The sequence below is a fragment of the Pinus tabuliformis genome, chromosome 1_2 (assembly GCF_031772625.1).
Source record: "Pinus tabuliformis cultivar Carrire ecotype Pingquan chromosome 1_2, CPIR1, whole genome shotgun sequence".
Lineage (NCBI taxonomy): Eukaryota > Viridiplantae > Streptophyta > Pinopsida > Pinales > Pinaceae > Pinus > Pinus tabuliformis.
In genome coordinates this window covers 149505912-149578000 of record NC_142298.1, presented here as the reverse complement: position 1 = coordinate 149578000, position 72089 = coordinate 149505912, and the positions used below count along the sequence as shown (strand labels likewise).

At 38.9% G+C, this 72089-nt stretch overlaps 1 protein-coding gene across 1 annotated transcript; it reads left to right on the top strand.

The window, feature by feature from the left end:
• The first annotated feature begins 35878 nt into the window (after nt 1–35878).
• On the top strand, nt 35879–52404 carry LOC149204953 (transcription factor DIVARICATA-like). Its single transcript, XM_089397253.1, has 3 exons — nt 35879–36051; nt 51988–52038; nt 52137–52404. Exons 1-3 carry the CDS (start codon nt 35879–35881, stop codon nt 52402–52404), a joined length of 492 nt encoding a protein of 163 aa, XP_089253379.1.
• Nucleotides 52405–72089: the final 19685 nt, after the last annotated feature.

Genomic DNA, 72089 nt, shown 5'->3' with positions numbered 1-72089 from the left:
AATATCGGCGTAGTTAGGAATGAATCGGCATAAAAAGTTTGCTTTCCCCTGCAAACTTTGGAGTTGGCGCAAACTCGAAGGAGGAGGAAATTTGATGATAGCTTCTACCTTCGAGGGATCGACGCAAATGCCGGCTTTTGAAACTACAAACCCCAACAATCGTCCCACTTCTATGCAGAAGACACATTTGTGTGGGTTCAACCGTATACGATAATGCCTACACCTCATAAAAATTGCTCGTAAATGGACAAGGTGATCAGCTCGATGTAAGGAGTGAGCGGGCAAATCATCGAGATACGGTTGCACAATGTGCTTGATGTCATGAAATGCATAAGACATCGCCCTTTGAAAAGTGGCTCCGGCATTCTTAAGCCCAAAAAGTAATTTGCAATAAGCGAATGTCCCCCATGGACAAATGAAAGCCGTTTTTGGTTGATCGGCAGGTAGAATATTGATTTGGTTGTAACCGGAAAAACCGTCCATAAAGGAAAATATTTCACTGCCGGCACAATCATCAATTATTTGATCGATATAGGGCGTTGGATAGTTGTCCTTGGGACAAGCACGATTGATATCCCTATAGTCGATACATATTCTTATTGTTCCCTGTTTTTTGTTAACTGGAACAATATTCGATACCCAATCCGTTAACGGGATCGGATAAATGAAACCTGCTTTCAACAGCTTCTCAACTTCGGCTTTAATCGCAGCCGCTTTTCGTGGGTGAATCTGACGCAAACGTTGTCGGACGGGTTTAGCATCCGGGTAAGTCTTGATTTCATGGACAACAATGGCGGGATCAATTCCTGGCATTTCCTCGTAAGACCAGACAAACACGTCACAGAATTCTTGAAATAGGGCCTGGTATGTTTGAATTTCATCATCTGAACACGAGGCACCTATATGAATGTGTTCAACAATTCCGGGCTTAACTGAAATGTCAATGGGAATAGTGCGAGAAATGTTTCCAAAATTCAGCTCTGAATCAGGATGTTTCATTGGACTCTGAGCGTCTTTGACATATTCAGCTGTAAAGATTGATGAGAAATCGTTTTCAAAACGATCATCCTCAGCTAAAAACGAAGATCTATGATGGAGATCTTCCCATGGTAAATCGTCTACACACAGGACTTCACAAAGTTGTTCGTCAGATGACACAACTTCGGGAAACGTTATTAACTCCGAGGTTGACGCGAAAAGGGATTCCTCACGGACCACATTCATTTGGTCGATTTTGGTTGAACTTGGGTCGGTAAAAGACTGCACTGCTTCATAGGCTATTTCATATGGACTCAAAGGCATTGCGTCACCAAATGATTCTATCTTAGATTCAGAAGGAACGATCCAAGGATCGTCATAAATAATAGTGTCTGAAGTAATCATATGAATAGATGCAAACGAAGACACGGCGTTGATTGGAGGAAAAGGAAAAGTTCCCAGTAAACCGGCATCTTTAACTAATCCTACGCCAACATCCTTATAAGGGATAGTCGTTTTACCGACATGCTGGATACTCTCTGAAGAAGCTGGGTCGGACGAAAAGTAAGCCAGCTGGTCTATGGTTACAATCTTGCCATTGTGTGGAAACTTTATTACTCTGAAGACCGATGAAACGACCGTTGTCATAGCGTAAGACCAACTTCGGCCCAAAAGAAGGTTGTAGTCTAGAGGGGCATCAACCACCTCCACATCTAGACTAACGGTTTTTCCTTCAACCCCTATAGGCAAATCCTGTAGAATTCCAAACGGATGGAACCCACGGCCATCAAAGGCCTTAAGAATTGTCGGGGATTGGTTTAGTGAAGGGGTACCAAGCGATCTCCAACACTGTATCGACATAATACAGGTGGAAGCTCCCTCATCAATTACAGTCCGATGAATAGGTCTGTTTTTTACTATCACTGGGATCTGGAAAGCCATCTGATGAGGTAAACGCGGTGTACTATTTTCTAGATCAAAGATTATGAGGTTCGGGTCCTGAACATCAACAGCTCCTATAGCCGACAAAAGTAATTTTCGCTGTGCTGGGCATGATTGCAGCACTTCTAAAGCCGACATTGCTGAGGGTGAAACAGCTAAATCCTCAACAATGTTGTAATTCTGGGCCGCTCTCGCATGTGGATTGAAAGCAGACCTTCGAAGTACACCCTTGGCGGGCGGTTTTATTACTAAGTCAGGGTTAGGTTTCTCGATCTGTAGTGGATCGGAACCGGGAGCTGAGGTTGATGGATTTGAATGAGAAGATTCTGCTTCTTTCGATCCATCAACAGGACTTTTACTACCATAATCTTGCGATCGAGTCGCAATCCTTACATGAGACATCATCAATATGGGTTCTTCAGTGGCACCCGAGGAAGAACCTATCATCTTACTCTCTTGCTTTGGAAATGGATCTTTCAAAACAGCAGGAGTTGAGGAACCTTTGACGATTTTCACAACCTCGGCCCGATGGGGGCAATCTCTTGTAAAATGATCCTCTTCACAAATAAGACAAGGATATCGAGGTTTGCGCTTTTCGTCACCGGTTTCCGACTTTTCTGTTTTCTCCTTTGGAGTCTTGTCTGCTTTACTCTTCTTCTTACCTTTCTTCTTCCCACCGTTTTTTCATTTAGCCATAGATGACTCTACAGCGTGAATATCAGCGGAAATCTCAAGAGAAGATTCTCCTGTCGGGGAATCGGGTAAGGTTATAATGGGCGAAGAATTCTTTGAAGATTTCTTCTTGCTTTTAGTATTTACCGTACCAATCATGCCATCAGCAGCATGAGATCCCGAAGGAGCGACAGCGATTTGATTTGACTTTGGAAGATCTGGGATCTTTTCGTGTAACGTACCTGACTGAGTGTAAACTAAGTCAAGGTACTGCGCTTGAGCAATCACTTTCTCCTCAGTAACTACTCTGGCCTTAGCTACATCTTCAGTAATCTTCGGTAATAATGATTTAACAAACCATTCAGCTAAGATTTGGTCCGGGATAAAAACTTTCACTAATCGCCGTCGACGTCTCCATTCATGTATATGATCGGAAATATAAGTGGACGTCGACTGTTTTAGTGAAGTTAGTAACTCCGTACCATTATCATATCTGACCGGCAACTGAAAATGAGTTAGGAACGAGGTAGCTAACTGGCTAAAATTGTAAAAAGAGGCCCGTGGTAACTCAATGTACCACTTGGCCGCGAGACCAATGAATGTACGCTGGAAAAGACGTAAGCGGATCGAATCATCCGAGATGGAATTTGAAGCACACCAGAGGTGGTAAGTCATCACATGATTTGACGGATCCTCTCCAGACTTACCTTCGAACTTGGGTATATCACTGGGCAACTTATTTGGCATTGGCGGCTAGAACGGAAGATAATTTATTGGATCGTTCGTTAGGCGCGACAAGTCTGGTAAATCCAAAGTTGCGATAAACGGTAATTGCCGATTAGGATCCCTAAAACTCTGGGTCACAAGACCAGTCCCAAGAGGAGGATATCCAGGATAACTTGGAATAGGTATCACATTCGGGATATTATATCCTCCTGGAAAACCAGGATTAACCGGACCGTACTGGGGTTGCTGAGGTTGTTGATAAGTGTACCCAGGATACGGTTGATACTGGTAAAATGGCTGTTGGACAGCAGGCCCGTATTGGTACTGTCCCTGGTACGGTTGATAAGCGAATTGTGGTTGACTAGTGACAACCGTACTTAAACCAGGTTGTCCTACAGGCATCTGAACCGTAGTTTGAATCGTGGATCCAGACAATGGTAAAGACGTCTGAGGAGTAGTTGCAGAGACAATAGAAACCGGAGCTGTCGATACTCCAGAAGCAAGTGTGGTGGAAGGAACAGATGTTGCGGTAGTTGCAGCAGTCGTTTGAGATGGAGTACTAGGTGCAATTGGCGACTGAGTAACTACCGAAGGTACAGAAGTTTGAACATTAGACTGGACTGGTTGCTGGGATAAACCAGCAACTAAGGGTTGTCCAGCTTGAGATGACAACTGTACGCTTGGCTGCAATATCTGTTGAACTTGCGATGGACCCCACGCTATGTTCATTCCGGGGTATTGACCCATTACAGGTTGAGGATACTGAGATCCATAACCGGATTGAGGGTAGGATTGATAATTGAAAGGTACATTTCCCGTACCTTGAACATAAGATTGACCTTGAGGTGGTTGATAACCTTGACTCGAGTATTGACCTTGAGGTTGATAACCTTGAGGTAAATACTGATACTGGGGTTGACCTTAAGCTATAAATTGATACTGAGGTTGACCTTGGGGTACATATTGAGGCTAGGGTTGACCTTGAGGAATGTATTGTACTATGGGTACATACTGTCCTTGAGGTTGCCCCCCAGACGCAACTTGTGTACCTTGAGGTTGCCCCCCAGGCGTTAATTGAGGCTGCCCCCCAGGCGGTAATTGGCCACCTTGAGGTTGAGAACCGGGAACTGAACCTGACATCATATAAATGTCTCCTACACCCAACGGTTTGTTACCATTGTTTCTAGCTAATAACCCATGTTCAATGGGTTGAGGAGATGCTACCGCAAAAGTACCAGAAAGTGACTGATACCCGGAGGGAACAGAAGGACCGCCGTACAAGAAATATTCAGGAGATTGAGTGAACACGGACGACTGACCAGACATATTTACAGGAGTATAAATACCTCCAGGTGGAAAAGGAGTACGAGGTGGAGAAAAACTTATCCCTGAGTTGTCTAAATAATTGGTTAACGAAAGGTACCAAGTAGTACTTCTAGGAGGACTGTAAAAGATGGATTCACGCTCCCTTAGATCAATAGTAGGTTGATCTTCAAGGATAGATACGCCAAATTCTTCCTCTGGAGCAAGTTCTTCAATAGCTATCAAACCAGCAGGAAGATTTTCGGTGATGACTCTTTCTACCCTAGGTGAATCAGGTGCACTAGAAGTTGGAGTAACAAGTTTAGATATTTCAGGTTCTTCACCTATATCACTAGTAGATGAAAAACTACCAGCAAGCTCGGAAACTGCAACAGCTTCTGGATTATAACCTGTTTCTAGACCTTGGTAATCTGGATGGACTACCAACGATGATTCTCCTTCTTCAGGTGAACCTACTTTACTGCCACTAAGAGTTACAAGGACTTTCAAACCTTCGTAATGACCTGGAACCTCTTCAGGAGGTTCGCCCCGAAGTCTACGGGACTTCCTCAACAAATCGGCCACGGTAACAATCTCAGGAGACTTGCCCCGAAGTCTACGGGACTATCTCGGTAATTCAGCCACAGTTAAAAACTTTTAACTACTACACACGCAAACAAAGTAAAATCTCAAAGCAAACCACCTAAAGTCTCTAAAGAACCAAACAAATTTGAATCACACGCCTAAAGAATCTAGGGCGTCAAACCATACACAAACAGTAGCCTTCCGGACCGAAAACACTAGTTGGAGATGAAACCCAACATCGCCGAATTCAGTACAGAAGTGGTGGGTGGAACAGTTACCCCGGCAACCTGCTTAATGAATAGACCGGCACAAGTTCCTCCACTTTAACCGTCTCGAGTGAAGTGAACCCCCCGGAAAATCCAAGTGAGTCTAGCCGACGTCTGCTCCAGGTACAATGGGATCTTCCCTCCACCGTCACCTCGGTAGAATCCTAAAGATAATGGTCACTAAGGTTACCAACAGCAACAAATATACCTGGGGGAACAGTCTACGACCCGATAGTACACAAGGGCAGAGTAACAAGCTCAATCCCCTTGCCGGCTCCTTGACAATAATCCAAGGTTTACTGACAAGTGACCCCAGGCTCCTCGACAATAATCCGAGGTTTACCGTTTGTAGTACGTGCGGATCTGGCGTCTTTCCTAATGAAGGAGGATTGATCCCCTCACTGGTTCGGACACGGTCTCATGCTTCTCCTTTAAGAGGAGCTTTCCCAGAGTACAAATGAAACAGTTGGATTTATCCTACCACAAGATGAGCTACTTGTTTGGTTTTACTGTCTTGGAGAGTTAATTACTCTCCTACTCCAAGACACTAGCCTGATCTATATTGGTGTTTCAGAGCCCTAGTAAATAAAAGTTACTAAGTTGATTTTACTTTAAGCGTTAATTTTTATGGCTTTTCTTTAAGACAAAAGATAGTGGAGATGAAACTGATGGTGTGTAGACTCGACCGAAATCCACTAAAAAGATGCACTTAGGATGATTTATACTAATTTTCTTTTTCAATGAATTCCCTAGCTAAGAGAGTTGGAGAATGCAAAATTGATATAAAGACAACTTTCTTGGCAATGAAAATCAAAGAAACAAACTCTTTATCTTTTCAAAACATACAACACATGACCACTAATCACTTCACGAAAATTCCTTTTTCTTTCAAAGACTCAAATGCTACCAAAGAAAACTTTCCTTCAAAGGATCTTTTTGTATTTTTCCCTAATTAATAAAGCATGTAAAACTTACCTTAACAGAAATCAAAATTAAAAAAAAAAAAAAAAAAAAAAAACAAACAAACAAAAAACAAAAAACAAAAAACTATGGCAATCAAATCAACTCAATTTCACTCAAAAGCAAATCTAAGAGAAAAGCACCTAAAAACTAAATCTAACGAGGCAAAAGCCTACTAAAGATGATTCCGGGATGTTTTACTTAGTCAAAATGTAACTAAGGACTAGTTGATGCAGACCCAAAAACCAGTCAAAAACAAAAATCAAAATCTTTTGTTCTTTTTCTCAAGAATAAAATTCAAAGTTCAATCAACAAACTTTTTCGAGATTTGGCAAAGAGAGAACACAAAGGTAGGTTTCTCACAAGGGTGGATTCTATGAAAGGCCCGACTCCTAAGAGGTCTGAACAAAACCAGGGGGATCCAAAGTTTGACAACCTCTAACGCCAAAGTCACTACAGGACCAGTGCAAAAATCAAACCCTAGGGCAAAATCTCTATGAATTTCACTAAAACTCTCGACACTGACGAAACAAGCTTATGTGAAGATTTATGGCAGAAAACCAATGGATCTGGGCAGAAAAAACAAATTAAAAACAAAATCTAAAAGGCAAAAAGAAGAAAATTGAAATTTTCTTAATTTTGACTGGGTACGCAAGCGACCTGTTTGCACAGGTGCGGGTACGCTCTGTGCACAAAGCTGCAGTGCGTACAGGTACGCACTGTGCTGTACGCAGAGGCTGCGTACATCTAGCAAAACAAAGAAAAACTACAATCTAATTTAACCCTAAGCTATCCCACCCAAAAACACAGTCAGACAGCCAAAAACCAGAAAACAAACGACTTTTCTCAGATCAAAATTTCATACAAAGGAAAAATCATTCACATCAATGGATTCCCCAGCAGAGTCACCATTTTGTCATGCAGAAAGAGTCGATAATGCGGACAAAACCGACCTCCCTAGAAGCAAAAGCTTTCTAGTGACAAACAAGACAAATAAACACTACCTTTCTCTAATCATGCATTGAGAATACAAGTAATCAGGTGATTTTAACATACCTTTAGTCCAACGCTTTGTAGTAGTCCAGCCTCGCCGATCCGGATGAGCTCCTCCTTCTCTTCGAAGCCTGCATTCACTAACAAGCCAAAAGATTAAATAGCACCTGATAAACTCATAAAACAATACATATCCATCATACAGACCAAGGAGTATATGAAACAAATCATGAATAACAAATTGTTGAGAAAAATGAGTTCATTTGTATTAAGTGGAAACAAAAGAAACCATTACAACCTGAGCCTTGGTGTTGTGCAGGTCCCTCCTAGGGTCCAGCAAGAGTTTTCCTTTACTTTGATCAGCTCACCCACTCTCAAATAAGGCTAGGAAAGGATGGGAATCTCTCCTCTCAAGCTTTACAAGGGAGTCCTAATTCCAGCAGCATCTACCCTTAGGAATGTTCAGCTTTCAACCTCTCCTCCCTCTGGGCCAATGCCTGTATTTATAGTGCTCTAGAGGAAGTTATTCAGGTCCACCATCAATGGGATAAGCCCCTCTTTGGATGGGATAGCTCCCCTCTTGATGGGATAAGTTCCTCTTTGATAGGGATACATGAACCATCTGGAGGCGCTCCATACACGTCAAACAAGCTTCTAGAATGCTCTAGAAATGACTACAAGTAACTTTTTTGGAGTGAAACTTGCACCTTTTGACCTTTACAGGAGTACGCACCCTCCCCTTTACAGACAGAGCGTACAAGTACGCAGGTATTGTGAACTTGGGGTGCGTACACGCAGGTAAGGCTAAGAGAAACTGCGTACCCAGAGATATATAGATTTTTAATGACTTTCTCTCTTTCTTGGAGTTTGACATGGAGAGTAGAGGTATGAGGTTTGCCAAGGAGGATAGTATGACAGTTGATGGAGCCATACTAACTGCAAAGAGTCATGGTGACAAATTTTAGTGTAACAACTGGTATCAGAGCCGAAGGTCTATTTGGCTAATAAACTCGCAGGAAAGAAGGATTCCTCTTTCGAGTGGGAGCAATGGTAGAAGATGGTAAGTTTAGGGTCGAGAAATTTAATGGCCAAAACTTCTCGCTATGGAAGATGCAGATGGGAGATTATTTGTATCAAAAAGATCTGTACCTACCATATAGCGGAAAAATAAAGAAGCCGACAGCTATGACAGACAAAGAATGGAACCTTCTCGATAGAAAGGCACTCGAAACAATACGGTTTTGCCCCGCTGCATCAGTCGCCTTCAACATTTCGAAGGAAACAACGACAGAGGGTTTGATTCAGGCATTGTCGAAACTATATGAAAAACCCTTGTCCTCAAACAAGGTATTTCTTATGAAACGGTTATTTAATATGAAGATGTTGGAAGGTGGATCTGTTGCAGATCATTTAAATGATTTTAATACAGTTACAAGTCAGTTAAGTTCTGTAGGGGTAAACTTTGAAGATGAAGTTAGAGCTCTGTTATTCTTGTGCTCATTACCAGAAAGTTGGAATGGTTTAGTAATGGCCATTAGTAACTCTATCTCTAGATCTAGTACTTTAAAGTTTGATGATGTTGTCAGTGCTATCCTTAGCAAGGAAATGCGATGGAAAAGCTCCGGTGAGACATCGGGTAATGCTTTGAGTGCAGAGTCTAGGGGAAGAAAAATGGAAAGAGGAAAGAGCTCAGGATATCGTAGTAAATCAAGGAAAGGCAGATCCAAGTCCAGATCGGGGATAATGTGCTGGAAATGCGGAAAGAAATGACACCTAAAGAAAGACTGTAGATCTCGGAAGGGAAAAGAAGGAGATGCACAACAAGAATACAATCATGAAGCAAATGTGATAGGTGAGGTGTTACAAGATGCTTTGATTCTTTCTTTCGAAAATATCACTGATTCCTGGGTGGTAGATTCAAGGGCCTCATTCCATGCCACACCTGATAAGAAATACTTTCATGACTATGTTCAAGGAGATTTTGGACAAGTTCGTTTGGGTGATGATAAACCCTGTAAAATTGTTGGAATGGGTAAGGTTCTTGTAAAACAGTAGAATGGAAACCAATGGATACTAAAGGAGGTAAGGTATGTTCCAGATCTAAGGAAAATTCTGATTTCAACAGGGCAGTTAGGCAGTGAAGGTTGTGTGACAACTTTCACAGATAAAGCTTGGAAGTTCACCAAAGGAGCCCTGGTAATAGTAAAAGGCGAAAAGGTTGGTACATTGTATTTATGCAATGGTATTTCTAACTTTGTTAATGCTTTAACTTCCAAAGGAGCAGATGCAGCATTATGGCATCATAGGCTCGGACACATGAGTGAAAAGGGGATGAAGATTCTTCACTCAAGGAATTTGTTGTCGGGTTTGAAGAATGTTGATTTGGACTTCTGCGAGAATTGCATTTATGGAAAACAGAAGAGAGTCAGATTTCTCAGAGTTGGGAAAGAAAAGAAGAGCGAAAAATTAGAGCTTGTGCATACAGATGTATGGGGACCTGCTCAGGTATCATCTCTCGGTGACTCTCGTTATTATGTTACTTTTATTGATGATGCAACTAGAAAAAATTGGATTTATCGTATTAAGAATAAATCTGATGTATTTGATACTTTCAAGAAATGGAAAGCTTTGGTTGAGATTGAGACAGGAAAGAAATTGAAGTGTCTTAGATCAGACAATGGAGGTTAATATTGTAGCAAAGATTTTGATAGGTACCGTTCAGAGCATGGAATTCGCAGAGAGAAGACAGTTCCAAGAACACCACAAGAAAATGGTGTGTCAGAAAGGATGAACAGAACAATCATGGAGCGTGCAAGGTGCATGAGATTGCATGCAGGATTGCCTTTACAATTTTGGGCAGATGCTGTAGATACTGTTGTTTATCTAATAAACAGAGGGTCTTCAAGTTCCTTGGATGGTGGTGTTCCAGAGGAAGCATGGACAGGAAAAAAGGTAAACTACACTTTTTTAAAGCCTTTTGGTTGTGAGACCTTTGTCCATATTGATAAAGAAAATAGAACAAAGCTTGAGGCAAAGTCAAAGAAATGTACCTTTATTAGATATGGTGTTAATGATTTTGGTTACCGCTTATATGATTACGAAAATCACAAAATCATTAGGAGCAGAGATGTAATATTCAATGAAAAGGTATTGTATAAAAATCAGTTGCAGGAAAAGATACAGGAAAAAGAAAACAAGGAATACGCAGTTCTTGATGAAATCACTGAAAAAGTAAAGGTGCCTGAAAATAATAATAATAATCAACAACAAAAACCACCACAACAGCAACAGGCACCCCAAACACCTGAAAGTGGTGTTAGAAGATCTACCAGGATAAGTAGACCCCCTGAACGATACTCTCCTTCAGTATATTATTTGTTGTTTACTGATTTTGGTGAACCTGAATGTTATGAAGAAGCAATGCAGGTTGAAAGCAGGAAGAAGTGGGAGGTAGCCATGGAAGAAGAGATGGACTCCTTAATGCATAACCAAACTTGGGACTTAGTCAGGTTGCCTGCAGGAAAAACTACATTGAAGAATAAATGGGTTTACAGGCTGAAGGAAGAAGATGGAGGAAAACAGAGGTACAAAGCTAGACTTGTGGTGAAGGGGTTTGCACAGAAGAAAGGTATTGATTTTGATGAAATATTTTCTCCTGTTGTCAAAATGACTTCAATCAGAACTATTTTAAGTCTAGTCGCAGCTGAAGATTTGCATCTTGAGCAGTTAGATGTAAAGACAACCTTTCTCCATGGGGATTTGGAGGAAGAGATATATATGCAACAGCCACAAGGATATGAGGTGAAAGGGAAGGAGAAACTAGTGTGCAGGTTGAAGAAGAGCTTGTATGGCTTAAAATAGACTCCGAGACAGTGGTATCTAAAATTTGACAAGTTTATGTTTGAACAAGGTTATACTAGATGCCACTCTGATCATTGTGTTTATCTGAAAAAGAAAAATGATGGCAGCTATATTATATTGTTATTGTATGTAGATGACATGCTTGTTGCAGGGTATAACATGCAGGAAATAAATGTGCTCAAAAGAAAATTGGCAAATTCATTTGCAATGAAGGATTTGGGAGCTGCAAAACAAATCCTTGGTATGAGAATCACTAGAGACAGGAAAAATCGCAAATTAACATTGTCTCAGAATGAGTACATACAAAATGTGTTGAAAGGATTTAATATGCATAATGCAAAACCAGTTAGTACACCTTTTGCTAGCCATTTCAAACTTAGTAAGGAAATGTGCCCAAAGACCTAAGAAGACATGGATTATATGTCTAAAGTTCCATATGCATTAGCAGTTGGAAGCTTAATGTATGCAATGGTCTGCACAAGGCCTGATATTGCACATGTAGTGGGAGTTGTAAGAAGGTACATGAACAATCCAGGAAAGGAACATTGGATGGCAGTGAAATGGATTCTCAGATATTTGAAAGGTACCACAAATCAAAAATTATGCTTTGGTGGTGCAAACATGTCTCTACAGGGATATGTTGATGCAAATATGGCAGGTGACAGAGATAACAGGAGGAGCACTACATGATATGTATTTAATGTTGGTGAAGCAGCTGTCGATTGGGTTTCAAAAATCCAAAGTGTTGTTGCACTTTCAACAACAGAAGCAGAGTATGTTGCTACTACAGAGGCTAGTAAAGAAATGATTTGGTTACAAAAGTTTATGGGTGAATTGGGTAAGGAGCATGATATGGGCATGTTATATAGTGATAGCCAAAGTGTCATTCATACTGCAAAGAACTCAACATTTCATTCTAGGACTAAACACATACAGCTCAAGTACCATTTCATACGATTAGTGTTGGAAGATGGAGAGTTGAAGTTGGAAAAGATACACACTAGCCAAAATCCTGCAGATATGCTAACAAAAGTTGTGACCAGGGAGAAACTGAGATGACGCTCAGTTTAAATTGGTCTTCAAGGATGACAATGAAGATGAGAAATAGCCAGGTCCAAAGAGGAGTCATTATCCAGCAAATGAAGCAGCGGTGGAGTTGCTACAATCATTCTCCAAGTGGGAGATTGTTGTGTGTGGAGTATGATTGTTCAGAGGTCTTTGTTTCAGCCGGATGTATACCCCAGGAAGTTTGTACAACCCTCCATGCAGGGGGGAATTGTCCCCCCCGCGGGGGTCTGGGGTTGCCGATCCCCCCCAGCTGGGGGGTTTGGGGGCCAGCGGTCCCCCGGCGGGGGCTCGGGGGCAGCGCCCCGAAGCTAAAAACAGATGTAAAATTGCCTTGTAAAAGTATAGTAATTTCTAGTCAATCTGGGCCGTTCATTAGGCAGATGATCTGATGGTAGAACTTATGTTTAGTTTAGGGTTTTTTTCCCTAGAAGGCAACCCCTCTCTTCGTATGAGGGCATTGTATTTGAGGCTGAGATATAGATGTCTATTCTGTGAGTGAGAAACAAAGAGGTGAGACTGTGAGAGAAAACAGAGGATATTACAACGGATCTTCTGTAGGTCGTGTCTCTTCATTTTGCTGGATAATAGAAAGGAAGGACTGGCTATTCAGGGTGGACGTAGCCCAAACTAGGTGAACCACGTATATCTGTGTCTCTCTTGTTTTATGCGTTTTCTATGTTTATATTTTTGCAATATTTTATGTGTTCCATTGCTTCGTAATATATAATTTTATAACACCCACAAGGCGAGGAACTTGGTCAGATGTGCCCTTTTTACAACAACTCCTAGATTTATCGTTTGATCTCTTCATTTTCAATAACGGAGCAGTGATATATCGACCCATTGGGTAGAGGTTCTCTGGGAGTCAAATTGATCGAATGCTTGACCTGACAGTGCAAGGGTACCCCTGTGGGTGAGGAGAAGATGTCCTTGTATTCTTCCATGACCGTATCCACCTTCCTATGCTACATGGAGGAACCCTTCCCGAGGGTCATGGATGTGGCCACGATCTTCTCGATACTTTGAGAGTAAATCAAAAAGAAAACAAAATTTCCGAGTCTGAGAGATGATCTTACTGTATTTCTTAGCAGAGATCAAAGAGATGGTGGTAGGTGGGGCTACCTCTGTTATCATGCATAACTTACTACCCAAAGAAATAATAATAGAGCAGGCTCTAGACTCATATACAACATGCCACTTCCACAAGCATGGTTGTCCTCATAATACATCATAAACTTCAAGAGGAGCAACATCACACAATACCTCATCTGTGAAGGGCTTAGTGTTGTAGGGAAGACGACACTACTAGCGCACATGGAGATCTTGTCCTTGGTGAAGCCACCCGATGGTGTATGGTTGCAGATATGTTGTAATCGGTAGGCCCAACTGCTTCACGACCTCTGCTGAAATGAGGTTCTTTTAGCTCCCGTTGTTGACAATAAATTGCAGCAGATAACCCTTCACCCACATCTGTGAGTGGAATAGGCGTTCCCCCTCCTCTAGATCTTTAGGCTCAATCTTCTGTATATTGGTGGTGGCCACAGTGGCATTAGGCTCTGCATCAATGATCTGCTTCCCTTTGTCATTCCCCTTGTTGGGTTTTGACTCTGAATCGGAACATGTGTCCTACTTGGAAGCCTTCAGCTCGGCCACCAGTGACTGCTTAGCCCGACAATCACTTGTGTTGTGATTGGAGATCTTATGGAACTCGCATAACTTTCCCTTGTCCTTCTTTATCTTCTAGTGTTTTTCTTTGCTTGCAGCTTCGACGGGTTATCCTGGGTCGCCCCGCCTTGTCTTTGCCCTTTGTTCTACAGTTTGGGGAACCTTTCCCTTGCTTCAAATTCACAAATCCAAAGTCTCGTTTTTTTGTTTAAACTTCTGCTCAATCTTGACAGTGTATTGTTACGTCGCGTCGAGCGAGGAGATGTCCAGGAACTCCATCTCATCTTGGATGTACCTATGTAGGCAGTCGTGGTACTTGAGTACCAAATGTTTCTCATAATCCTTGATACCCAACTTCATGCGAAGGGTATGAAAAACATTGGTAAACTCTGGCACGTCTTGCTTCCTTCCCTGCTGCAATGATGTCCACGTTATGTATTTATCCTCATAACTCTTGACAAGGTAGTACTGATCCTTGATGGCATCCCAGAATGAACTCCAAGTAGGTGTGGCCGAAAATAGTGAGGGTGTAATTTCGTCCTTCTTCTCAAAATAGGTTTCCCCCCAATCCTTGACGTGGGGGCGGCTTTGAGAAGTGCAAAAGTAATATTTTCCCGACTGGAAAAATCATGAACAAAAAAATATCCTTCTAGAAAATTTAACCATTTATCTACAACGTCTACATCTATCTGACCCTCAATATGGGGATGCCAAAGTTAAATTGTACCTTAAAAAGTGTGTCGATTCCACAGTAGCTTCTAGAAGGAGATGTGTCACCCTTGGGTAGCCGTTGAAGGATCTGGCAAAAGTTTTCCATCATCGCGTTCCTTTGTCGCTCGAGGGCTTCTTCGAGCAAGATTTTGAAAGGATCTCCTACCCCCTTGTCTTTCTTCTCTTCCGCCATGGGAGGCCGTTGGGATTTGTGAGGCTGGTCTTGCAGATGTTCGACTAGTTTGAGCCGTAACTCCTTATATCCCAACCTCATTTGGGACATGCAAAGAAAAACAAAGAAAGAGTAAACTACTCTGATACCACTAATCTGAACTTAAACATGAATGCAACAAATTACATATATAGCCATAAATACAGAGATGCAGCAGAAATAACACTTCATTTCATTAATATCAAATACTGAAATATGCTTACAAACATAATGGAAATAAGAAGATCTCGGGAGATGGTAGCTTATATCTAAGAAGAGATGTGGTGGCTACATGCCTCTAAAATGTGTTACAATGAGGCTCGGAGGCCTATTTATTATTGAAAAACAATGGAAAACCCTAAACATCCAGAAACCTAACCCTAGGAGATGAAGCGCCAAAACTATGGGCCTCGTTTGGGTAAATTGGTACATCAACTTCTTGAGGTCATAACTTTGGCATACGATCTCCGTTTGATGCACACAATACCTCGCTAGAAAGATCTATCCAATGACTACAACTTCTAAGTGGCCAACATGGGTGAAAGACCCATGTTGGCCCTATTTTCCCCAAAAAAAAATGTCATTTATGGCCTCAAAATGGCTCTGAAAGTTCACGACTCAAAAACTACAAAAAATAGTAAACGACACTGTAATTAAGGAAACTGAAAAAATTGAAAGAGACAATGGTGGGGGTCCAAGTGGAATAGGCAGGTGGCCACCAACATCTACTTGGATCATCAATCAACCCAAAATAATTGTTGCATGCGGAGAATTCGAGTTACGTAGTTGAGATGGATATTCCAAGGCATTGTACTATCAGTTGTAGTATATTCCAATGTGTACAGGTGGTGCATGCATTCAAATGAATGACCTAAGGTAATTGCACAATTCCATGGTATGAAATTCCTAGAAAATAGGGTCAATTTCCCAACGGAACAACACAAGGATATATGAGCTTAGAGGGCTTGAAAATTGGCTAAGTTTTGGCTAGAGTCAATCAATCAGGAAGAGGGATAAACTATACACTTGCAGGGTGTCCTCATGCTTAAGCAAGAATATGTATTTCTTCTCTATTCTCTAATTAATGCAATATATATAGTAAGGGGTTTTGACAAGTTTCTTTCCCCTAGATAAATCTTTGTGCATGTGTGATGTTTCCTTTTGCATGTCTATGACTCTTGTTATAGATGGTGAATTTACTTCTGCATATCAGTAGAGTAGCTTCAAGTCTTTTGATTTAGTAAATTTCATGAGCAGTATTGAATCTAGACATTAATATTTATATGGTATCAGAGCTGGAATCACTATAGAGCAGAGATTTCAAAGTTGTCATTGCATGAGATTCGAATTTGCAGATCAGGGTTGCAAGTATTCTTCAGGACTAAGAAGATGGATTTCAATGGACTAAGGCTTGATTATAACCTTCAGGGAAGATCAAATTATGTTTCATGGAAGGACCACATGGAGAAAGTACTAGAGGATAATTGGTTGAAGGAATACAATGATAATGATATTCTGAAACTGGCAGCATCCGATGCTAAGTATCTGGAAGAATGGAAGAAGTATGTTTCCAAGGTGAGGAGAATCATATTGGAGGGATTATGAGACCATATTGTCTCAAATCTCCATAGGAAAGGGACTCTGTATGCAATGTGGAAAGCGCTCACAAATTTGTTCCAGAATAGTAGTGACCACAGGAAATTGGAACTCAAGGACAAACTTAAAAATATCAAGGTGCAAAGGAACGAGATCATTCCACAATACCTAAGCAGGTTCACACAATGTCATGATGAACTTGGTCAACTTAGGGTTATTGTAGCAGAGGATGAATTGGTGATATTAGCCCTTCTAGGCCTTCCCAAGAGCTGGCACAACTACCAATATTTGGTGAATGGGAGGGAGAAACTACCAAATTGTGAACATTTATGGTTTGATTTGGTACAAGAGGAAATAAGGTGGAATACCAGAGATGAGACTTCATCAAAGGGCAAGGATGAGGAGAACTGTTCCTTGACTAGAAAGGTAAAGAAAGGGAAAGGGAATAAATCCCAATCCAAAGCAGAATCTAGTCAAGGGGGAAAGAAATAATACCGCAGGAGGAGTAGCAGGTGAAGCCTTGGCTTCACATTTCGAGCTTGATTTTCCTCTCATTGCATTCATGGCCAATAGATTGATGAGAAGTGTGTGGTACCTCGACAGTGGTGCCTCGTTCCATATGTTGGGGAATCAAGATGTTTTCAGTGATTCGAAGGAGAATGATCTCCATATATACATCGATATGGGAGATTATGGAAGGTACAATGCGACTGGGATTAGTACAGTCACCTTCAGAGGGAGATGGGATGCCCCCTCAGGCTAAAGGATGTGATGTTTGTTCTGGGTGTAAAGAAGAATTTTCTCTCAGTTGCAGTTTTAGAAGATCGTGGCTACGATGTGATCTTCAAAAAAGGAAAGGCATTCCTAAGACACGTTGCCACGGGACAAGTGAATCATATTAGGGTTTGTGTGAAGAACCTTTACAATCTATATGTGGAGGATTGTGTTGCATTGAGCAAAAAAATGGAGAATGTGCAGAGCCGCGATGTTAGCGAACTTTGGCATAGAATACTTGGCCATTTGTATCATGGAACTTTGAATATCATGCAACAGATTACCATAGGCCCCCGCAAAGGAGCATTAGAAAAGTAGGACACATGCAAAGGGTGTACCTTGGGGAAGTACACTAAAGCAACTTTCCATGATCAGGACAACAAAGCACATGCAGTCCTTGAAAGGATCTACTCTGATGTTTGTGGACCTTTCTTGATAGCCTCGACTTCTAGGCATACGTATTTTTCCATATTTATTGATGAATACTCACAAAAGTGTTGGATCTTCTTCATGCAGAAGAAGGATGAGACTTTCTCCAAGTTCCTAGAGTTCAAGGTACGGGTGGAGAAAGAAATAGGCAAGAAGGTGAAGGATCTCAAGAGCGATAATGGAGGTGAGTACGTGTCGAGTGACTTTAAAAATTTATGTCCAAAAGAAGTCATTCGATGAGAGTTGAAAACACCCCACAACCCACATCCCAATGACAGAATGGGGTGGCTGAGAGGAAGAACCGAAGCATTGTGGGAGTAGCACGGGTGATGTTGCATGACCAAAGCCCACCTCTGCACTTGTGGGTTGAGGCATGCAACACAACAACCTATTTTCATAATAGGAGCCCTCATTGGATTATTGGCATGATCACACCAGAGGAGGCTTTCTCGAGGAGGAAGTCGAATGTGTTACACTTCAATATCTTTGGAGCCTTTGTCTATTTCCATGTCTCCAAAGAATCAAGGAAGAAGCTAGAGTCGACAACAAAGTTGGGGGTATTTGTGGGTTACACAGAAACTTCCCACAACTATTGTGTGTATTTTCCATCCCTCAGAATGACAGTGGTGTGACGGGATGCCAAAGTTGATAAGTCAAAGCCATGAGGTGCTCTCTTGAGAGGGAGCTTCATATCCCACCAAAGGAGGATATTTGGCTCCAAAGGAGGAGCCTCAGGATGTTTTGGAGTAGCCAAAAGTTGAGGAACAAATATTGGATACAACCACTCAAGCATAACCATCCAGAGAAGGTAGGAAGATAACCAAAGAAGCTAAGATAATTGTGCAAGATGCAAGGGAGAATGTAGGTTCTCCTTCAAATTAGCGTAGGAAAAGAAGGTCACAAGATTAGTACACTCTCTACATGGCTCTAATGATTGAGCTAGTAGAGACTTAGCCATCCTCTTTCGAGGAAGCAGTAGAGAAACTTTTATGGATTGATGCAATGGTGGAGGAGTACAAATCCCTTGTGAAGAAAAATTTTTGGGAGATGGTCCCAAGACCAGTAGACAAATCAGTTATGAGTTTGAGACGGATCTTCAATTTGAAGTAGGCAGCAGATGAAAGCATAGAAAAGTGCAAGCCTGGATTTGTGGCCAAGGGGTACTCTCAGGTGGAGGGGATTGACTATGAGGAGACCTTTTCTCTTGTAGAAATGTGCTCATCCATTAGATCAATCCTTGCTTTAGCGAAATAGATGGGGTGGAAGATCCACTAGATGGATGTGAAAACTGCATTCCTCAATGGAGTTATTGAGGAGGGGCTGTATATTGAGAAACCAAAAAGATTCAAGACTTTTGATTGAGAGTCTCATGTGTGCAGACTCAAGGGAGCATTGTATGCTGTCAAGAAAGCACCTCGTGCTTGGTACACCATGATCGATAGCTATCTCACTGGTTTGGGCTTCACAAAAAGTGAATCGGATGCAAACCTCTATCATATTTTGATAGAAGGTAAATTTTTTATTATTTTTTTATATGTCGATTACTTGATCTTACTAGTGATAAGCAGTTGATCAGATCTTGCAAGGAGGACCTTGCAGGAGAATTTGATATGAAGGATATGGATCTCATGCACTACTTCCTTAGATTGGAAGTGTGGCAAGGTGATGGGGAATTGTTTGTCTCTCAGGGAAAGTATGCCAATGAGATACTTCATAGGTTCCGCGTGTACAAGTGAAATCCCATAAAGACTCCTCCAGTGACCAATTGGAGGAAAGAGGATGTCACTTCAAGTGAGGAAGTGGATGCGACTATTTACCAACAATTGGTAGGTTCACTCATGTATCTTGTGAACACTTGATCAAACATGTGCTACGTAGTCAACCAGTTGATTCAAGCTATGGTTAGGCCAACCAAACTGTTTTGGAGGGAAACTAAGCATGATCTATGATACCTGAGAGGCACTACCCAGTTTGGACTTTGGTAGAGTTAAACAGAGGGAGTGAAGTTGTGTGGCTTCATCAATGCAGAGTGGGCAGGAAGTCCATCAAACCAGAAGAGTACATCAGGTGGAATTTTCAGTTTTGGGTCCATAATAGTTTCTTGGTACAATAAGAGTCAGAGATTAGTGGAACCCAACTCAGCAGAAGAAGAATACATGGCTGCAAGTCAAGCAACATGTGAAGCGATCTAGATAAGAAAGATACGTGTTGGCTTGTTTGGTCAGATGATGGATCCTACTCTAATTTACTATGATAATCATAGTTACGTCACACTCTTTGAGAAGCTTGTTTTTCACGATCTATCCAAGCATATTGATATATGGTATCACCATCTGCGAGATTGTGTGCAAAAGTGTATTATGTTGTTGCAGTACATTCCGAAAGAGGAACAATATGTTGATATTTTGACAAAATCTTGTCAAGAGGGAAGTTCAAGTTTCATAGGTGCATGATAGAGGTGGTTGATAATCCCTTTTCTTGTTCAGAGGGAGTGTTGAAAATGCAGCAAGAAAATCTCAATTTGACTTTGCCTTGGTCAAACTAGAGAAAATTTGAATTTCTATTTCAACATAATACTTGGAGGTAGTTAACAGAGGTGACATAGCACTTGTCACTTAGTTAATTCGAGTTAGGGGAGCTTGATTTCAGTTCAGTATGTTTGATTGCTAATTTTCAGCAATCTATTTCAGTTAATTTGAGTTATTGTCAGTTTAACTAGTTCTAACTGTTAGAAGAACTAGTGGAGGTCAAGTTGTGGAAGTGGAACTTCAACCACACTCAGTGATCAACCAGTTAACTGATCAATCAACCCAAAATAATGGTTGCATGTAGAGAATTCGAGTTACCCAGTTGAGATTGATATTCTAAGGCAGTGTACTATCCGTTGTAGCATATTCCAATGTGTACAAGTGGTGCATGTAATATGAGGAATGACCTAAAGTAATTGCGCAATTCCATGGTGTGAAATTCCTAAAAAATAGGGGTAATTTCCCAAGGGAATAGTGCAAGGAAATAGGAGCTTGGAGGGCTTGAAAATTGGATAAGTGTTGGCCAAATTCAATTAGTTAAGCAAAGGGATAGACCATACACTTGCAGGGTTTGCTCAGACTTAACATATGTATTTACTATTTCTTCTCTATTCTTTGATTAATGCAATATAGATAGTAAGGGGTTTTGAGTAGTTTTTTTCCCCTAGATAAATCTTTGTGCATGTGTGATGTTTCCTTTTGCATGTCTATGATTCTTGTTCAAGATGGTGAATTTACTTCCGCAGATCAGTAAAGTAGCTTCAAGTATTGTGATTTAGTAAATTTCATGAGAAATATTGAATCTACACATTAATTTCTACAAATGTAGATCCCATCAAGCAAGTAGGTTGACATATAGAATTTGGGTTGCTCACCTTATGAAACTTTTTTCACCTTTGCCACATTCCTCTACAGTTGTTGGTCTAGTATGTCTGACCAATTGATTATTTTTCCTTCTACATCAACTGGGTAGGCCATATAGATCCATCCTACTTCAAAGAACTATATTTTTTTGTCCTTATACAACCTACATCACATAGCCATGAGATATTGATACAATTTCCTCAATAACTTTGTTCTCTAAATTCCTTTAGGATTCTCGCGAAATTTTCCTAGTTCTTGCCACCATGTCATCAAAACATCCTTTGTGACACACTGAGAATAAAAGGCGGCATAAAACTTATAGTTCAAGTATTCCTCTAGACTTGGCAGCTTGTAATAAGAGTGAAGATCATAGGGCTAATATGTAGCAAGCTCTTTCCCACTTGAACTACTGAGGATCATATTCTTAGAGTCAAGATGTTGCAATATCTATCCTATCACTTATTCACAAGGTAAAATCAGATGCTAGAAATCTTTTACAATCTGAACCTTTTGACATTAATGTACACCTCCCTCTCTTCTCGATCTTTTGGGAACTCATCATTTATAAATTCATTTGAAAATCATCTTCCATGGTAAGGTGGTGGACTTATCAATGAAGCATTTTGTATCTAACAGAATGGGTACTTTGGCTCTCAAGTTTCCCATGACACCTTCGATACTACTTTTAGTAGCCTCCCTTTCTGGTCCTTTATGCATGACTGGAGGCATAGTATCGATGGAATATGACAAACTGATATGATCTAGATTTGCAGTACCTGGAAATTGAAATTCACTAATGGAAACCAGAAAATCAGTCCCACAAAACCACCAATTCTATCTTGTTTATTTATGCAAAAATAGTCACTATGAGGGGACAGTGTGCTAGTTTTGAGCACAAGGATACAAGCTCGAGGAAAGGGTGACCTCACTAGCCACTGGAAGGGTGCTTTGCGTTAAGGCTGAAAGAGAGGCTTGATTTAAGCACAGGACGCATCAATAAGAGATAATAATTAGATGCTTAGGTTATAGATATGTGTAATGTTCTCTGGCCAGCAGAGATGGTCCTCTTGGGCACAAGTCACATCAAAAGTTGGAAAATGTTGCATGCTTGTCATTTAGGAATGTGCTCTATGCTATATGAGGCAAGGAAACTAGTGTTGAGCACGAGTCACAAGTCTAGTGGACAAAGGGTTGAAGACCGTGGCTTGCAAGTGTGCTTTGTGCTCTGCAGAAGAGACAAGTTCTTTGATGGGCACAGGTCCCAATTCTAAGAAACAAGAACTCACTACTTATTGTCTAGGAGAGTGTTATGCACTGGTAAATAATTGAACCATTAAGAGTTGTCACAACACATGAAGAAAAATATACGTTCAAGAAAATTGACAAAGTGTTCGATGAGAGCAAGCAAGGGGAACATATGTATGGAAATACTAACATGCATACTCATATTTACAACCATAGTCATGATTGGAATGTGAAAAGCCTTTAGAATGTGGATAGACATCGAAATCATTATGCAAGAATTGAAGCAACACTTGTAAGAATGAAATTTCAAAGTGTGACAATTGAGAAAACTTACCCAGAAGATGGCACACTTGCAACCAAGAGTGGGGAATGATCCTTGTGCCCCAACAATGCACAAAGCTCCAAATCGAAAGATATGTGTGTGGAATGGGCTCTAAGATAGGTTCTTTATATAGGGAGAGCACAAATTAGGGTTTTAGAGTGTGTTATTAAATGTCGAAAAAATTAAGGGAGAAAGATAAGATAAATATCACTAGAGAATGTGATAGCGTTGCTTTTATGAAGTGCACTCTCGCTATATTTGGAAAGTGCACTTTCACTGTCTCTAGAAGATGTGCTCTCACTGTCATCAAGGAGTGCGCTCTAACTTTCAACAAGAAGTGCATTATCCTTGCTCTCAAGAAGTGTGCTATGACTATTTATAAGGAATGCGCTCAACCTATCAACAAGGAGTGTGGTCCATTATCAACAAGAAGTGTGCTCCACTATCTCCAAGAAGTGTGTGAGGCTTATCTTGAGAATGTGTGCTATGAAGGGAAATAAATTAGGCTTGTGAATGCAAGATACACCAACACTTAGGTTTTTCTAGGGGGAGACTTGAACACTTAGAAAAATATGGCCACACATGACTTTGATGACTGAAAATGATAATTCACATGATCATTATGAGGCTCCAAAATTTAAATGAAGGCAAATTTTTGGACGGTGTTGTAGTAGTTACAACACGACCCCATAATCATACACCCATTGAGAGCCATTTTTTTTCTAAAAGGAACCTGAACAAGGGTTTTTTATGCCATATTGTCACGAAACTCGGCAAGTCACCTTGAGATGTCCCATTTAGTGGAAAGCAGAGCATTTGAACAGTATCTTCCATAAATCCAGTATTTAGTTAAAAGAGAAGTCCCTGCGAGAGATGTCCATTTTTTTTGGCAGACCCTTAGCCATACCATCTCCATAAGGACCCATAAAATCATTTTGTCAAATGCAACTAAGGATCTCTCATAAAAAAAAATGAAGCGACCAAAGTAGTCTATAGCCCTATTCATAACCGACATTGTCCATAACTTAAGTGGAAAGCCAACCAACTTTACCCAAAGGTATTGTGATTTAGGCTTGTCCACTAAGGGGTTGAAACGCACACTCCATCGTTAAAGCCACATATATCCCCTTCTTATCACCTAGGTGGTTGTAAAATCATTAGGAGATCCCCCTCATCCATGAAATTGAAATGAATCCAGTGAGTCGTCAACGGATAATCATAGGGAAATACCCCAACAATGGTTTCCAATTAACACTGAGCCAAGTTTGAATCTGTGATATATTAAGAGAAATGTATAAAAAAATGACCCATAAGGGTACACGAAGATAGACTCTATGCTCTAATAAAGTCAACATCTAAGCCCAAAGACAACAAGGGTTTTTCAACACACGGTCATAGAGGTTTAGCCTTAAAAGCCCAACTAGAGGATAGTAATCGTGGATCTTGAGGAAGGTTTGAGTAGTTTCTAAATTTTCCGTATAACCCATGACATATGCCATTCCATGTTGTGATTGACCCACACCCTTTTCAGAGATCTCCACATCTGACGGCATCATGGGAAGAAAAGACAAAGAAAATGCCAGAATATGTGCCCGATGTTAGGCGCTACTACAACCGAAACAGAAAGCGAAATAGAGGCCCTAGTGACCGTAAAAGATAGCAAAGGAAAAATAGTTTGAAGCAAAATATATAAACCCAACTCCTGACCCAAGGTGAGAAGACACAAAAAGGAACTGGAGAAAAGATATTAGGCAACAAAAGTCCTATAGAAAACAGCCTTGCAAGTAGGTGAACAAAAACCAATGACCAACACCCTGGTAGTAAGAAACACTAACTAGTGCATCCATCCTCCATTAAACAGACACCAATATTTTATGTCCATGTGACACATTTCAATCCTTGAAACAACAATAATGGGTTTATTAAATAATGCAAAGGTGGTGACATTAAGATTGAGATACACAACTGGGATTGTAGGTATGTTCAAGGACGAACGCAGGTTTGGGAAACACCCAATTTGAATGATAATGATTACTGCTTTGGTTCCGCCAATTCACTCCAAATTAATTATTTATTCCATCTTATCCCATTGCTAAAGGCAAAGAAAACCCTAAATGAAGAAGCAAAGAAAGGTCACATGTGAAATTTGAACTCCATTTAAGTTTTATGAAATTAATTTACATAGAGACGAAGAAATGGTTGATCTAGGGCAGGGAAGAATAGAGCATATGTATAAAAACTCCTAAAACATAGGTATAAAAAGTACTAATCTTTGTGAATGATAAAAAAAGCACTTGAACACCTTGACTGCTTTTAGCACCTTATCTTTGGGGTTGTTTGTAACAGGTGATGATCCAAATCCATCCTCCTTCATTGCATATAGAGACACACAAACATAGACACAAAACACATAAATAGGACTTAGTTGCATAAGAAAATGGACACATCACATTGAAATGCTGGAAACACCATAAACAACTGATAAAGGTGCAAGAGGATGGAAATGGTCTGAAGGCTGGTTATGGAACCTATGGACTCTTTAAATCTAAGGCAAATACATATAAGATAAATACAAATCTAATGAGAGAATAGGTAGATAACCAATGATTCAAATCCAAAAGATGCTCATAATTAATTTAGTATTGAGATCAATTGTAGATCAGAAGGATGTTCATTTGAAAGGCAACTACGAGTCATTTGTTTATCAATTTTTGGATATTTGAAGTTCAAGTTGACTCACCACTGTTATTCAATGAAAATCACACCCCCTGTAATTACCGTGTTAGTGGTCCGTAAGGGGGCAAACTTTCATTCCTGCAAGATACCTCTGGTCTTGAGTTGTTAACATGTTTCCTTACGTTCAGAAAAGACGAGCCCTTAGTCAAGCAAAAACAGTTTTAAGACATACAACAATCCCAAAAAAACTCAAAAATTTTACAAATTAAAATTTAAAAAATAATAATAAATTCAAATTCAATTTTTTTTATCATATATTAAATATATTAAATTATAATTATTATAAAATTATATATATATATATAATACCATATTTATAAAATAAAATAATTACAAAATAATTACAAGACTCTTAACTTCGCTTGTTGTTGGTGCCTATGCCTATTCGTATCCGTATCCTTACAGTATATATATACGTCTTAAAGCAAAACAAACTAGCTTTTAACTAAACCTTTTTAATCATATAGTTTTTCTTTTTCATTTTTAACCAATTAACTTTTAACTCATCCTTTTAAGTATATGTCTCTTCCTTTTTTAAATCATATTAAATTCTCTAACCCATCACAATTATTTGAATGAGGCCTAAAATCAATTTTCCCCAGCATAGAATATACACAGAAAATTCCACAAATTGAGAATATATACGTACAAAAGTGCATTAATGTCACATAAGCACTATCATAATAATAATAAATAATTGTGAGGGAAAGTGAATTGAGAGTATATTAATTGAAGACTACGGTCGTGCCATTCAACCCTAAAAGTGATAGACAACTAGATATTGCATGTCTATAAAAGAATATAAATATAATAAGAAGAGTGGATGGGCAACAGCGAATAAGAATGACAAAAGTGAGAATATTGTTGTAACAATATTAATCCATGCTTCTCAATCCGTACGATTCTATTGTTGGTGATAATAATCATTATGAGGGTTTTTTTTAGGGAAAGGGCTAACGGGCCTGCTATTGGGCATTAAATGTCTGTTTAGTTGCAAGTTTGATAGCCATATAAAACAGAGGTGCGCGGTGCTTTCCGAACACTCTGTCCTTAGCGAAAGCTATATGACTATCGAGCTTGCAGCTAAGCGGGCATTTAATGCCTGATAGCAGGCTCGTTAGCCCTTATCGGCTTTTTAGTGGGAGGAATCTCTACGCAGTATAGAGGTTGAAGGATTCTCGACTTCTCTTGTTTTTTCACAGCGGAAATTTTGTGAATACAATTTAAGATAAAAGGGATATATATTTAGATAAAGTTTTGATTACATTTTATTGTTGTAGTTTTTTTAGTTTGAAAATCATGGAAATTTTGGTAATATTTTGATATAATTTCGCAGGGATTTTTGTAAATCCAAGTTACAGTTGTTAACTTTCAAGATTTTATATTCCCCAAAAGTTTTTGATGATATTGAATCTATTCCCATTATCAAAAACATGATTCAAACATTGCTATTACCTTAATTTCGGCGACTTTTGATAGTCCTCACGAATCCTTTGCTTCAGTAGAGGACGCCCACTTTATTAGGTAAGTTGACTTTTTAAAGTTTTTTTTTTCTATTTCTAACTCTTATTTTTATAAATCTATTTAAATAACTTACTTGTTTGAGATAGTTAATTGGATTTTCAAGATTTCAAGAATCTCATTCTCTTTCTCCTCCATATTGTTTATATGAAACAATGTTAATCAAGAGGGTGAGGCTAATGTTTCTATTAGTGGAACTAATGCTATCTTCATTGTTGGGCTTATTGGTACCATATGTAATTGGGTATTGGGTATTATATAGTATTGGATCCTTGGGAGTTGTTTTTTATCCCTTTGATGGGATGCACTTGATGTGAGCTACACTATGGAGTTAGTACTTGGGTTGTTTTTATGATTAAATATGATTTTTAATTGGCCCATTCTATTAAGTAGGTTTTTTCTATAGATTTATTAAGAACTCTCTTTTTTAAACACTTTGGGATTATATATGCCATGTTTCAAAACATAACCTACATCGAAATGCAACATGATCATTATCGAGAGGTTGGTCCAAGTGTAATACTTTTCTATCAACTTAATTTCAACTCATCAGTTTTTGTTTAAATCCATGTCTATGCAAATGCGAGAATAAGTAGTAGTAAGTCTTCTTTATGTTTCTACTAATAAAATAAAATTAAGGGTTTTTTTCCAAGGAAAAAAAATTCTTCTCTATATTTCAACATTACTGTTAGGTGTTATTGATGGATTACACTAAATAAAAACCCCAAAAGTGTGATGGGATGTTAGGAATTCTTGCACAAATAGGTGATGGATTACACTAAATAAAAACCCCAAAAGTGTGATGGGATGTTAGGAATTCTTGCACAAATAGGTGTGATGGTAAGGGAATATAATATCGAATCAAAGGTTAGAGTCCATAACTTCATGTAGAGTCTTGTTTTGGCCTAAAACCAAGGCTAAGAGTTGAGGATTTAGTGTTTGTCCTCTACAAGGTCAAATTGTACGGTGAATAATCCTTTTGTGCATGGGTAGCTAAAGGTTTCAATCCCCTTTTTCCATTATCCAAGTGAATGAGATTTATTAGGGTATATATACTTTATTTTTTACCAAAGGCCATTGAATTTTACAAAAACTCATTCTCCTTTAACAATAATTATTGTTTCAATGCATCTTCTACTATTTCTGTAGATGCTATGGAACTTTCATTCATCATTTGGACAATAGAACTTTGAGGTTATACTGTGAATAATCCTTTTGTGCATGGGTAGCTAAAGGTTTCAAGCCCCTTTTTCCATTATCCAAGTGATTGAGATTTATTAGGGTATATATACTTTATTTTTTACCAAAGGCCATTGAATTTTACAAAAACTCATTCTCCTTTAACAATAATTATTGTTTCAATGCATCTTCTTCTATTTCCGTAGATGCTATGGAAGTTTCATTCATCATTTGGACAATAGATCTTTGAGAATTTGTTCTCGTTAGAGTAATATTGAACACCACTTTTCTTTTTAATAGTATGCACTAGTTGAATCATAATTTATTTAAGGAAAAATTGAGGTTTAAAATTGGTCATTTTAATGAAGATAACAAAATAATAATTAAAATAACATAATAAGGCTTTAAAAAAACAAAAAACAAACTCCATTATATTATATAATTCAATTATAATTTAAAAAGCTTTTAAAATATATTTTATTAGTGTTTTTTATTTTCTTGTTTTATTATTTTAATAAAATAAAAATAATATATTAATTAATTAAATTGAAAAATATTTTATACCTGATTTAATATGATTCATAATTTACTTCAAAATCTCTTTAATAAAAAACACAAAAAGAAATGATAATGAGTCATAATAAGGCCAAATAAACTCAATTAGGGTAAACTAATCAGCTCTCGAAAAACTAAATAAAAATAACAATTAGACATCACAATTCAAGAAAATAACCTAGGTTTAATTTTGACCGCATGTTAAGATAGGTTGTCATCCTAATACCTTCCACTCTAAAGCAAAGTACAATTACAATACCCTACCTTCCACTCTAAAGCAAAGTACAATTACAATGCACTATGTGATGCCTCTAATGGTTCCAATTACAATGCCCTATGTGATGTTTCAAATGGTTCTTTTTTCTTTCTTTCTTTCTTTTAAATTTGGAGGTTTTCCATTACATCAACAGCTTTTGTCACATTTGTTTATGTGATTAGATTATTTTATATATATATATAAGGAAATTATATATATTTTTAGTTTGAAAGTTATAGTAAAGTTCAATATAACAATATTCATATGCACAAAGTAAATACAACAATATTTATTGTCATCATGTCATTAATAGGAATTTGACACTCATTGCCAAAGATCATCATTCTACTCAATTATCATGTCACTAGTCGGAATTTGAACATGAGTAAGAATGATAACCATACTACCTAATCATCTATCACTAACTAGGATTTAAACTTGAGTGAGAAAATAACAATTTTGCCCAACTACCTTAAATAGCCCTATTAACAAAAATAATATATATATAATTATTTATAAATTTTAAAATATTTCAAAATTTTAATATACATAAATATAGTTAAATGTTCACATTCATTTATATTATTTAAATTTTTAAATATTCTAAAATTAATTTTACTCCCAATCCATAGAAAGCCTACCCAGATCTTCCAAGATTGAATCTAAATAGTGGATCAAGGTAACTTAACCGCGAATCTTGTTATAGCATGGGCCACATATTCTTTGAAATAATTAGATAAGTGTGTTATGAAATGTTTTCAGTTTTTTATCAGTGTTAGAAGGTATGTTATTGTTGAACCGAGAGGCTTATTCTACAGCCCAATGTGATGTGTAACCATGTCTGTTAGTCATCAAAGTTGAAATTTTGCGTGATGTGTCCATCAGTCATCAAAGAATTTTTTCTCATGTCCACCGAAATATAAATTAAAAAAAAAAAACAAACAAACAAACTATACAAAATATTTAAATAATACCAGTTCATAAAAAAATTGCACATGAAGAAATTGGATCGTTCCGGGTTCAGGTTAGATCTGTATTTAAGATGGATCTATACCATTGACATTTGGATCTTGATCTCGATTCGGAGGGAACCTAAACAACTCACTTTATCAAAATAGTTGCCAATAGTCATCAAGATGGATTTATTTGCGACAAATAAGATTTATTTGGGAGGAATAAAATTTTTTAAGGTGTAAATTTCTTATAGAATGTAAAATCTGAAATAATGCTAGCATCTCAAGAGATGTGATTACTATTTCTTGATTATACATGCATAAAAAAATATACACTCAAAAAAGACCAAAATGTAAAATAGTATGACGACATATATATATATATATATATATATATATATATATATATAATCTTCTTATTATTTTACATTTTGGCCATTTTAATTTTTTTTAGTGATATCATCTCTTGAGATGCTAGCGAATCAATATAATTGAAGCACATTTGTAACAATTGAATAATCGAGGCCTACCGGCGGAAATGGAGCGCGGCGGTTTCAGCTAAAGGTTAGGGTTTCTGTTTCACTGCAGCAAACCGAGACTGTTTTCCTCTCCCGGTATCTTTCCTCGCTCCCCGGTCGCCGATTACCTGCTAGGTCGTGCCTGGGCTCGGTCTCTCCCCTGCGCCCCCGTCTCCATGCCGTTTTCTCTTCTGTCGTTTCCAGATCGCCCTTAACCGTTACAGCCGCTACCGACCTGACCCTATCTTCTCCACGGTTACCTGCAAATCGAGGTGTCCGCCGTTCCGAGGTTTTGTAGCTGGCGATATGGAGGACCAAGATGCTGTCGACTATTCTGAGGACCCGCTGGAAGGAGTCTCCATCTGGCGTATGCCCTACTCCACATCACAAGGTATGCTCCACTCAAATCTCCCGGAAAATTTGGTTTCATTTTCCTCTGGGGAGTCGCCGCGTCACTATCCCGTGATTCTCCCGGATATTCCCCCCACCTGGCCGGCCTTGTCTACGCCTCCTCACTCTCCGGCCACCCTGGGTTTTGTGGCGGGCTGTATCAACCCTAACCCTAGTTCCACCCCTTTTCCTGCTTCGGTGCCCTGGTCTTCCGCTGTTACTCCGTCTTCTGCACTCCCCTTAGCCGCCTCCTCATCTGCCGGTGCTTATTCTGGATGTTTCACCGATATCCCTCCACTCTCTGGACCGCTCACCTCTTCCGGCATCAGCCCCCCACATCCAGCGCTCCTCTCCCCCAGGGTTTTGGCTCCGACCCGGTTTCGAATCCTTCGTCGAGATCTGGTCCCAAAAAGAAGTACCGATGTTTCAAATCCAGGGCGGAGGATATTTTTCTCAGGCTTGAGGAGGACATTCAGTGGGGTGAAATCATGGATTTTGCTGACAGAGTCCTTGTGGGTCGCATCAGAGGCAGGAATTACTCGGCAGCTCGACTAAAGACCTGGGCTACTGAAGTTTGGGGCCATCATCTGGTTGACATCCCCTTCGTGCAAACCTTTGTGAGAGGATGGTTCGCATTAAGGTTCGCTCGTGCCGACCATACAAATTGGGTCCTATCCTTGTTTTGGAATTTCGAACACGCCCCGGTCCTCCTCAAACGATGGACCCCTATGTTCGACCCGGAAACTGAGCAGATTGGGATAGGACTAGTATGGATCAGGCTTCCCGATCTTCCCCTGCAGTATTGGTCTGAAGACATTTTCAGGAGAATTAGAAATGCCATAGGCGTTTTTATGGACTATGACAAGTCGTATCTTCACACAGGCATGATGGCTTATGCGCGCCTTCTCATCAACCTGGACACTAGGGGAGGTCTTCAGGAATACATCACGATTCAGTGGAGGGACTCAACCAGGAAGCAGATCATTGATTATGAAGGGATCCCGTATAGATGCCGTAGATGCCACAAAGTTGGGCATCTTTATCGGGATTTCCCTTTGCTCCGTAAAGGGATGGTACGCGCTCAAGAAGATGCACCGGTTAGGCCTCCCCCTCCACCTGCTCACCCTCCAACAGGGGAGCCCTTGGAAGCACAGATGCAGGTTGATGGATCTCCTCTTTATCCTCCGAGCTCCTTGATTAGGGTCCAAACCCGCTCATCGCCTACCCCCGCTCAAGAAGACTCTGAACCGGCGGGGGACAATATGCCGGGTATGTCTATCACTTCCTCATCTTTCATTTTATCTCCTCTGCATGATCATGATGTCTCTGCATCTGTGCATCGGTATTTCTCACATCCTCCATCTCTTTCTGCTCCTTTTTCGACTTCCATCTCCTCCACTGCTCCTTTACCTCCCTCGCTCATCTGTCCCATCCCACCCCCCTCTCCTGTCTCCTCCCCGTGCCCGCCTACTCTTCCCCCGACTATTGTCGATGCGCTCCCAGCCCCTTCACCCCCTGTCCCCCCCAGATACTCCCTCCATCCCAGATCTAAAGACAGAGGTCCGAATGCTATTGGACTTGACCTTGATTCTGTGCCTGCCTCTCTTAAGCTCTCTTGGGGAAGACCATCTCGCATATCGAAAGCTAGACATACAGCAGATGCTGAAGTTGCCATTGGACGACAGCAAACCATCCTTCGGGCCCTTAGAGCGCAGAAAGACCCTACCTCCCATCCGTCATGAAGATTCTATCCTATAACTGTAGAGGGTTTGCTAGTACACCCAAGAAACTAGCACTCAGGAGATTACTCTCCCTCTCACAATCGGATATAATTTTTCTGCAAGAGACCCTTTGTCTTGCTGATACCCTTATTCCTACTCTTAAGGCCTGGTTACCCAACTAGACCTTTTACGCTCTAGATGCCTCTGGGAGATCTGGCGGCTTGGCTATAGGGATCAATAATAGAGCGCTGAGGATTAAGAATACTTGGGGTGGAAGAGGTTTTATTGGTATAGATGCCTATGTTCTCTCCATGGACTTAGATCTCCGGCTCATCAACGTATATGGCCCATGCTCTGATAGGGCATCCTTCTGGAGTTCCTTACTGGGATCAGTTCTTTTACAAGAAGATAACATCATATTGGGAGGAGACCTAAATTTCACCATGGGATTCTGTGAATCTTGGGGACATGCGGCCCGGGTTGACCCCTTCTCGGAGACTATATCTACTCTGCTGGAAGAGCACCACTGGATAGACACTCCCATGGCAAAACTGCAACATACCTGGTCAAACAATCGATGTGGTGAACAGAGCTTAGCCAGGAGACTTGACAGATTTCTGATTAAAGAATCCCTCCACAATAGAATTGCTCATATTAGGCAATGGGTTGGATCCGGAGGCATTTCGGATCATCGTCCAATCTTTCTGGAGATCTCCGACATATACAACAAAATTAAGAGCCCTTTCAAGTTTAATTCCTCCTGGTTAAAGACCCCTCCTACGCTCAGATGGTCACTGAGTACTGGCTGAGAAACCCTATCAGAGACGGTGAAAACTTTACCGAAGGCTTCACCAGGAAATTATCGGAGCTCAAAAGAATCTCTAAGCTTTGGGCCCATCAGAAGCGTCTCCGTGATGACCACACATTAAGGGAGGCTGAAAGGATAATAGCAACACATGAGGAAGATGAAGGAGGCATCTTCCTTTCTCAGGAAAGAAAGGATCTTTACACTTCCCTCATTGCCAAGCGGTCACAGATCCTGAAAGAAAGAGAAGAAAGTTGGAGGCTGCGACGCAGAGCTATATGGCTCACAGAGGGGGATGACAACACCAAATTCTATCACAATTTTGCCAATGGGAGAAAGGCTATTAACACTATCTGGGAATTAAAGGATGATCAGGAACATATCGTTACATCTCAGAGGCACCTTGCTAAGCTACCGACTGATCATTTCAAAAGCATCTTCAAGGCTCCCCCGTGAGGTCAACATTCTTGAAATTATGAGGGTGGCCGAAAAATTCCCCAGATTTGTCTCACAAGAGGATTATGACGACCTCACTAAGGAAGTGACCATGGAAGAACTAGAAGCGAACATTAAATGGTTTAAGAAAGATAAAAGCCCTGGCCCGGATGGTTGGACCATCGAGTTTTATATCGCTTTTTTTGACATTATGGAAAACGATCTCCTGAAGGTTATCGAACTTTGCAGGCAGAACGGTAGAGTCTCCTCGGCCCTTAAATCTACTTTCATCGCTCTCATCCCAAAAGCTGACCACCCTGCATCTTTCAATGACTTCCGACCCATATCTCTCTGCAATTGTCTATACAAAATCGTTGCTAAAATTATTGCGAACCGTCTGAAGCCTATTTTATCTCGCCACATTTCATTAGAACAATTCGCTTTCCTAAATCATCGTCAGATTCATGAAGCCATAGCTACTGCTCAGGAACTCCTTCATACCCTCCACATTAAAAAACAAAAAGGTATGATACTAAAGGTGGACCTATCCAAAGCCTTTGATAGAGTCAATTGGCTCTACATCAGATTGCTCCTGACACACCTTGGCTTCCCCTTCGACTTCATTAAATGGGTCATGAGTTGTATATCGGAGGTATCATACAGTGTTCTCTTAAACGGGGAGGCCACATCTTTCTTCACATCGAAAAGAGGGCTCAGACAGGGCTGCCCTCTATCCCCTCTCCTATTCCTCCTTGTCATGGAAGGGCTAAGCAGACTTATCATTGCTTCTAGGGATAGGAATCAGATTACTGGCATTAATATCTTGGATAATTTTTTCCTCTCGCATTTATTGTTTGTGGATGATATTCTCATTTTCCTAAATGGAGGCATAGGAGATGTCACTGCTCTCCACAATATTTTTCTTCTATTTCAGCAGGCTACGAGGATGATGGTAAACGATAGTAAATCCACTATCACGACGGTTGGTTGCTCTCGTCATGAATCTGCTTATGCTACACAGCGCTTTCCCTTTACCTCATCTACCCTCGCTGACGGTATCAAATATCTGGGGTACAGGTTAAAACCACTCAGCTACAAAATTGCAGACTAGACATGGCTAATTGCCAAGGTGAGAAAAGACTTCAGGTTTGGTATCACAAATACCTCTCTCGAGCGGGTCGGCTGATTCTCATCAAAGCTGTCATTGAAGCTACGCCTGTCTACTGGATGACTCTAGCTTGGATACCCCGTGGCGTACTAAGCAGAATTCAGAGTATATGTTCCAGATTTCTATGGAATGGACATCACTCAGGGAAGATATTTGCATGGGTGAAATGGGATACCATTGCTAGGCCAAAAAGTTGGGGAGGCTGGGGCATTAAGAGGCTTGATCTCTTTGCAAAAGCATTAGCAGCAAAACTCGGATGGCAACTACTGACCTCTGACAGCCTTTGGTCCCGTGTAGCCCAAGAAAAATACATCATACCATCACATCTCATGGACTGGTTCCGCCAGCAACATGAGCCTGGGCATAATATATCCAACATATGGAAGGCAGTTTTGCGCTCCCTTCCTCTTTTGAGGGATGGTATTACCTAGCGCATCATGAGTGGGCAAGATGTTAGAATCGGGATGGACCCATGGGTAGGGTGTGGCAACATGCACAGACTTTCGGAAGGCCTTATCAGATATCTGCATAGCAAAGGCATCACACATATAAACCAAATTGGAGACAGTGATAACTCCACTTTTCTACAACAGGCTTGGATTTCATCCGACCCTGGAAATTCCTGAACAATGCCAGTTTGAATGGCGCTGCTTTACTGACGCGCTCACCCAAGCACATATCAAACTGACTGAAGGATCGGATGAGCTTATCTGGGCCATTGCTAAGCATGGTTTATACTCTCCTAAAATGGGGTACCTGAAATTAATGGAACCACATAAGCCCCCGAATATTCTCCCACTCTGGAAAAATATATGGAAGCTTCAAGCTGCCCCTCGCTGTCGATTGTTAATGTGGAACATCATTTTTGACAAGATTCCCACCGGGAAAAATCTCTTGAAAAGATCTTTCCACGGACCTTTCAGATGTCATCTCTGTTGTAACGATGAGGAGAGCACGGATCACCTTTTCTTACACTGTTCAGTTACTAAAGATTTCTGGCACAGCATATCATCATATTGTACCTCCCTTAAAGCATGGCAAGGGACGAACATTTTGGAAGCTTGGAGCTTTTGGACACGAGAACACTCAGGGAAACCCATCAACATGCCGCTCCTGGTATGCTGGGCTATCTGGATAGCTCGGAACCAAATTATTTTCAACAATAAGGCTCCCCACTGGCCTTCTATTCTGAGTCATACAATTGCTGACTACAATCTGCTTCCTGAGACAGACTACAACCCCCCAGCCCGCACTATTAATCCCATTACCATTGATAAGTCAAAGCCCTGGGCCTACTTTGATGGATCCGCACAAGAAGAGGGTTGTGGCGGTGGAGCAGTTTTATATATCAATGAGTCACATTGCTATAAGATCCAGATCAAACTTGAAAATGGCACCAACAATTTTGCTGAATTAAGCACAGCAAAACACATCATTCATTTTGCACACCAAAAACATTGCAGACACCTACAATTATTTGGAGACTCACAGATTGTTTGCAATTGGCTGAATTCTGCATCTCATTGTTATGCTTTCTCTTTGAGACATATTCATGACGAATCCAAAAGACTGATATCATCTTTTGAATCTTTTGTCTGTCACCATATTTACAGGGAACAGAATACAGATGCGGACCAACTTTCCAAAGAAGCAGCGCATAGCCAACTAGATCAATGGCTGATCCAGGAGAAGATTGATGGAACTTTCCATCAATACTATCACAGGCCTTTTGTGGACCTTAATAGAAATGGGTCCCAGACCCGCATATAAACAGTCACAGCTATCTTAGTCAATTTTGATACACGTACTCATATTGTATAGTTTTATTTTTAGTAACTGTCTATAATAGTGCTCTTAATGCAGAGCAGGTTTTTGATATAAAAACTGTTGGTTTTTTATCCAGCCAAAGCTTCAAGACTCCCTGCGTGGAGATCCAGATAATTCAAGAATTTTTTTGTATCCAGACTGGCCATTGGCCACATATGAATATGCGACCAGCATCTACAAAATGTAATTTCTTTTTATTAATAGAAATTATGACTTTTTCCTTAAGGGAAAAAAAAAAAAAAAAAAAAAAAAAAAAAAAATCTCTTGAGATGCTAGCCTGATTCTATATATATATATAAGAGAAAAAAATACCAAAATTAAAATACTAAGACTAGTTGTTATAATCCATCAAAGTCACCCAAGACTGGATTATTTTAGCATGTCTCCTCCCCCTAGCACATGGCATAACCACCCCTGTGAGGCTTGATCCTGGGTTGGCATAACCACCCCGTGAGGTTTGACCCTGGGTCATCCTGTTATGCTCGTGAGACTTGACATATATATATATATATATATATATATATATATATATATATATATATATATATTAATCAAACATATTCAAATATTTTATTTAGGATCTATATTGGTCATCTTACCATTATTAATATTGCTTGAATATTACATATTAATTTGCTTGAATATTACATATTAATTTGATATTAAGAATTAAATGAAATTTACATTTACTTTTAAAGTAACAATTGAATTTGTATATGAGATGTCTGAAATTCCACACTAGTCAGTCATTTTTGAATGTCAATGTTTCGAGTTATAAGACTCATTGTCAAGACTTCTTTTTTTACTATGGAAATAATGTATTATGGAGGAGTACGAAGACATCTTCACCTCCCCGGCAGGGGTTCCTCTGCACTGTCAAGTCAAGCACTCCATCGATCTGACACCAAGTGCGCCGCTACCCAATGGACCAATTTATCGGCGCTTCGTTCTGGAGAACGATGAAATCAAGAGGCAGATTCAGGAGCTCCTGCAGAAAGGTCACATTCGTCCGAGTTCATCGCCCTGTGGGAGCCCGATCGTGTTGGTACAGAAGAAGGATGGGACGTGGAGACTCTGTATTGACTATCGGGCGCTGAACAAGATCACTGTCCGTAATAGGTACCCGATCCCGCGGATTGATGACCTCCTAGACCAACTAAAGGGGGCGAAATATTTCAGCAAGATCGATCTGAAGTCAGGATATCACCAGGTACCAATTGAACCCTCTGATGTATGGAAGACTGCCTTCAAATCCAAGGAGGGCCTCTTCGAATGGTTGGTCATGCCTTTCGGATTGACGAATGCTCCTGCAACCTTTATGAGGCTAATGGATGACATCTTGCGGCCATTCACCAACTCCTTTGTAGTAGTATACTTGGATGACATTCTGATCTTCATCCAGAGTTGGGAAGAGCACCTCCACCACATCCGACAGGTTCTCCAAACACTGCGGCAACACAAGCTATGTGCCAATTTGGAGAAATGCACTTTTGGCATGACCCAGGTTCAGTATCTGGGATACATCATTGATGAACAGGGGGTGCATGTCGATCCAGGCAAGATCCAAGTCATTCGGGATTGGCCCTCTCCAACCACTCTAACAGAGCTCCGTAGCTTTCTAGGTCTTGCCAACTTCTACCGCAGGTTTGTGTTGGGGTTTTCTCATATTTCTTGGCCCTTGAGTCAGGTCACCAAGGGAGGGGCGAAAGCAAAATTCTGTTGGTCTGAATCTCAACAGAAGGCATTCATGGAGTTGAAGGATCGCCTCTGCACTGCACCAGTGCTCGCGTTACCAGATCTACAACAACCATTTGAGGTCGAGACAGATGCCTCTGACTATGCTATTGGGGCAGTCCTTACTCAACATGGACATCTAGTGGCATATCACAGTGAAACACTTTCAGACACAGTCTGAAAGTACCCCACTTATGATAAAGAGATGTATTCCATTGTACAGGCCTGCCGACAATGGAAGCATTACATTTTGGGGAAGGAAACGGTCATCCACACAGACCACCGACCCCTGCAGTTCATACAGACCCAAGGGAAATTGCAGAATGATCGCCATCAGAAGTGGTCTACATACCTGCAACAGTTCCACTTGAATATCAAGTATAAGAAGGGCAGCACCAATAATGTTGCAGATTGCCTCAGTCGACCACCGATCATGGCGTTAACCACCGTGCTCAACTCTTGTGGGCACGAGACTTCTGATTGGCCACTTCTCTACAAAAGCGACCCAGAATTCGGCCACACATACCAGACACTCTTGGAGGGTCGGCGTGTTTCAGATTTTCACCTCCAGGATGCCCTATTATGCCACCTCGGTCACCTTTGTGTTCCGTCAAGCGAGCGTGCCAAGATGATTTGGGAAGCACACTATAGTCGGGCTGCTGGGCATTTCGGGGTCGAGAAAACAGTGGCAGTACTGCAAAATTATTTCTATTGGCCGAATCTTCGACAGGATGTTGGGAAGTACATCAGATCATGTACTGCCTGTGCCATTGCCAAACCGACCATTAAGAAGCAAGGCCTCTATACCCCGTTGCCTACCCCTAGTCGACCTTGGGAATCCATCTCCATGGATTACATGTCAGGGCTTCCTTCCACTAAGCATGGAAATGACTGTGTTTTTGTGGTCGTCGACAAGTTCTCGAAGATGGCCATTATGGTGGCCTGCAAGAAGAATATCACAGCAGAAGCCACTGCTAAACTCTTCTTTGAACGAGTGTGGGTGCACTTTGGGATCCCACAGTCTATCATCTCAGATCGGGACAGTCGGTTTCTCAGCACATTTTGGTCCAGTCTCTGGTCAATACTGGACACCAAACTCACGAAGTCCACAGCCTTCCATCCTCAAACTGATGGCCAGACAGAGGTTGTCAATAGGATGATTGTGCACATTCTGCGCATGTATAACTCAAAGCATCCACGCACATGGGACGAGAGCCTCCCCTATGTTCAGCACAGCTACAACCGAGCTCTTCACAGCTCCACTGGCCATAGCCCTTTTCAGGTGGGTTTGGGATTCCAGCCACTATGCCCCATTGATGTGGCCATGCCACTTGCAGCTACTCACATGAATTCAGCTCATGTCCAGTCCGAAACAGATAAGGCCACCAGCTTCATTGAGCGCATCCAACATATTCGCCAGCAGGTCCATGACATTCTTGAGAAATCAAATGCCAAGTACAAGCAGCGACATGATCAACATCGGGTGCCACACAAGTTTCAGGTGGGCGACAAAGTCTGGTTGCATTTGCAAAAGGAACACCTTACTGGAGCCTGTCGGAAATTGAGACCACTCCGATATGGTCCTTACACCATTACTAAGGCTATGGGAGACAATGCATTTGAGCTCAGCATTCCCCCATTCCTTGGCCTGCACCCAGTGTTCAATGTGGACCGCCTTCGGCCATACTTTCCACCATTGCTAGACACATCCGACATTGCAGAACAGCTCAAACCCACAGAATTAAATCCAGATTGCATGGAACAAGCTGCAACTGATCGGATCATGGACACACAGATCAAGAACACTCGCCGACAGAATATCCAACTATATCGAGTTGTCAAAGCAGGCCAACTCCTTCAGCAGGGCAAGTGACTCACCAGGGAACAGGTTTAGCAAAAGTTTCCTCATCTCATGGAGGAGCTCAACGCAATGGGGACCATTGCTTCCTAAGGGGGGAGGAATGATCCAGGTGGATATTGGTGGCCACCTGCCAAGTCCACCTGGACCCCCACCATTGTCTTTCTCAGCATTTTCAGTTTCCTTAATTATAGCACAACTTACTATTTTTAGCAGTTTTTCGGGTCCTGAACTTCCGGAGCCGTTTTGAGGCCCTAAACGATGTTTTTTGGGGAATCCGGGGGCAACATATCTATGTTGCCCATTCCAACAATGATAGTGCTCGGATAGATCTTTCTAATGAGCTATTGTACGCGTCAAACGGAGATCATATGCCAAAGTTACGACCCCGGGAAGTTGATGTACCAATTTACCCCCAAACGGGGCCCACAGTTTGGCGTTTCATCTCCTAGGGTTAGGTTTTGGAATGTTAAGGGTTTTCCATTGTTTCTCAACAATAAATAGGCCTTCGAGCCTCATTGTAACACAGTTCAGAGGCATGTAGCCATCACATCTCTTCTCAGAGATAAGCTACCATCGCCCTAGCTGGTTTATTTGCATTTCTGATTGTAAGCATATTTCAGTATTTTCCATTAATGAAATGAAGTATTATTTCCGCTGCATCTTTGTGTATATGGTTATCTCTGTAATTTGTTGCGTTCCTGTTTAAATCCGGATCACACAATATCCAGTTTTTATTAAGGAAACCCTTCTTTTTCATCCTGTCTCTCTTCCTATGAAAAACGTGGGATTGGGGCTTAAGCTATTTGCAGCGGTTTTGTTTTGTATGACTCTAGCACTGATCAAGGTGACATACATTGCAATTACCAATTATTTCGCATTGAACTGTTGTCTACCCTATTTAGAAAGTGAGAAGGTTGCGTTGTTTGTGGACAACATTCTGCATAGTCCCTCGTTCTGGCTATATGCAATAAGGCAAGGATCCAGGGCTTTAGTCGTTGGGGCATTCACTCCCTGCTGAGATTCACTTGAAATAGGGCTAATGTAGGGATTTGTTTCGTTGGCAAAGTTTTGTATGGTGTTTGTTTTTGTGTGGAATGGTTCAACGCATTGATTAATGGCCCAGATTTGATAAGTGTTTACTGGTTAGACCCTCAGTAATCTGAGGTGTAGAATGGCCAAAAGCTATTTTTGGTCCCTTGTTAGTTTGGCTTGTAGGATTCGCGTTAGACTGTTTGGTCCTTAATTAGTAAAAAAAAACTTCGCATAGATACAGTTCTAACTTCATTAAGACAAGTTTGGTAACTTAGAGAAGTTTTGGCTTCATGAAGACAAGTTTGGTAACTTTGTTCAATTCCATCTATTGGGGGCAAGGGTTGAATGTTTTATGCAACTTTTTACACAAAGCACAACTTGCTCCAAGGTTGATTTTTACAGTTATATCCATAGAGGTAGTGATATTTCAAGAAAATCAAACGAAATAGGACATTTATAGTTTCTGGTTAAGTTCACATTGAAGTCTTTGCGCTGGTGGCAGAGGACAACTAGACTCTGGCACAACTAGGTTCCTCTAGAAATAACTGCTTGTATATGTAGTAGTGCCAAATAGAATAAAATGAAACAAGATGTATGGTGTATCGCTTTGTTAGGCTTCATATAGCCATAGCCTACCAGCCATAAGCTTCCCAATTCTCACTCATCTAAGAAAAGATCGCCATTTCCTGAGGAGTATAATCAAATTGACCCATTTGCAGTGATGCTCATCGGTATTTTGCCAACTAAGAAATGCTCGGATTGCTATTTCTGTTGCTCAGATTTCAATTTGAACGATCTGGGGCGAATCATATTGCTCACAAACCTCATAACTCCCCATCTTCAAATCCTAATTTGAAAATGGTGAGACTGTAGATCTGCATTGTTAACATTAGACCTGCGAGATGCAGAGCAAAAGCCTGCCAGAAAAACTGGATGTGCGAGGAAAGATAGTGTGGTTATCATGAAACATCTGGAAACCATTGTTGAAAGGGTGACCATACTATCATGGCCTGCTTTAACAAAGTTTAGAATTGCATCTCACACTTTTTTTGTCTTTTTTAAATGTATACTTCTAGATTCTCCTCAAAAAAATAATATTGATAGCAGATCAAATTTTACCTTACCTTTATATGCATTCATGATATTTATGGGGTTTTGTATGATGGAATAAGAAAAAATAGTCCAAAAATGATATCTGAATCAATATGGATAGACACAACCAAATTTGAGACTAGACCAGGATCTGAGTTTTGCAAGAAATTGAATTGTAGAGTGTGGGAAGGGCACTGAGAAAAAATATCCTATCATTGTAGTCTCCTAGGGACTGTTCTAGTTTTGTAGGGCATTCAAAGCCTTCCTATAGGCAACTAGCTCCTATTTGGATATGGAAATATTGAGGTTTGTTTGAGTCATATAATTTCTGTGGACTTGGTCAAAGTTGAAGAACAACACTTGAATCAGTGCTCAAATTGCCAAATTCTTCCAGAATATGCATGGAATTGGATTAACTGTAGGTGGATTATATGCATACTTGAAGTCCCATCCAAGCCTACCACTATATTGATAAAGATTACATATGTGTCATGTCACCTAAAGAAGTTTTGTTAAGTATGAGAAGTAGAATTTAAATCAATACTCAGTGGAACTCTCTTCAAAACAATCATTGAATACTTGTAATGTAAGAGCAGTCCAACAGTGGAGAAATTCATCATCTGTTACATGAATTCCTATTTCAGCAAGTATGAACCTCTTACAGCATGAGAAGAATTAGGAAGGGTATCTCTTCATCCTACAACAGGGCCTCATGGTCACATGTTGCTTAAAAGACAGAGTAAAGGTTTCTTCATCAGCAAATAAAGGTTCATCATTTCATATCGGTCTCAAAATTGTAGAGTGTGGGAAGGGCACTGATAAAAAATATCCTATCATTGTAGTCTCCTAGGGACTGTTCTAGTTTTGTAGGGCATTCAAGGCCTTGCTATAGGCAACTAGCTCCTATTTGGATCTGGCAATATTGAGGTTTGTTTGAGTCGTATAATTTCTGTGGACTTGGTCAAAGTTGAAGAACAACACTTGAATCAGTGCTCAAATTGCCAAATTCTTCCAGAATATGCATGGAATTGGATTAACTGTAGGTGGCTTATACGCATACTTGAAGTCCCAACCAAGCCTACCACTAGATTGATAAAGATTACATATGTGTCATGTCACCTAAAGAAGTTCTGTTAAGTATGAGAAGTAGACTTTAAATCAATACTCAGTGGAACTCTCTTTAAAACAATCATTGAATACTTGTATTGTAAGAGCAGTCCAACAGTGGATAAATTCATCATCTGTTACATGAATTCCTATTTCAGCAAGTATGAACCTCTTACAGCAGGAGAAGAATTAGGAAGGGTATCCCTTCATCCTACAGTAGGGCCTCATGGTCACACGTTGCTTAAAAGACAGAGTAAAGGTTTCTTCATCAGCAAATAAAGGTTCATCATTTCATATCGGTCTCAAAATTGTAGAGTGTGGGAAGGGCACTGATAAAAATATCCTATCATTGTAGTCTCCTAGCATTATGCACACCCTCTATATTCTATTTACAATCCCAATCAAATTCTACATATGATATTTTTAATTACAGTGGGAAGTGTTATATACCTAGGGGGGATAATATGGGGTACCAAGGGAGGTACCCAAGGTAATAATGTAATAATGGGATGGGCCATAGTAATAAATAAGGTGGTTAACCCATGTCATGTAAGGGACCACAAGTAGTTAATAATGGGCCCATGGTATTAGTTGATGGTATGAAGAAACCATGGTAACGATGCATGGTATTGTAGGTATGAGGCCTATATAGAGGCTAGAGACTCCACATGGAGAGATATGAAGTGAAGAATTATTGTATGAACAGGCATATGGCTTGTGGAGTGTTCTCCTTCCTTAAGGAGTGAATGTATGGTGTTGCCCTACCCTAAGGGTTTTGACAATAAAGTGAATCATTTCTATCTATTTTGATCTTGTTCTTTATTGGGTATATTGGTATTCTCTTATATTTTTGGATCAGATCTACAACAAGTGGTATCGGAGCTATCAGATCTGGCTTCTTCTTTTTTTTTCTTCTTTTTTTTTTTTTTTTTTTTTTTTTTTTGTGCAAGGTTTCGGGGGCGGCGACTTTGCAGGTCAGATTTGTACGTTTGCGTGCAAGATCTGTAAAATATAATTACAGATCTGGATTCTTTGTGCAAAAATAGTCAAATTCAAAAAAAAAAATCAGTTGAATCGGAGTCCGGATGAAGGAGATATAACTGATTTAAAAATCAGTGGGGTTGCAGACAATTTTCAGGACAGCGAGTTTGCGGCGCAGATCTAGAATTTTTGGTGCTAGAGCTGCAAGATCTAATTGTAGATCTGGAATCTTTGTGAAAAAACACATGATTTCAAAAAAAAAATCAGTCGAATCGGAGTCCGGATGAGGGAGATATCGCTGAATTAAAATCAGCTCTTTTTGCAGAAATTTTGGGTGACGGCGAGATAGTAGCAGTGCAGATCTGAAATTTCAAGTGCCTGGATCAAGATTTCTACCACATGGGAAGATGCAGAGTGGTTGTTCCATTTCTAAAAACAGGTTATAATAGAGATTCTGAGCAATATTGACGGATCTGTGACCATTTCAATTTTTCACCAATATTTTTGTGATGGCGGGCCTAGATCGGAGTTCGAGGGACTTGTATAAATTTGACGGTTCTCACACGTCAACATGGCTAGCACAAATGGAGCAGTATTTCAGATTGAATCATATCCTAGATGATTGGACTAAGCTTATGGAGGGGACCAGGTACTTGGACAATCAACGATGGCAATGGGCGGAATGGCATCAGCGTTGCAATGGACCTTTTCAGAATTGGGATGCCTTCAAAAAAGCTCTTATAGAGTGCTTTGACCGTAAATCAAATCTTGTGGATAAGCACACACAGACAGACACACAGCCTAGCAAAGCTTTTATTTTTACAGGAAAGAAGGAAACCAAGGAACCAAAAGGGTTATTTTTGGCTGGTATCTCTGTATTGCAGGTTCATGGATTGATTCAGAAGGAGAAAATCATTGTGTCTATCAATCCGAGTTGCAAACAAAATCTTATAAATGTCAACTTGGCAAAGAAATTGCAAGTCCCAGCAAAACAAATTGAACATACAGAGGTTGATGATAAGGATGTTCAAATCTATAAGGATTTGAAGCTTTCTATGGATAAGTATGTGTTTCATGGTGATTTTTATGCTTCAGATATGGATAACATGGATGTTGTTTTGGGATACCCTTGGATGGAATCCGTGGGTACTATCAATATTAATGTGCAGAAGAAATTCTTGAAGCTATGGTATAAAAAGAAGAAAATTACATTACAGAATATTTCCATCCATAAACAGGTAGAGCACATGGAGGCTGAAGCAGAAGATGTTAAAGGGACTAACATATCAGATGATGAGCAGTTGATGGTCGACAATCAAACACAAACAGAGGCTGAAGCAGAACAGGTTACAGGTGCTGACACATCTGACGAGGGTTCAGTGGTTGAAGTCATATTAGAAAAGAAGCCACGACAACGGGCACCACAGCAGGGTGAATTAAAGAAAAAGACTCCGTGGGTTAAAACTTCAACATATCATCACCCACATCACCCCGCAAGAAAACAACCAACAAGATGGCAACCAACTAGCCACAAGGACAACAACCCCTGTATGATGGATAGCAAGGAGCCTAGATCCACCTACTACACATCAACACAGAAGAGTTGCCATGGTCAACTTCCATCTCAAACGAGCGAAGCACCAGCGAGATCGAGGGTTCACCTTTCTCTTGGATGGCTAGATGCACGTGCATGGTATCAGTGGACTACTCTTTTGAGTAGATCTTATTATTTGTGTTCTTCCCATGTTTCGGGGACGAAACATGCTTAGGCGGGTGGAATGTTATATACCTAGGGGGGATAATATGGGGTACCAAGGGAGGTACCCAAGGTAATAATGTAATAATGGGATGGGCCATAGTAATAAATAAGGTGGTTAACCCATGTCATGTAAGGGACCACAAGTAGTTAATAATGGGCCCATGGTATTAGTTGATGGTATGAGGAAACCATGGTAATGATGCATGGTATTGTATGTATGAGGCCTATATAGAGGCTAGAGACTCCACATGGAGAGATATGAAGTGAAGAATTATTGTATGAACAAGCATATGGCTTGTGGAGTGTTCTCCTTCCTTAAGGAGTGAATGTATGGTGTTGCCCTACCCTAAGGGTTTTGACAATAAAGTGAATCATTTCTATCTATTTTGATCTTGTTCTTTATTGGGTATATTGGTATTCTCTTATATTTTTGGATCAGATCTACAACAGGAAGAGACAAAATTGTGAAGCTCTCCTCCTTACATGAATGCATGTAATAATGATTTAATGATGGTAGCATCTAATAAGCATCCATGTGAATCCAAACCATTATATACAAATATGCAAAGTTTTTCAAGTATATAGCAAAGGTGCATATAACCAATATAACACTAAGTGCAATCCAATCTGAACCAGAATACAACAACAAAGAGGCTTTGAATGGCCTCTAGAGTCCAAAAATAAAAATAGTATTAATTAATAAATATTAAATATAGTATATACTCTAGACTCTACAATCTAATCATAAGAGAGAATCATCTGAATTCTCATCATCTACATCTTCAACATGACTATATAGTAACTAACACCTCCTAACAGCAGGAAAAGCATTTTCATAACAGTCCAAGAAATTATGAAAATCAACCCTTGAATCACCTCCAAACTAGCCCAGGAAATTCTAAAATAAACCCTACAATCAGGTCCAAATCAACCCAAGAAACTTGGCTCAAAAACTCTCCAAATCAGCCCAACAAATTCTTCAAAACAACCCTTCAAGGGTTCAAAAAACACTCCAAATCAACCCAAGGCTCAACTCAAAAATTCCAAATTCCTCAATGAATTGTATGATTGAAATGGAGGGTGGGGACCTCTTTAAATAGCATTAGCAGGGACCTAGGGTTAGGTTTAGTGTAGTCAATCACCACTTGGAATCAATCATTGGCTTCTCTACTAGTCTCAATACCATCTAACCGACATCATTCTTTAGGATGAATTTGTAGTCCTCTGCCATGGTATCCTACCATACTCTCTCACCTACTACTGCCTCAAAACTAAAAGGCTCTACATTAATAATGGAAGATACCAAGCACCAGAATTAGGAAACTTCTTAGTAGGATGACTAATTTCTCATCTGGCAACTCCCAAGTCTTATTCCATTGAGGATCTTCTGGTAGCAGGCCTAGCAAAACATTCCTTCCTCCTAAAAGGAAGGCTATCTTGAAGACTCCTGTAACTCAAGGCTCTCGCACAAGAAAAGCCCGCTTCAATAGCCCTTTCTTTCTCAGCCACAATGGCTTACTAGTGTCTACAAGCCCCCTTGACATGAGTGCCATTCAGGGATATCCCCATAAATTACATGACAAGTATGAAGAATGGTTTCCCATGTTCACTGGAAATGATGTAGCTACATCTAGACAATGCATATAAGTATACTGTCACAAGTCTCATTGTAATCATCATTCTTATCATCCTATCAATTCTTCATTATTCAATACATATTCGTATATATTTGTAGAAATCTTCCATAAATTACAATAATAGGAATTCTGTACAGATTTCCTTGCCAGTTTGTGTCAAAATTTGGAGAGAAGAATAGTTTGAGGGACTACAGAGAAAAAAATGTGATTCCATTCATTGGGTTGTGCAAGCTGACAGGGAAAAAGGGCCATGGATTGGGACCATTGTAGTTGTAACTATTATCTGTGAACCTAGGAATTGGATTGTGAGAAGAGAATTATAGCTAGCCACACTAAAAGTTCACTCTTGTGGATCCGTAGCCTCAGCTTGGAGCTGGCTTCTGTTGCAAAGGGAATTGGTGCAGTAGGGAGCCTATGGTTTAGTGGAACATCCTTCTTCTATGGCCACTTGGTGGACAGTTTCCAACTAGGTAAATCTTCATGAATGTCTCTGCGAATTGTAAAAGTTCACTCTTGTGGATTCGTAGCCTCAGCTTGAAGCTGGCTTCTATTGCAAAGGGAATTGGTGCAGTAGGGAGACTATGGTTTAGTGGAACATCCTTTTTCTATGGCCACTTGGTGGACAATTTCCAGCTAGGTAAATCTTCATGAATGTATCTGCGAATTGTGATGATTAATGTTGTTTATGTTATGGATTTTTATTTTCTGGTTTATTAAGTCTTGTTTGCATGTGTAAGGCCACATACATAATCTATGATGCCATTGTGACTTATTGATTAAATATTCTTTCATAAGTATATATTCTCATGTCTTCTTGTGTTAACTAATTAATAGCAGGACAGTGAGGAATGATATCAGAGAAACAATTTTGGAGTGAAATTGGTGGTTTCAAGAAGTACTCGATATCCTCAACAAAGCACAGAGTGTATTGGTTACATTACAGATAAATTTCTCTCATTTCTCTGTTTATCTCAATGAGTGGAATCCAGCCAATCAAATAGGGATCTTTACTCTATCTTCATGGATGCTCTAAAAAAGGCTCACCTAAAACGTAACTTTATAAACTCAATTATTTGTTATTATTGTTTACTTACCTAAAATCATGTTTCTAATAATAGTTCTTAAATGTATAATTATTAGTGCTATCGCTCTGAATAGAGGGCATGCTCCTCCATCTGCAATTGTTGATTCTATAATGACAGATAGATTTGTTTACAATCATATCTTCTCTTTAAGAATTAAATAGCAATTATATATCCTAGTTGCTCCATGGTCTTGCAGCCTGATTGCTTCATTACCTTTGAAACAGATTGCATATCCTGAATCTCACGTTTTATGCAAACTGCTCTATCTTCCCTGTATGAAATACTCTATAAATTAAAATTTGACCAACATAACTATATTGAATCACTTTGAAGTCATTAAATGTTAGTATTTGCAATGTCTGGTTGCTCAGCATGGCCATTTTGGCAATTTAGAATTACTCTAGTTCATCCATTATCCGTCTTTATGGTGGTCAATATCCATTTCATTTGCAGGTATCTATGAAAAATTTGCAAGTCTCTTTGCCAGTGCAGTCCAGGACATGCGAGTCGGAAATGGTTTGGAGGAAGGTGTTATTCAGGTGATCTAGGAGTTCCCTTTTTTTTCCTTCAATATCTGTTCAGAAGGGATAACTTCGATTTCTAAATGTCATGATCCAACACAAACAAGCCTGATGAAACATGTCAATATTTAGTTTCTAATAAAAGATCCCATATTGATTTTACAGTTGCACGTTCAGCTCTATTTGATTTTCGATTGTCAAACCATTGATCCCTATTCTGTTTACAGTGTACACCAATGCATGTGAAAAAGCATTAAATTTGGTCGATTTCTGAGTTGATTGCTACTTTTGTAGCTGCTGCCTATCCATGAAGACATGGCTTTAGAAGAGCATCCTCATAGGCAAAGTTTATAAATTCTGTTAGAACCAATGTCATCTCTGGGCCTAAGCCATGTCAAATTCATGACAATGCAGAGATGTCTATGATTTCCCCGGGACTCATTATTCTGGGGAAGATGGATTCATTTGGATTCAGAATGAATCCAACATAAATACATTTTTGGGTACTCCAGAATATAAAAAAAAATGATGAAAAAAGCTCATGTTGGAGATATAACATATTGCTAGCAAGAAATTCACTACAATGGATTTCATTATATTCAATTTATTACAAAATGCTAGAGTTGTTTCCTCAAGACCATGGAAACTGCCACAGTATTGAATAATACTTCCCTCGTGCTTCCAGAGCATCATTTCATGTAATGATGCTTATACAAAAGCTAAATTAATCTATCACAACTTTATCGCTTGTTGTACAACTGGAAGTTGGAAAACCATGGACTAGATAAAATACAAGCCTTCAGCCATGACCATCACTTCCATGATGCGTTTTACAACAAAAAAATATTTGTATAGATAAACATTGTGTGCTTGGCAAAAGACCACATTTTGTGCTTGGATGAGAATTGCATGCTCGGAAAAAGACCACATTGTGTGATTGGCTGAGAATTTATGTCTTCCACATTGAGGTTCAATGCATGGACAATCCTGGTTGGAAGCAGAATTGTAGAACAACCTGAAAAAAAAGAGCATCAACGTTAAAATTTTGAAAATTAATCAACACCATCATTATCCTAGCAGACCATAAACTATATGTGACCAAGAACATCAACACGCATATATACATGAGCACACAAGATCAAAATAAACACTTTCACTGAACACACAACTAAAAAATAACAACCGACGTTGATTTGGGCAATAGGACAGTTAACACTTTATCACAAGCATAAAAGGACAAAACATCATTCAGTGAACATCGACAAATCATGAAGAGGGCATGTTCAAAATAACATAACAATCTACTACGCTATCATATACTATTCCATGAAGGCAAAATCAATTGATGAAGTCATGAAAATCCAACGAGTTCAATTGGAAAACATTGTCTGTTCTGCCAAATATGGAGATAATTATCCTGCAAACTGTCTCTTTCAGTCTTGCAATTTTCTGCATTGTCTGTAATGAGTTACCTACCATATGGTTGCATTGTAGATTCTATCTTAATAACAATTTTGAATTTTTCTGGAGTATTCCTCTTTGTATTTTGTTCACAATTTGAATTGGATCATGCCTCTGATGCTACGAATGCTTAAAAGTTGCATGAACGTTTCTGAATTTATGTAAGTCTGTCAAAATCTTGGTTTGTATTGATGAGTCATTGGGTTGTTGTATGTGCATCAATATGTATTCTTTCATGCATATATATTCGAGTGAGCTGTGAGATTGATTCATGCTAGGCAAAAGCTGTTCGTTAACCGAACTTTAGAATCCCCTCAGATGCTTCAGGACAGTAAATCCTTTTTATTGATCCTGAAATTGCTTTGACACCTATTTATCTGTTGGCCATTCTTTGTTGAGATAGGAAATGCCCCTTTATTGAGTAAATAATTGAGCTAGTTTAGACATGCAAAGTCAGATATATAAACTTCAGTACCAATTTGTGTTCAAAAGCAGGCTCTGCTTAAATAAATTTGGGATTATATTTTATATGCAACATTATCAAAGCTGACCAATTGGCACAAACTCAATCTTAACTTCATTGCAACCTTGAATTTATTCTTTTCTTCTGGACAAAGCAGGATCAGCATAATGTTTGGTGGGTGGCTTTTCTTGTTTCTTGTCTTGAGTTTCAATATCCGTTGCATTGGTGCAACCTGCTATGTATTTTCTATGTTGTCTTCGTAAGGTAGGTTTGTTCTATTGATGTTGCGGGAACTATTGGTCACTCCTCCAATCTTGAGGAGTTTCTATGGGCATAAGCAATATATGCTCCAGTGATGATGACAGACTCTACTGAATATGGGCACTGTCATCTATAGACAGATGCAGGATGCCTGCTTAGGCACTGTTTATGGCAGACAGTAATCCACATGTTTATTTGTTCTTTTTCTTGAACACTTGCTGTAAAATGTAGTAAAGATCTGTTAAAAGTGCAGTTGAGTGCCATAATAATAGGAATGGAAAGGTCTGTCATAAAAGTTTTAGGATAGGGAAGGAGGTCATAGAGTATGCCTGGTTGAACTTTTTAACTGAGTTATGCACATCATGTTCTTGCTGAAGCAGGTTATTTCTGCTTGGACTGGACAAGTTTCGTAAAAGTGACTGGCGTAGCATCTCCAGAAATTGCGTTATATCTAGGACTCCTACCCAGGTGGCTAGTCATGCTCAGAAATATTATAACCGTCTGAACTCTGCAAACAAAGACAGAAGATGGTCTAGTATTCATGATATCACTAGCATGAACGATGGAGACACATCAACACCACAGGGACCTATCACAGATACAACCTTTCTGCCATGGAAGCAAAATGATAAGGATGACTACGCTTAAATTTGAAATGGCAAACCTACAAACTTCCTGAACTGTATTACAATACTCAGTTTCGTTGTTTCTAAAAGACAAAGAAAATTATCAAATGAAATTGACATTTCAGTGCACCGTGTACCAATCAGTCAATATTGAATATACATAACTTGTTCATGAAGTTTGAGGTTATTGACCTTAGGTTGACAGCTTCTTGATTTCTAAAACTGCACCAGATTTGAAGGAAAATCAAGGCCATTGCCTCCAATTCTATCAATCAATATCTGACACAGAGATATAGTGAATTTCATCTCAAACACTCTTTTGTACAGAAGAACATCTTGAACTCTTTCACCTCTAAAACACATGGTCCTTAATGCCCATAATAAACAAGTTTGCCGGCATATACAAATTTGTTGACAGAGCAGTGCTGCTTCCTACATTACACGATAAGGGAACATAAAGAGCACACTTACATGTACAAGTTAGATTCAGTCCCTCGCTTTTAAGTTTTGAGCAATTGCATTCTTTCTATTGATGCATTGTTGGTTGAGAAATGGCATATGCAACTGGCACAACATTCATGGGAGTACCAGGAACTATTGATCCTGGAAAAAGTCCACTTGAAACATAAGGAACATGTCCAGGAGGAATCATGATGGGAGTACCAACAACAGAACTAGCAGGCCCAGCAATAGGTTGACCCACAGGAGGTCCATATGCGATCTTTAATAATCTGGTTTAGCGACGTGACCTGTGCAGGAAAAATGCAGAACCTGGTGTATCTCTGTGAGATGTGAAAATTGCAGAATTCGCAGTATCTGTGAGCTCTGTCTGGTTGCAAGTTCTGAAGGTGCGCGATGGGCCCTCCGTGCGTGGTTGAGGCCTTAGTTTGAATTTCGCCAACCAGATGCAGACGCCTGTGATGCAACATGACCCTGCGTCTTCACTAGTGGCGCATGTAGATGAATGGTGAGATCTCAAATTTTATCTGATGTGTACTTCAAACAATTAATCATTAAATCCATAGCACAAATACAATTTGAACTACGAAAGCATCACTCATAAAATAAAACTGGAAAGACTAAACTATTTAATAACTTAAACAAAGGGAAAACTTGCCTTGATGGCTTTGGTGGGCCCTTGCTGATCTACTAGGTAAGCTAAAGACTTACAACGCTAAGAAGTAAAATAACACATTGATCTTAACAATTACTGTTCATATTATTAATGAAAAAAGGATTAGAATATCAACATTACAAATCTCCATTTATAGGCTCATGAAATAACAAGATGGATCTAACTTCGTTTCCTGTTACTCTTAATCAATTCAATGCATTTAAACAAGACAATCAAAATTAGTACAGGAAATATGAGTCTTCACTAGTGGCGCATGTAGGTGAATGGTGAGATCTCAAATTTTATCTGACGTGTACTTCAAACAATTAATCATTAAATCTATAGCATAAATACAATTTGAACTACGAAAGCATCACTCGTAAAATAAAACTAGAAAGACTAAACTATATAATAACTTAAACAAAGGGAAAACTTGCCTTGATGGCTTCAGTGGGCCCTTGCCGATCTACTAGGTAAGCTAAAGGCTTACAGTGCTAAGAAGTAAAATAACACATTGATCTTAACAATTGCTATCATATTGTTAATGAAAAATAAGGATTACAATATCAGCGTTACAAATCTCCATTTATAGGCTCATGAAATAACAAGATGGATCTAACTTCGTTTTCTGTTACTCTTAATCAATTCAATGCATTTAAACAAGACAATCAAAATTAGTACAAGAAATATAAGTCTTCACTAGTGGCGCATGTAGGTGAATGGTGAGATCTCAAATTTTATCTGACATGTACTTCAAACAATTAATCATTAAATCTATAGCACAAATACAATTTGAACTACGAAAGCATCACTCGTAAAATAAAACTGGAAAGACTAAACTATTTAATAACTTAAACAAAGGGAAAACTTGCCTTGATGGCTTCGGTGGGCCCTTGCCGATCTACTAGGTAAGCTAAAGACTTACAGCGTTAAGAAGTAAAATAACACATTGATCTTAACAATTGTTGTTCATATTGTTAATGAAAAAAAGGATTACAATATCAGCATTACAAATCTCAAAGTGCTTTGTTTCCAACCTAATCTCCCTTCTTGGATCTCTCTGAAGACTAAGAGATTAACTATTAACCATTCAAGAAAGATTTTTGATTAACCTAATTGTTCGACATACCTCTCTTTTATAAAGAAGAGGGTTGTTACCATAATCTGTGTAATGAAATTGAAATTACATTTGTAACTTTATCCTCATGACACGAAGTGCATGAGGAGGAAGTGGATCTCGGGTAACCAAGTAAATGAGATGTCTTCAACAGCTTGATTGGTTCCATAGTGGATTGTTTGCTAAAGCACTAAGTCTGAAGATGAAGTATGGTACTAGAATCAGACAGTAGACAATGGAATACAGGTACCAGCGTCGAACAAAGAATATGAGTACTGGAGTTAAAACGATAGAACAATTGGAGCAGTTGGTACCAGAATCAAACTGTGGAGCAATTTGGTTACTAGAATTGAACAATGGAATGGTTGTGATGAGCGCATTAGCCAAAAGCTCGGGTGACGGGTCAAGTGTTGGATGAGTGCATGCGTGGTGAGAAAGATCGTTGAGAACACAACTATTGCTCGAGTACTAGATAGGTGCGTAGGTGGTTGACGAGTGCAAGATTGTCGAATGAGTATTGGATGAAATACCGGATCGCTGAGCTTCCCAAGTACTGGAACGCTGAACTAGCTGAGTACCAAAATACTGAATTGATAGAGTGTCGAAATGCTAAACGAATCTGGAAGAGTAGAAAATCCAGAGATCTATGAGAACCAATCAGAGAAATTAGAGTAAAAGATCAAATAATGATATTTTTACTATAAGAAAACATAGAAATTGCATTTTGAATAAGTTATTGTAGCATATGCCGCTAATCAATGCCAACGACATGTCTGTGTTTATTTCAAAATGATTTTATGTATCTAACATCATCTACAATATAATCTGAAAGATAACCCATCGATCATAACAAACCATAGCAGCTAGATTCTTTTAATGTCTAAAAAAAACCAATGGATGCAACTTTGCGAGAGAAAAATGGCATTGCCACAGTAATATAAATCATAGCAGAGATCTTCATTCATATATATATATAATGAGTATGTACTATAGAGATTTATTTATCTCAATGATAACTTGAGATTCTTCCAGTTATGACAAAAGAGTAAAATATTTAAAATAGAGCATGGACTATAGAAAGTAATATAAATCATAGCAGAGATCTTCATTCATATATGTATAAAACGAGTATGTACTATAGAGATTTATTTATCTCAATGATAACTTGAGATTCTTCCAATTATGACAAAAGAGTAAAAAATTTAAAATAGAACATGGACTATAGAAATTTATCTAAATGATAACTTGAGATTCTTATCTCACGCTGCATACGATTTCAGTGTATGTAAATGAAAAATTAATAGATCAATTTAATCTTAATTTTGACAGATTTGATTACCTATTCTTCCCCACTCTATGCCTTACGGCGTTTCCTTTGCAACATAAGGTGCAAATGCTAGTTTATTTTTTATTTAACTAGCCTAAGTCTAAGCAGGGACCAGCCTACTATTGGTTGAAGGAAGACTGGGATGCCCCTTAGAAAGTTTGATTCCCAAAATAGTTTCCACTAGTTATCCCTTCTCCATAAAATTTAAAACATTTAAAAATATTTTATTTTGAAAAAAAAAATTACACATCATCCTTATACTTGAGGATAAAATTTACTGCTGAAAATAACAATACCAGGTCAAATTTGCTAGATATCAACTTGAGAGATATCTTTATGTGGATTGCTGATTTTCCAAATATTCAAAAATCTAATAAACATGTACACCATTGACCACGCCCATATCTGTCTAATTCCAAAAAAAAAAAAAAAAAAAAAAAAAAAAAAAAAAACAAAAAACAAAACAACAAAAAAAAACGAAAAACCAATATCACCACGTAGCGTACTACATTCTTTAAAAGCCGGCGAATACCAATATTTGATTGGATACTGATGCTACTGGCCAGATGTATTATAAGCCATTAACGAGATAAAGTTATTATTTCATTGACTTCTTAACAGTTGCCATGATATTGTTCGGTGGGAGCACGCCACAACAGTTACAGTTGCACCCAAATCGGATCAAAGGAAATAATCTGATTTAGGCGCATGTAACCAGATTACCCTCATCGGCATCAATTCTGCCGAAGACCGTAGAAAAAATATTCTGTACCTCAATAAGCGACAATACCATTTTTGGTTTTTATACTTTTTCGTATCTGAAAAAACAAAATTAACTTAGCACAATTTTGATGGTAGGGTTGAGAATATTTTAAAAATCGATGGATATGAGAAGTAAAATAGTTCACTTTATTTATAACTAATTTTTTAAAATAATATTTCTGAATTTACAATCACACTAAGGATGGCCATGCTTTGCTTTTTCTTTTTTTCTCTTTTTTTCCAGTGAGGGAGAGAATCCCCGTTGAAGAATCATAATACAACATATATCGCCGAAGCGAGCTGAATACGTCATCATCGAGCAGAATACGGCACCATCGAGTTACGGCACCATCAAAACTGTAGCAACCGCAGCGCGCGCAGGAATTGAGCATCGCTGGAGGGTGTGAAAGCCAACCGCCCCAGCCAACACATCATGCACATCACGTGAGAGATTAAGTGTTATATATTTAAATGTATAAAATATGATTTAAAAGTATGTTTTAAAGGATAGTTTAGTTAGTTTAGTTTATTGGTATATTTTTTTGAGTTGCTTTATATGGATTTTCTAAAGAATGTGGTTACCACTCGATGTCCCTGAATCATTTTGAAATATAATTTGAAAGATACATTTTCATGGCTGGTTATTTATTATGTTATTAAATATTTTTGGAAATAAATAATTGTACACAAAATATTTTTAAAAAATTTAACTCCCACTAAATTTATCTCAAATTTTTTTAATATAAATCAAAATTAAATTATTTTATTTATTGGACTGTATATATTAGTATTGATTGAATTTATTTTGAATGTTGATTCTAAAATATTTTGAAAATCTGAGAAATGAAATTAAACAATTGATTTTTTTCAAATTTCGAAATTATTTTAGAAATATCAAAATGAATCATATTTCTAGATTATTCTAGAAATATAAAAATCGGCAATAATATATTTTTTAGTAGTAAGTGATTTTTTGGAAAATTTTCTTGTTTATTTTTCGATCTAATTTGTCTAGAATTCCCCAGGGATTCATTAAAATCACAAGTTTGACAGATGCACTCTTCACAATTTAAGAGCCCCGGTTTTTCAACAACACAAATCAAAATTTAACCATAAATTTTTCACCAAATTCCAACCAAAAAAAATCCAAAAAAACTTTAAAAATCACATTAAAACTACTCCAATCTTTTTATGAAAGAAAGTGTGTGACATTCTATTGAAGAATACATAAGATAATAACGAGATCGCACGTTCACTGTCTTATCAAAATGGTAAACAATTGCCAAAACCCATCATGTTATTGTGGTTGTCGACATCTGGTTACTGTATTCACAAGATTATGCATATAGAAAAATACTAGAATTCGAAAGGAATTGTTTAATTACAAGCATAATTGTATCAGTCATACTAGCTTGTATGATTTTGATTATTGGGTTGAGATGCTTTCTCCACTTTACTAGTATATGTGAAATGTCTTCATGTCTTCTTCTTTTTTGATCAAGTAAGAGTGGAACCTTCCATTAATCTAGAAAAAAATACATAATGTACACTTCTTTAACGGAGCCAAGAATGGCAACACCAACTCTGTGAAAATTCAACAGACAGCTGGGTTGGCAAAACCCCAAACCTAACTCCAACAAGACTACAAAAAAACGGTTGACAAAACATTCCGCCCAACATAGAGTGCAGAGAATCCAAAAAAAAACACCCAAGATCTGTCCGCCCTCAAGGCGTCACTCTGGATAACCAATGAACTGGAAACCTGCTATCCGAACCCAAAGGAGAAGTTAAAAGATTCTACAATTATTAACTCTTGTGCATCAAATAACCCAAAAGCCCTTGATGACGAGGGCCCACAGATCCGAAGGCCCACAATACTACAACAAGTGACCCAAGAACCATCCTTAACCTTCGGTTATCTTTTTAACCCGATGACCGTGCGATCCAACCCTCGTTGATCCGACGATCATGAGCTGATTTCGGGTCGACACCTTGCCCACACTTTATCTTTTCTTACGGACCCGAAGAGAAACATAAGCCGCCGCTCTATACTTTTTTGGGTCCATTTGAAGAATTAACATTCGTGCAGTTTTTTCGCCCGAAATCCATAGGATGAAGGAGTTCCAAAGAGATCTCGACAACTTGCCCACTCTTTAACTTTTCTTATGGACCCGAAGAGTAAATAAGCCACCACACTATAGTTTTTCAGGTCCGTTTGAAGAATTAACTTTCGTGCAGTTTTCTGCCCGAAATCCATAGGATGAAGGAGTTCCAAAGAGATCTCGACAACTTGCCCACTCTTTATCTTTTCTTATGGACCCGAAGAGTAAATAGGCCACCGCTCTATATTTTTTTGGGTCCATTTGAAGAATTAACCTACGAGCATTTTCTGCCCGAAATCCATAGGATGATTTCCATTAGTCTTCTCTCTTCTTATTTCTCATACTTTGAAAGTACTCCCTGTCTTTGGTAGCCTGTCTATGATAGTCCTCGCGCAATTTCCCTGAGGGTGTCGACATCCAGGCATATCTTCTATTGCTTTTTGAACAGAGTACTCCTTCATTCGCCAGACGATCCACTAACCTGTTAGTTGTTCTGCGCACATGAACAAAGTTGAGGGTTCTCGGGTCTCCCGGGTGGGATTATGTACGTTGATAGACCTGCAATAACCGCCAGTGTTTCAACACTCTTTTTGGTGTTGTTCCATTGCATATCTTCTTGACCGAATTAATTATCAATTCAGAGTCAGCTTCAATGATGGCATTATGTAAATTTGATTCAATCAAGATTTCTAGGCATTGCTCTAAGGCCATGAGTTCCACCATATTATTAGTGGCATTCCCCAAATGACTATGAAAGATAACTTTTATGTATCCCTGCTCATCTCTTATGACTCCGTCATAACCAGCCACCCCAGGGTTTCCTTTAGAGGCTCCATCTATATTAAATTTCAAAAAACCATGAGGAGGAGGTTGCTAGAAGTCCTTATCCGCTTTTGTATGACTTACAATCTTGCTTATGCCCTAGGGGAAAGGCAACTGGAGACCCAAATGAAATAGTATTTGTGCATCCTGGTCTTGAGATGGGTTCTCGGGGGTTTTCTTTAGAAGGGTGCCCACAATCTCTTTGAGCTGTCTAATGATATGAGCTATGATGCTCTGGGATGAGCCAATTCTGTTCTTGAAAATCCTATTGTTGTGTTCTTTCCAGACATCCCAGATTAGAAAACCTAGAACCAGAGTCCAAGATTTGTTGATTATTTCATTTTCTGAGAAGTTTTTCCTCCAATTCTTCAAAGTGCCAGTGATGCTGAAACTGTCCCTATCCATTTGTCTAAAGATTAGAGCCACCCAATTCCACAAGGTAGAGGTGAATGGGCAAAGGTTGAGTAGGTGTTCCATTGTTTCTTCTCGCAATTCACATAACTGGCATCTAGATGGACCGGCTACACCTCTTTTCCTAAGGTTTTCCCAAGTCAGAATTTTTTATGTTGCACCAACCACATGAACAGTTTGATTTTCATCTAATGCGGGTTTTGCCATAGGTCCTTCCATACCTTATCAGGGTTTGGAAAGTCAAGCCCTAGGGCCATTCTCTTGGCTTCTTTGAGGTTGAAGTTGCCTTCGTTGTTTCTTCCCCATCTCAGTTGGTCAGACGATGTTGATGTCAAAATATTTCTCTGTTCCAAGATCACTGCAAGAGCTTCTGCCTGGGCCTTCAAAGGGGTCTCTTCACTATATACCAGGTCCTTCCATATTCTCCATTTTCCCTTGTTCCTCGCCTGATCCCAGAAGTCACTTACCCTGAGTAAACCTTTACTGTCAGTGTCATTCTTGAGATTGGCTAGTTCTTCTCTTAATAGGTTAGGTTCCTGCTGCCAGTTGTCCTCCCAAAACCAAGCTAGGTTTCCATCTCTGATCTCCCAGAAACTATGCTTCTGAACAATGGCTCTATTCTCCCATGCATTGTTCCAAATGTGGGAGCCCTTGATGAGACTAGAAATTCGAATGTGATCCCATTCGTGCCAATTATTTGCATACTTCTGTTTCCAGACCTTGGCCCAAGGGGTTACCGATTCCTTTAGCCATCTCCACCATAGTTTTGCCCCCAAAACTTTGCTTAGGGTTTCAGGGTCATGAAGTCCCAAACCTCCATGGGTCTTAGGTTTACAGAGCTTATCCCATGCTACCAAAGCCCATTTATTTTTCTCTTCCCCTTTGCCCCAAAGAAAGTCTCTTTGGATATTCCTAATTTGTTGCAAAACTCCTTTAGGAGCAAGAAGAACTGAAAACATGAAGATGAGAACAGTTTGTAGGACAACTTTTGTTTTTTTTTTGGGTAGGTAAGCACCCACAGGGGATTTGAACCAGTGACCTATTGCAAGGAGTGCCTTAACAGTGCACCCATCCACCGTCAATCTAAAGCCTCGTGGGCTAAAACTTTTGTTAACATTAGCCGTCCTGCTAAATTCAAAGACCTGCTTGTCCATTTCCTGACTTTGTCCTGGAGTTTATTAGTTATTGGCTCCCAAACTTCCTTGCTCAGAGGTTTTTCCATTAGAGGTATTCCCATATATTTGGAGGGTAGTTGTTCTCTTTGAAAGTTGAAAATTTTGGTGAGGTTTCTGTGAATAGCAATGTCAGTATTAAAAAAGAAAATATTTTATTTGGTAAGGCTTACCTTTGTACCAGCAACCATAGCAAAGTCGTTCAGGATTTGTTTGAAACCTTTAGCTTCCTTGACTGTGGGTGTACCCTGCAACATAGTGTCATCCACAAATTGTTGATGAGTCAAGGCATCCCCATTCAGGGTCAGTTTGAGACCCTGGATTTTTCCCTCTACATTGGCTAATTTGATCGCATGGCCTAGACCTTCCATCATGAGAATAAAGAGGAAGGGGGAGAGCGAATCTCCTTGTTAGAGGCCTCTCAAAAGCCTAAAGGTTCTGGATGGTGAGCCATTAAGCAGGATTGAAAAACTAGCTGTGGTGACAAGGGCCATTACCCATCTTATCCAATTATGGTCAAAGCCATACGCTTTTAGTACTTCCCTGATGTACGACCAGCTTAGCTTATCATAAGCTTTCGCTAGGTCAAGTTGTCTGATCATACCTGCTTGTTTATTGCTCTTGAGATAATGTACCACCTCGTGAGCTTGAATGATGTTATTTAGAATTTTCCTTCCTTCCACATATCTAGTTTGCTGCTGAGACACAAGAGTTGGAAGAAGGGGCTTGAGTCTGTTTGCAATTATTTTGGAAATAGTTTTGTACACCACATTGCATAAAGCTATGGGTTTGAATCTATCTGGTGTCATATCTTTTTCCTACTTTGGAATCAAAGTTATGAAAGAGGCATTAAGCGCCCTCAAAACAGTTTTGGATTTCCTCGAGTCCTCCACCACATCAAGGATATCTTGTTTGACTATTTCCCAGCATGCTTTGAAGAAGTCTACATTGAACCCATCTGGGCCTGGAGCTTTCCCATTTTGCATCTCTTTAATGACTTCGCTGACCTCCTCTTCAGTCACTGGCCTATTAAGATTGTAATTGTCTTCTCTAGTTACAAGCTTTGGAATGTACTTTGTGAAGTTGTTGATAAATTGTGATTTGTCTATGAGAGGCTCCTCTGCTATGCTTTGGAAATGTTGTACCAGAGCAGATTCCATTTCTTTGTGGGTGTTGAGCTATTTTCCTTGAGTATCTCTGAGTTTTGAAATCCTGTTATGAGACATGTGGTCTACAGTTGACTTGTGAAAAAACTGTGTTTCTTTCCCTTTCCTTAATCCATTTCACTCTCGATTTCTGTCTCCAGAAGATCTCCTCTTGTTGGCATCTATCTTCCCGTTCCCTGTTGAAGAGAGTCAGCGTGTATTTCCTTTCCTCGGTAAAGCCATCTGTGATGAGGATCTGATTAATGCCCTGTAGTTTCTGTTCAACTTCTTTTTTGGCTTTGAAAATATTACCAAACTCATTTTTGTTCCAATCTTTAAGCTTGAGTTTGATGTGTTTCAGTCTCTGATGCAATAGGAACATAATAGTTCCCTGAACGGGCATATCTTCTGCCCACCATTTTCCAATATTGTTGATGAAGTCAGGGTGGGTGAGCCTGTTAGGCCCCTATACTACTAGTGTAACCCCTTATTGTTATTAGTACAACCCCCTTATTGTTACTATTGTGCCCCATAGAAGCCCACTATTGTTATTATTGTGCCCTTACATTATTATTGTTATGTCGGCTCTAATTATATTATGACCCCTTAAACTCCTGTATATAGAAAGGAGGTATTTTCATTTGTATCATCCAAGAATTGTTCATTTATGTAATGTAAAGGAGGTTTCCCCCTCGAAGAGGCTGAATTCTAAGGCGTTGATCTATCTTTTCTATCTTTTCTTGAGCTGGTTTCATAACAGAGCCAAACATTTTCAAACCTAAAAGGTCTGTTCCTCGGAGTGCCTATAAAAGAAGCTTCAAGTTGGATAGGCCAGTGATCCGAGCCTCCAAAAGGAAGGATTAAAGTAGACAAGTCAAGGCCAGTGAGAATGAGGTCCTTAGATATTATGAATCTATCTAGTTTAGAGGTGATTTGAGAAGCCCCTCCCCGCTTATTATTCCAGGTGAAGGTACCATTTTTTGTCTCCATATCCACTAGCCTCATGTCATTTAGGAAGTTCTAGAGGCGTTGGAGTCTCTGCCTAGTGTTCTGGTCCCACCTTTTTTTCTGTAAGAGATTTGATCATATTAAAGTCCCCTCCCAGAATCCAGGGCATAACACGATGTCTTTCTCTTAGCTCCTCCAGTGAGATAAGAAGCCTGAGTTTGTCTTCAAGTTTTTGAGGACCATAGACATTTGCGATCAAATAGACTTTCTTATCACCCAAAGGTTGGATCACCATCGAGAGGTAGTTCCTGGATGCTTCAACATCTAGGATTCCAAATTTCTGGGGGTTCCAAAGTGTGAGAATCCCTCCTGCTGTGTTGTCTACTTTAACTTCTAGATATTCATACTTGATGAGCCATTTGCTATGTATCTCTCTTATTTTATCTATTGAACATTTTGTTTCCTAGATAAACACCATATCTAGTTTTTCTTCTTTTATTCTATTACTAAGATTTCTTTGTTTCCTTTTACTTCCTAGATCCCTAATATTCCAGGTCATGAGCTTCATTAAGAAAGGTTTGTAAATGAATAACTAGTAAGATCTTTCATCTTACCTAAGTTGATCATGAGTTTCCCACACTCTGTCAGCAGCTCATTCTATCTTTTTCTTCCTCTTTTCCTACCTGGGTTCTTGGGAGAGTGTCCCGATGTTACCTCCATCATTTTTACCCCTCTGTTTTCATGACTATCATGGTTTATTTTGACTCCAAAACCCTTTGCTTGAGATCTCCAAAGGAAGAGTTGTTGCACTCTGTCAAACTCCTCTTGTGGTAGAGAATCAACCCCTTTGGTGATTCCCTGCTCCAGGAACTTTTCTAGATCGAGATTCTCCCTTTCAAAAATTTCCTGCAGATCATGGTCCTCTATTGCAACCTCGCTTAGGGTCATCTCATGGTCCCTGTCAAGTTCTGTAGTGCTTAGCAGATCCTCCTTTAGTTTTTTGTTTTCAGGTATATCCTCCATGCTATCATCTTTTTCCTTCTCTGTAGGATTATCCTCTAGTACCTGGTTTGTCCCATTGTTTCCACCTTCTTCTTCTAAAATCTTGAAGTTGTTATGACTTGGTTTCTTATCCTCATTGGTTTTCTTCTTGTTCTTTTTCCCTCCTTTCCCTTTGCCTCCCACCTTGGTAAAGCCTTCAGGATCTTTGCCTGTGTTGGTTTTAATGTTGTTCTCCAGTTTGTTTAATGGGTAGTCTCTGAAGAGGTGCTTGTGTTCAGGACATTTGCGATATCTGAATGGGACATGTTCATAGTCCACCGCCTGCACCCATTCTTCATCATATACTTCTAGAATGATTTCGTCCGGAAGTACTCTAGATAAGTCCATTTCTACACATATTCGAGCAAAGGAGGTGTACTTTCCTCGCAGAGTCGCGTCTCATATTTTTAAAAAATGACCTAATTTATTACCTATGGCTTTTAAGGATTCTGGCAGCCAATAATCTAAAGGTAGGGAGTAGAGTCTTATCTGTACCAGTACTGATGTGAATGTCTCTCGTTCTGGGACAAAATTCATCACCCATGGTCGCATGTAGAGGCCTGCAACAACATAAAAATATGGTCCTCATTCGAACACTTTGTCTTTGTCCTCTAAGTTTATGAATACCACCGTGAAGAAACCCTTGGACCCAATGTGAAGGTTTATTTCCCCCTTTGGTTTCTAGTGGTTTTTAATCCATGCATGCAAAGCCTGCTCTGTTGGCCATATCCCCATAAATTTGCATATTACCACATATGTCCCCATGTGATCTCTATGCACTTGTAGCGCTGGAACACTTAATACAACCCGGGGTGTAATGGTTGACCTAGGTTTACAAAGTCCTGTCATATTCTTGTGCTCAGCTCTCTGACTGCCTCCTCCTATTCTCTTCTCTCTTCTGACCTCCTCATGATTCTCTTCCTGTTCATGTGATCTGATGTTTTTCGGTTTTTCTATGCTGATACTCACAGTTTCTGCCTCCATTGGTTTCTTGAAGCGGTTTGAACCAGCTTCCTTGCTTCTGTTCGCAATTGCATGACTGTAAGAGGGAGTGGAACTCCCCCCTCCTCGTCCCTCCATGGTTACCAGCACTGATACCCTGGTGCAAACCCTCGTTCAGCTTGCTCCCCGTCGTCCAAGACCGCCTTTCGGTTCTTAAAAATGTCTTCATGTCTTCACTAGGTCAGGGTATATAAATATAAAAATTAAAATTGAATTAAATTAAAAAAAAAAAAAAAATTACAGTTGTTAATTAAAATATTTTGATCGGATTAATTTATTATTATTATTATTAAGCTAGTTTAGGATTTATTATGTATTTAGAGGGATTAAATATTTGACGTGTAAATATTTTTCATAAGAAATTTGATTTTTATCTAGATAAATTCATAATTAAGATGGATCTAGCTTAGTAGTAATGGCGATGTCAACCTAAATCCTTCTTAACTCTGGATCTATCAAGGGTCTAGGTGCAAATTAAAGTTAATCCTTCTTAACTCTGGATCTATCAATCTAGGATTTTATTTTGATTTAATCAAAATGTTAAAAATTGCAATATCTCTACTATAATAAATTAAAAAGTACATAATAATACAATATAAAAATTTAATTGAAGATAAATTTTTGAAAAAAAAAAAATTATTTCCATAACTCAATGTAAGTACCTAATATATTTAACTAAATATAATTATGAAACTATTTTTATTTTTACGACAAAACCCCAAACATTACTTATAGCTCTTTTATCTATATATATATATATATATACATTATAATCCAATCTAAACGGAATAAACATGGATTTATTTACAAAATAGCCCCCACATAATCTGGGAGGAGAACCCCGTGCAGAAAAGGTAAATCAATTATATATCAAAACATGGTAGACCAATCAAATGGACAAAAGTTGGGAGAAAAACCTCGGATGTGTATAGTAAATTCAATGTACTCCATTTATATACAATTTTATAATTAACATATATTTAATAATAAATAATCATATATTTAAATATAATATCTGAACATCATAATCCAGTCTAAAACAGAATAAATGATGAACATGATAATCCAATCTAAGACCGAATAAACATGGATTTAAGTGCAAAAGAGCCCATAATTTGGGATGAGAACCCATGGCCTAATAGGTAAATCAACTATATATTTAAACACGATACACCAATCAAATGAAGATTAAAACGGACACAAGTTAGGAGAGAAACCTCGGGCAAAAAGGGTAAATCACTTATTAAATGCATATTCAAGTACATCCATTGTGGTCATGTCTTGATTCCAGTACAATCTATGTACAAATATCAGAATATTCAAGTACATCCATTGTGGTAATGTCTTGATGGTAATGTCTTGATTCCAGTACAATCTCTGTACACAGAGAGATAGATACAAAAGAGAAGAAAATAAAACACAACAATAATATGCCTCATGCACACACAATGATATATGGAGTTGTTTATATAGGTGGAGAAATTATTTGGATGGTCAAACGTTGTCCGAATTTGTGTAAAAAAATTTAAAATTTTTTTGTAGAGGCAGTGTCTGTATCATATTTTTGATGGTGGAAATGGATTCAACACTATCAAAAAAATTTAGGGCACCTAAAATTATGAAGTTTAAGAACGTTTACTTGGATTTACAAAAATGCCTGTGATTTTTCAAAATATGACTGGAATTTCCATAACTTTCCGGACAAAAAGGCATAATTGTTAGACCACTACCATATATAATACCTCTTTGGTCAAAAGAAAAGTGGATAAGTTCAACCTTGATAAAAAGTTGAGGTATATATTTTATCTATTTAGATTAAGTTAAGCCCACATATAATTTTTTTTAATTGATAATATTTTTTTAGGTATTAAAACATTAAAATAGATAGATTTAAAAACTTTAATATAATAGTTCATTGACCTTATACATTGAAATATTAATTAAGATATTTTATAAAAGCTAGTTTTAAATAAATATATATTATTTTAACACTTTATTAAAATTTGTTTCTAAATAAACATAGTATTTTGATTATTTTATATTTAGTTTTAACCAAGTATATTTTATTATTTTAATAAACAACTCCTCACCTCTAATAATTAATAATATTATACTTATTTTATTAATTAATAATATTCTACTTATCTTATTAACTAATTTAACCGCTAGTTTTCAACAACGTATTCTGCGCTATGATGCATCTATACTATTTATTCCTTAAGATCGATTGATTCTTCACCTTGTCTTGAGGCTGGACCACTTTAGTTGGTTCTCTATTGGTTCTTCACCTTGTCCTAAGGATGGACCACATTAGTTGGTTCGAAATGTTGACCAAATCTTGATTATGTGATTAATCCGAAAAACATCTATTTGTACCATTCTATATTTAGGAATATTTAAAACAATTATAATATTAGAAATAAAGATGTGTTATTTAAAAATTTAAAAAAATTGAATTGAATTAATATATTAATATTGAAGAGTGTAAATTTTTAAATTTATTAATATTCAAGTGTAATGAATTTGATAAAAAAAGGTTTAAAAGCAATATCAAACAATAAGAAGAGAATAGGAAGAATTTAATTTATATGTGAATTTAAAAAAAAAAATTATTAATAAATTGTGATTAAGGATAATAAAATTATATAAAAATATGTAGTTTAAAGTTTAACCATTGGAAAATCATGTTGCATTATGTATGGAAGTGTTCTCAAATTTAAATTGCTTTGAGATATTGTCATCATTTATAAATTTGCCATTTACATAAAAATCAAATAGATCAATGTTATCAAAAGGAATAGATTCTAAGATCCTTATAGTGGAGAGGTCAAGCCTAGAAAGGAAGTCAATAAGAAAAACCAAGACGAATGCCACCCCAAGTACTATTAAAAGAGGTTAGAGTCTCTAATAACTCTTCATCCTCCTAGAATATCAATGTCAAAGTGGCAAGGATGCATTTACACAAGGGAGGAGAAATGTAACACCCCCTCCCAGGTCTACCCAAAGTAACTATGCCAACTAGGGTAAACATGAGGAGAGATGCTACTACAATCTGACTCGACCTCTTATGTCACCTTAAGGAAGTGGAATCGACGAAACATCACATACAATCATCCAACATCATCAACATAACCCTCAGGAGACAAGTCAGCCACTCAAACATTCTATCCCTAGGTCCCACTGTTATTCTATAACTCTTAAGCCATCGTTGCTCTCATGCTATGGGCAAGGGAGCGACCAACAACCTAAATTTGCTCTCACAGGCCTACCTACCAGCGATTGTGGACCAGAATTTCCAGTTTTGTGCCAGCGACCCTAGGATTTAAGCCACTTTTCTAGCCTGGAATCCCGGTCTCTGCCCAGAACTTATTGTAACTTCCAGAATGCATAAAAAACATAATAACAATGTTGATCAATCAAATTTTACCCTCAAGACTAGGGCTAAGCGTCCCCAATCGGGATTGAGATTTTGTCAAACACTTGGCATCAATGCAACCTACGGGTCTAGAATACAAGACAGAGCATAAACGACTGAAACAACTTATGAAACATAACCAAAAGGATCACCTCCTTCTCTATTGAACTACTACACCATCAATTAGATCTTGCATCCATCCATTTAACAGTTACAAGTAAATACATGAAATAACCATGACATGAACTAGTCATTCAACCATGCTTATAACTAGCATAAAACCATATGAATATCAGAGATATGACAACCATTAAATCCACATATAAATCAGTGAAAAAGTAAGAGAACTTAGCTTTTATTAATCATAGGCAAATCCGACTAGGTTCGGGACTTTCACGTACCACCCGACCATAGACATGGTTGAACCAAATCTCTCTTTCAGCCAATCACCCCCGTGCCATATTCCAAGCATGAATGTAGGATCTCATAGAACAACCAAGGGAATCCAAAGGTTAAACCACCTCCACCCTCACCAAACCATGATCACACCAAAATCGGTGCTCTGATCATAACCGAATAGAACTTAGAATGTCATCTACAATCCATCACTATCCTTGAGGAATTTTCTGTCTCCTTGTCTCTCAGGCTTTATCGCAATCCAAACCCTGATCACTAGGCCCTAAACCAAGACTGCTCCCTCAGGTTTTACCGTGTATCTCGCCAAAATCGATCAAGGGATTCCTAGGCCTTTGGGAATGAACCTTGAGACCACCTCCGCCCCGGATTTCAAAATCCATTTAGAAAATCAAAGTTCTAAAATGGAAATAAACATACCATGGCATCCGGAAAAAGGCTAGGCTAGGCTGAAATCCACTGTCATAACTCAACAAAACCATGCCACCGAAAGCAAGAGAACCATACACCAACATGCAAAGCCATGCATGTCCAAACTAATTAGGAAATCACACACGAAAAAGGTTACTTGCAAGTATTCCTACTGAAGCTGCTTGATCATGCTTTCCTTTCCTAGATCCTTGCTTGCTTTTCCTTTCTTTGCTCCAAAGAGAGTGACCAAGAGAGTGAGAGAGAGAGAAAATAATGAGAGAGCTCCAAACTTTAACTTACAAAAGCCATGAATTGATCCTTAGAAACCCTTTTATGCATTAGGCCCCTAATTTCTTCATTTTACATTATTTTCCTTCAATTTCCTCCTCACATGCAACCTGTGACCTTTGACCTTCCTTTTCTCCTAATTTCCTTTATTTTCATAAATAAATGTGTCAAAAATGTCTATTTTCCTTTTAATGCCTTTGCATTAGCCTTTGCTAAATTTCCTTAGCTAAAACACACGTTCAGTGATGCCCACTAGGATATATTTGCCCAACATTTAGCTTGGAATACATGTCCCTTACCCGTGGTCTTATTTTTCCTTTATTAACTTTTATTACATGACCTTTTCACCAAGGCTATTACAGAACCCTCCCCCTTGGGGAACACCGTCCTTGGTGTTAAACCACACCAAAACGTTAGCAAAAATTGCTAAAAAGGAAACATACTGTTTATGGAGATTTAAAACTTAGCTCATTGCAGTATTTACAATGAAGAACTTGCTCAAAACTAAAACATCATGACAACATGAAAATATAACAACCATAATAACATGACATCCATACCGCTTATTGGAGCTTTATAACTTAGCGCATGGCGGTATTTACATCCATATACATATACATATACAAACATCAAAACATCAGCGAAACATATGCCAAACATAAACCAACATCAAACGAAAATTGCTTTGCCTCAAACAACAAACAATGAAAGATATAGGACCCACATTTGATCCACCATTTTCCATGTAGCTTCTTCAGGCCCGAAGTGCTTCCATTGCACTCTATGACTCTGTTCCTGAGCATGAGATGTTTCTGCTGCAATATGCATTGTGGCTTCGACTGGAACTCTCCTTCTTGCACCACCTACAATACAGACCAATCAATAACATGATCAACATCCTTTATATACTTCTTAAGCAATGAAATATGGAAAACATCATGGAAATTCACTGTTGGAGGCAGTGCAAGTCAATATGCCACTAGTCCAATCCTCTCAAGGATATCAAAAGGCCCGCAATATTGTGGTGCCAACTTGGCACATGAACAAATCCTCAAAGAGCTTTTCTTCGGCTTGATGCACAAATACACATGCTCCCCAACCTGAAACTCTTTGAACACCCTGTGCTGATATGCATAATTCTTCTGTCTATCCTGTACTACCTTTAGATTCTTCTTTATAACCTGCATTTCCTGCTCCATGTCCGTCAACATGTCTGGCCCAATAAGTACATTGTTCATTGGATCACTCCAGTGGATGGGAGCATTACAACTTCGTCCATATAATGCCTCGAAAGGACTCATCCTCAATGACTCTTGATAACCATTATTGTATGTGAACTCAACCAATGGAAGATACTCCTCCCATCTCCTCTGCTGGTGCATCAAGTACATCTTAAGCATATCTTCCAAGATCTTGTTGACCATTTTTGTCTGACCATCTGTCTACGAATGATAAGTTGTACTAAAGGCCAATTATGTACCCAAGCTTGCAAATAACTCCTTCCAAAACTTGGAAGTGAACTTTGCATCCTTATCCGACACAATCTGCTTTGGAACACCATGCAGTCTCACTATCTCTCTGATGAACACATGTGCTACCTCACAGTTGAAGTTTAGAGTGACTCATCACTATTATTCAATGAAAATCACTCCACCTGTAATTACCTTGTTGGGGGTCCATAAGGGGGCAAACATGTTTCCTTATGTCCGAACAAAACAAACTCTTAGTCACGCAGAAACAGTGTAACATACAACAGACCCAATAAAGTTCAAAATTTAAAAAATAATAATAAATTTAAATTCAATTTTTTATTATTATTTTGTTTTCATATATTAAATTTAAATTATATACCATGTTTATATAAAATATTTACAACACTATTAACTTCGCTTAATAATAAATTTAAATTCAATTTTTTATTATTATTTTGTTTTCATATATTAAATTTAAATTATATACCATGTTTATAAAATAAAATATTTACAACACTATTAACTTCGCTTGTTCTTGCTGCCTCTGCCTATCCGTATCCGTACAATATATATTTATACGGCTTAAAGCAAAACAAACTAGGTTCTAACTAAACCTTTTTAATGATATAGTTTTTCTTTCTCATTTTTAACCAATTAACTTTTAACTCATCCTTTTAAGTATATGTTTTCTTTTTAAATCATACTAAATTCTCTAACACATCACAGTTATTTGAATGAGGCCCA

Coding starts and splice junctions, on each gene's coding strand:
- LOC149204953 (XM_089397253.1), top strand. CDS start 35,879: ATGAGGAGAGCACGGATCACCTTTTCTTACACTGTTCAGTTACTAAAG. Junction 36,052..51,987: donor CCATCAACATGCCGCTCCTG/GTATGCTGGGCT, acceptor TGTAAAATGTAG/TAAAGATCTGTTAAAAGTGC. Junction 52,039..52,136: donor ATAATAATAGGAATGGAAAG/GTCTGTCATAAA, acceptor TTGCTGAAGCAG/GTTATTTCTGCTTGGACTGG.